The sequence below is a fragment of the Mustela nigripes genome, chromosome 2 (genome assembly GCF_022355385.1).
Source record: "Mustela nigripes isolate SB6536 chromosome 2, MUSNIG.SB6536, whole genome shotgun sequence".
In the NCBI taxonomy this organism is placed as follows: Eukaryota; Metazoa; Chordata; class Mammalia; order Carnivora; family Mustelidae; genus Mustela; species Mustela nigripes.
In genome coordinates, this window is record NC_081558.1 from 8,976,707 (window position 1) to 9,044,195 (window position 67,489).

Genomic DNA, 67,489 nt, shown 5'->3' on the forward strand with positions numbered 1-67,489 from the left:
TCAGCCTCCAAGGCAAGACACGTGTGTGTGGTCAGTGCATTTATCAAGATGGGAAAGTATGTCTCTGAGGCAGATAAACTATAGCAGAGACTTATGTCCGTCAGAAAATAAACGAACTAAAGCATTCCTGAGCATTCTTGTAAAAAGACATTGTACTGCAGGAAAAAGGTTCAGTAAAGAGTTTATGGCCTCCTAGCTTGCGATTACTGCTTTCCTGTGGGGAAGTGAGCCAGAAGGAGATTAATTCAGAGCTGGGGCACACATTTTACTTTTTTCCTTTTTTTTATGATTTTATTTTTAAGTAATCCCTACACCTGAAGTGGGGCTCAAACTCACAACCCCAAGACCAAGAGTCCCATGCTCTTCTGACTAAGCCAGCCAGACCCCCTAACCCCAGACACCGACAGTTCAACATTCAGACTTTTATAACACTTGGATGCATGTGAAAAAATAGTGGATGGCTCTTAAAAAGACAGCCATGCTTTGCATGATGATGAGGGAATGCATTGTGGATATGGGTTCCAGAAAGCCCAGTGTTTGACTTCCTTGAGACCTCAAGCACTGACTGCCCCCTGTTCAGCCTAAACCAGGGGCTCTGTCACTACAATCTTCATCTGGGGTTCTTAGACCCTCTTCCCTTCACCCCTGTGTCACACCCACACCAAAACCCCACCCTGGCTGTCCATGACCACGCGTTGTATCTTTTTTTAGACTTAGGAACTTGAATGACACTGGAGGAAATAATGATCCTGTGAACAAGGTCACTGCAGAGTCTGGCTGTCTAGTTTCTGGGGGGGTCCTCAAGGTCACTGGGCACCCTGTCTGTGCTCTTGTCACCTCCCTCTCTCATTCTTACCAGCCATTCCAGACCTTCACAGCTCTCCCGCCCCTGGCCGAACACTTGCTTCCCCTCACCCTGAGCAGATACACACACAGTGTATTCACAAACAGGCCAGTAACTTCCTCCACTGCCCACCCCCCATAAATGGATCCACAACCACCCTCTTCTCTCCAGATTCCCCACATGGCAGGCAGGAGAAGGGTTCCACGCCTCTGCAGGCCTCCCAATCCCCTTTCCCTCTGTACCTCACCCTCTTCTTGTACCTTTGACCTCTCCCTTGGGCTGGCCCATTCCGGGACATGTCATCCCCAGGTTCACATCTTAGAACAGCACACATATGCGCACCCCTCCCCTCCCACACCAGGTAGCCCTCAGCCAGCCACCTCCTCCTCCTTCCTTCCCTTCACAACCACGCAGCTCATCTAGAAAGAGCTGCCCGCACTGTCTGAGTGCGTTTTCTCACCTCTCTCTTCTCGGCCCACTGGTTCCTGCCCCAGTTCTCAAATGAAGCGTTTCCTGCCAAGGGCCCCTGTCGCACCTGGCAGATGCCTCAGGCCATAATTCCCTTGACCTACTGGCTGCAGCTCGTGCTACTGACCACCCTTCCCTGCCATTCCCGACACATCACGTCCCCAGACTCTGTTGCGGGCCTCGCTCTCTTCACACCATTGTTCTCACCATTGTTCACACCCTTGCTCTGAAGCCGGGACCCCCAACCTTCCTCCCTGCTGGTCTTTCCTGCTAATCCCCACCCACCACCTCACAATGTACAACCTGTCATTCCCCAAAGGCACCCTTGTAGCCAGTCCTTTTCCCTGCCTATATCCATCCTGCCTCTTCTAGAAAGTCTTCCCTGTGAGTTACATGCACACAGCAGCCACAGTGACAGGGCCTGCCCCTCAGCTTCCCCCGTCGTCTCTGGGAGGACCGGGCCATGTGTCACTCGTCTTCATGTCCATAATACCTACGTCTCATGATAGGAGTAATAAGGAGGCGTGGAATAAATGAATGAAATGGCTAGTGAGGGCTTTCATTACCATCCACCTTCTACAACCCCCAAGTTCATCCTCTGCTCACCCCTGTCTCCTGAGCTCCCAACAATGTATTTGACTACCTCCAGACCCTCTCCACTCGGCTGTCCCGGAGGCATCTCAGACTCCCAAATTTGCGCACCAACATCGCCATTCTCTTCCCCCTTCTATGAATGAAACCAAAAGCCACGTGGTTCCCATGCCAGAAACTTCAAAGTCAGCCTAGAGTCCAGCTACTCTCTGTCCTCCACATCCTGTCAGAAAATCCTCCCTTCCACAAACCTATCCTCTCCCCTCTACCTAATCATTTCGAACTCCACACCTATCATTTCTCACCTGGTCTTTAGGGACCTTCCAAACTGCAATCTGATGTCTTACTCCTGCTTGACAGCCTGAGAGCCCCCACGTGCTACAGGATCAAGTAAACTCCCTCGCACAGCACACAAGGCCTTCCAGGGCCCAGGCTGCCACCTTCCCTCGCCACCCTCCACTCTGAGCCATTTGGAACGTTCCACAACTTCACCAAACCCACCGGCCTTTGCCTGAAATGACTTTCCCTTCCTACAATTTCACCACTCAGAGTTTCTGCTAGTGCACCCCCTCAGCACCTCCGCTTACTAATCGCAACACTGCCACGGTTTACACACATTGGTTCCTTCCAGGACACTGTGCACACTCAGGGAGGGGACAGCATTCTATAGAACCCAAAGGCGGCACAAATAGTCACTGAATACGTGAAGGAATGAACTTCTTCCAGAGCCCCATGTAACATTCCCGCTCACAAACCTCTTTGCCCACAGTCGCCATGTCCCGACAGAGCAAGGATCTGAAATTAAAATCAATTATAAAAACAGGTGCTTCTTTTTTACACAACTGCTCACAACTGGCCTGCGCTGCTAGCAGTTCAAAGTCACTCCTTTATCAGGCTCCAGGGATGAGGATGGAATGGTTTTCGTGGCAGCTAGGCAAATGGTGAAAAATCACTTGAATTCGTCTCATTCAAATTTTGTTGTGGGACAAAGGCCTGCATCGCATGTCTGCAGAGAGCTTCTTGATTTTTTCCAACCTCTCCTTTGGGGATTTATTTCTTTCCATTTCATTTTTCTTAATACTCAGCAGCTGCATATTCATCAGGATGCTAATGAATCATAGGCTTCCCTGGGCCTGCATTCACCAATTAACTTTAATAAACAAAATGCACGATGTCCTCTTCACTGGTTTCCCCCATTCCCAGGCCTGCTTCTGTTGCCCAACCCTGGATGGAGGCCAGCGAATGGAAGTAGGCCCAACAAAGCAGGCTGGGGTCGGGCAGGGGGGACTTGGGGCGGGGGCTGTGAACACTTCACCACGCTCATCTATTATGGTCTGTCCTTCTAAGGAGTCCTTAATTCAGCTGCAAGGATTAGGACATAGTTTCCGAGCAGGGCCCACGCTGGCAGGGGGCCCGGGAACGGTGAGGAAATGGGTCTAAGTGAAGAGACCATCTGTTCGCTCCAGGTAAAGCTCTGATTGGCAGGCGTATGAGCCAGAGCCGCCCGCTGCTGGGGCCCTCCCTCCGTGGCCTCTAACAGATATACAAGTAAACAATCCGCCAGCCACTTATGACCACCGCAGGCGGCAGTCCCAGGAGGGGAGACAAGCTAATCAAACATTCAGGGAGGAACACAACAGAATCTCTGGTGCTTGGGCGAAATGAGGTTTTGCTGAAGTGCAGCCAGGAAGGGGGAAGGTTTGAATCAAAGCTACTGAGCCCATTCCTTACCCTCTGCTTTTCTTTCCCGAAATGTGTTCACATTTTAATCATGTCGCTGAGTGTCTGCTGCTGGATCTAATAATTGGCCCTTGCACTGGTTCTAGTCCATCTGTTTTTTCAGCCCAAAGCTCTAGTGGAACTCCCTGAAGTCTCTGATATGCAGTTGTCTGTGTCTCTTTGCCACTTCGATCCAGGTCGAAACACCGTATTTGCAGGAAGATGTTATCAAACAAATGACTGCAGTCGTGTCCTTCTTTTTTCTGGTCTCCAGTTGATAATACACACCTAGAAACCACTCCCCGTTGTAGCCTGCTTTACAGATGAGCAATCTGGAGGGAAGGGGAACCTGGCTTTATACCTAAAGTCCTCAGGGCCCTGTCCTGAGCCTGGCCTTGTCGCACTCCTTCCCCAGGTGAGCTCATTCACCCCACAGCTGCCACTGAAACAGTGGCTCCCACGGTGCCATCTCCAGCCCCTTGTCAACCCCGAGTTCCAGGTCAGCAAATCCGACTGTAAGCTGGACGTGTTCATGTGCGTGTCCCACGTCGCCTCCAGCTCAATAAGGGCAAAATGGAACTTATGTTCCTGCCTCTGCCACGGAAACCATTACCAGCTGGAAACCAGTCCAAAGTGGGGAGAAAGCTGTGTGCTAGTAAACATTTAGCAAGTGGCTCTTGGTGGGGGAGAAAAAAGGCCTGATTTGTACTCTTTGCCAATTTCCATGGTGCAGACTCCCAGTATAGCCAATTTCAAGCTACCAACATAAAAGGGCTAAATGCTATATTGGGAAGAGATGTGTAGAACTGGCTCTTGTGGACTGGGAGGAGCCTGCTCCAGCACAAGCCAGCAGGCTATCCCCGCTGCCAGTCACAATGCCTGACACACCGGCCTTTTCACCGTTTGCTAGCACACCAGCTGGGAGAGATCCTCGGCTCACCCCTTCCTCATGCCGCACTAAATGCTCCTTCCACCCCCGTAAGAGTTTCTCTCCATCTGTCCTGCTAGATGCTACCCCCACAGGAACCTCCCCCCTGATCTCACCACGTCCATTCCTGCCCACTCCCACCCATTCTCCACAAAGCAGCCAGTGTCTTTTAAGAACAGGAACCAGAACATGGCACTTCTCTGACACAGTGATTGTCCTCCTAGGTATCTACCCAAGAGAAATGGAAATGGATGCCCACACCAAAATTTGTGCCTGGATATTCATAGCAGCATTACTCACAAGAACCAAAAACCAGAAACAACTCAAACATCCATCAACCCATCAACCAATGAATGGATAAGTAAACTACGGTGAGTCCACAATGTAGAATACCATTCAGCCATATGGACAAATGGAGTTCTGATATGTGTTACAATGTGGATAAACCCTGAAGACTATGCTCAGTGAAGCCAGTCACAAAGGACCGCATAAGTGTATGAGTCTGCTTACATGAAACGTCCAGCAGAAGCAAATCCATTTCCAGAGTGGCAGAAAGTAGTGTTTACCACGGGGCTGGGGGAGATCCAGAAACCAGGGAATGATGGTTAGGGGTGCAAAGTTTCTTCTTGGGGCAAAGAAAATGTTATAAAGTTGACTGTGGTGATTCACAGCTCTGTGAATGTACTAAAAACAGTGGAGTTGTACATTTTAGGTTGGGGAATTGTAGTATGTGAATTATATCTCAAGCTATTACCAAAAAAGTTCTCTGAATAAAGTCCGTAGCTGACAAAACGTATTACCTGGCCTCTGCCAAGCCATCCAGTGCTCCTCTCGCACTCACAACCATACCCAGCCTCACTGGCCTGCCCTCACTTCCCTGAACACCACAGGGCCCTTGCACAAACTCTTCTCAGCTCCTCCTCCCACCCTCATGGCCACTCAACGTTCATTTTCCCTTACCTTTAGATTCAGTATTGCTTCTTCAAGGGTGCGGTCTCTGGTCCCCATTCGGGGCTGGCTGCCCCCAGGAGAAGTGTTTTCCCAGCACCCCATTCTCTCCCATGTCAGTGCTTGTTCAGTATCTGCCTCTCGGTCAGATGGAAGCACCAGGAGGGTAGGAGTGCCTCTGTCCGGTGGACTCAGGGTATCCCCCTGCTGCCAATCACAATGCTGATATGCTGATCTTGCGACTGCTTTGTGAGCACACCACGCTTATTCATACCTCAGAGACTTCTACTCTGCCTGGCACATCTGGGCCCTCCGAGGCCTCCTGGCTGCTCCTTGTCATGTAACCTCCTTAGAACTCTTTTCTAACTACTCTAAACTCCCTATCACTCTAGTTGCTCCTTACTCTTGTTTTGTTTCTTCATAGCACATGCCGCCAGTTGAAATCACATTATTTTATTATTATTCTCTCTCTCTCTCTCTCTCTCTCTCTTTTTTTCAGAAAATTAGCTTGGGTGATTTTCTGGGTGGCTCAGTGGGTTAAAGCCTCTGCCTTTGGCTCAGGTCATGGTCCCAGGGTTCTGAGATCGAGCTCCGCATCGGGCTCTCTGCTCAGCGGGGAGCCTGCTTCCTCCTCTCTCTCTCTGCCTGCTTGTGATCTCTGTCTGTCAAATAAATAAAATCTTAAAAAAAAAAAAAAAAGAAAATCAGCTTGGCAATAGACCCAGAATAACCAACCTAATATTGAAGTAGAAGAACAAAGTTGGAGGACTGATGCTCTTTGACCTCAAGAGTTACTATAAACCTACGGTGATCCAAATAGTGTGGTACTGGTATAGGAATAGATAATAAATCAATGGAACAGAATGGAGAGACTAGAAATAGACCTGCACATATATAGTCAACTGATTTTTGACAAAAGAGCAAAGAAAATTCAATGGAGAAAGGAGACTTTTCAACAAACAATGCTGGAATAACTGGACAGCCGTGGGCAAAAAAAAAGAGACACGGACTTCATATTTTCACACAAACTAACTCAAAATGTAGCACAGACCTAAATATCAAACACTGTCAAACTCCCGGAAGATATCATAAGAAAAATCTAGAGGACCGTCTTAAGATGTACTATCAAGAGAAAAAAAATTGGTAAGTTGGACTTCATTAAAATTAAAAAACTTCTGCTCTGCAAAAGACGCTGTTAACAGAATGAAAAGATAAGCCACAAACTGGGAGGAAATCTTTGTGAGACACATGCATGATAAAGGACAAGTATCAAAATATATAAAGAACTCTTAAAAGGGGCACCTGGGTGGTTCAGTGGGTTAAAGCCTCTGGCTTCAGGTCAGGTCATGATCCCAGGATCCTGGGATCAAGCCCCGCATCGGGCTCTCTGCTCAGTGGGACGCCTGCTTCCTCCTTTCTCTCTCTGCCTGCCTCTCTGCCTACTTGTGATCTCTGTCTGTCAAATAAATAAACAAAATCTTTTTTCAAAAAAAGCACAACAAAAAACAATAAGGAAACAACGTGATTAAAGAAAGGGCAAAAAATCCAGACACCTCCCCCAAGAAGACATATGGATGATAAATAAGCATATGAAAAGGTGTGTAACGTCATCTCTTCAGGAAACTGCAAATTAAAACAACAGTGAGATACTGCTAGACTTATCAAAATGGTGAAAATCCAGAACAGTGACAACATCAAGTGCTGAAGAGGATGTGGAGCAACAGGAACTCACTTTCATTGATGACAGGAATGGAAAATGGCACAGCCACTTTTGAAGCCAGTTTGGCAATTTCTTACAAAACTAAGTATATTCTTATCATATGATCAAGCCATGGTGCCCCTTGGTATTTACCCAAAGGAATTGAAAAATTTAAGTCCACATGAAGACCTGCACATGAATATTTATAGAAGCTCTATTCAGAACTGCCCAAACTTGGAAGCAACCAAGATGTTCTTCAGTAGGTGAATGGATAAACAAACTGTGGGACATCCAGACAATGGAATATTATTCGGCACTAAAAAGAAATGAGCTATCAAGCCATGAAAAGATACAGAGAAACCTTAGGTGAAGGTGGAAGAAAGGTGCTAAGTGAAAGAAAGCTCCAAGAGAGCAGAAATTGTGATTTGTTCACTGCTGCATACTCAGCATCAGTGTCTGGCCAAAACAGACTCTCAAGAAATATTCGGTGAATAGATAAATGTACAAGAAAAAAACTTTTTTGGTCATCCTTGATGCTGCTCTTTCAGCTCCAACAACTAATCCATTAGCAATTTCTGTCAATTCTACCTTCTTAAATATATCCAGAATCTGACTTCTCATCACCTCAATAGACCCACCATGGGCCAAATTGGAGTCACCTTGCCCCTAGAGGATTCCAATCGCCTCCTCACTGGTCTCCCAGCTTCTACTCCTGCCCTCAAAAACCTATTCTCTACATGGATGCCAGAGAGAGGTTTTTAATACCTTAGTCCAGAGGACTTCAAACTTCTAGAAAGGGCCAGATAGTGAATCTTTTCAGCTTTGTGGGTTCTGTAGTCTCAGTTGCAAAAATCTGTCTCTTCAGAAGCAGCCACGACAAGTGTGGCTACATTTCAATAAAAGTTTATTAACAATAGCCCTTGCCATGTCACTCTATTCCAGACCTTTTCATGGGTGATTAACACCCAAAGTCCCATTACCTGCCTGATTCTCTCTCTTACTATCATCCTCTTTGGCTCCTCCAGCACAGTCCTCCTCCCAGACATTGCAGGTGCTGTTCCTCTGCCTACCCTCCTGATTCACTTGTCACCTCCTCCAGGAAGTCTTCCCTAACCTTCTGATCTAAACTGGCACTCTCTCCTATCTCCTGACTATATATTCCCTAGTTTAGTTCGTCTCCTCCTCCAGAGTATCAGCTCACTGCTGTGCCCCGGCCCTTGGAACCATGCCACGCACATGGCAGATGTCTGACCAGTACACAGAGCAAATGCACCCACAGCAGACACTGGCAGGGTCTCGTGGAAGAACTGGGTGAATGAGAAGGACGCAGGGGTCTATGTGGACCCGTCGGGCAGGGTGCTTCCTCACCTAGCTGACCCCCGACCGGCTTCGTCTTCGCGGCTCTCCTCGCCCTGCTGCCGCTCCTTGCTCTCCCCCAGCGCGGGGAGATCCTGTGGATCCTGGTCCTTGCATTCTACGTGGGGCATGTCCACCTGTGAGCACAGCCAGCGCTTGAGAGGCCAGAGGGGGAAGGGCGAGAAGGGGTCAGGTCTCCTCCTACCGCCCTTTTGACCCCGGGCACCTCCGTGTGCCGCTGCGAAAGGCCGGGGACCCCCAGGAGGGGCGCGCGGGGCGGGGACGGGCACCACGAGGTCGGGGACGTGTGGTGGAGGGCCCTGCGGTTGGAGCGCCGGAGGACAGTGGCGGGGAGACCTGGAGGGGTTGGGGTGAGGGCAGGGGCGCCGGGAGGGGCGCCGGGCTCCTAACTGGTGTGTGCGTCGGCTCGAGTCCTCCGAGGAAGGAGAAGAGGTAGGAGAAAAAGAAGACAAGAAAGGGGTGCGGCGCGTGGATATCTGAGCCTTTCTCTACCCTGCTCCTGCCACGCGCCATGCGTGGGAGTCTGTCCTTCTGGCCCAGGCTGTCAGCGTGTCGGTCACACAGTCCCGTCTGTCAGTCAGGGCCTGGTCAGTCAGTCAGGAAATCGGACCCGGCCAGGAGAGGGGTAGCCCCGATGCCAGGAGACAAGCGGCCAGGTTCGGGTCCGCCAGGGGAGCCCGAGATCGCGGCCGTTCCCGCCCGTCCGCCCGCTAGCCCACCCTCCGCGCGAAGGAAAACAAGCGTCGCTTACTCCCTGTCGCTCCATCCTGTCTTTTCCCGCCTTCTCCTTCGTACCCTCTGCGCACGCGCTAGCTCCGCCCCCCGTCTCGCCAGGCCCCCGCGCACGTGCTGCATCACGTGCTCCTGGTTCCGCCTCTTTTTGAGAACTTGCGGGAGCAGCGGGGCGGAGCCGGCGGTTAACCGGCGGTTGGGCTGCGCTAGAGGCTTCGCGCGCAGCCGGCGCCGCCGGGAGGAGGAGGTGGTCTGTGTTCCCACGTTGAAGGATCCCGGGCCGTGCATGGGTTGAGGGAACCGAGCAGTCTCTATGTTAATTCTCAGATTTCAGTTCATCTGCACTGACCCCCCCAAGAAGTCTTTGCAATAAAAAATCCTGACCGTGGATGACCTGTTGTCTTCAGTGAAGTATTTATGCAGTATCCCCTTGAATCATTGACCTGTGCGCTCTGAAACTGTAAACTCCTTAAAAGCATGGCAGGTCTGGCCTTTAGAGTTGGGCCCATATCCCTTACTAATAATAGTAGTAATAACAACGCCTTAATAGTAACAATAATGATTGGCACCTGAGGAGCCACAGACTGGGAGAAAATATTGCTAAACATGGATTTGAGAACTTACAGCCAGCATTTACAAAGAGCTCTTACAACTCAATAGTAAGACAACTCACCTTAAAAATGGGCAGAATATTTGAATAGGTGTGTGCAAAAGTCCTGAAGTGGGAGCAGACTCAGTGTGCTTGAGGAACAGCTAGGCCTGGCAGGGAGGGAGAAGAGGAAATGGGGGAGGCTGTGAGTGAGGGATCAAAGTTGGGCAAGGGCTGGACTTGGGGCCAAAGCAAGGGGTTGGGGTTTTGCTCCAATTCACTGGTAAGGTGCAGCTGCGCTCTAGGACACCTGTCACTGTCCATGTGTGAGAGGCAGCAGGAATCCTGTGCAGGGCTCTGTCTCCGGTCACGCAATGCCTAGGGCACCCATGTTGACACCTACATTATGGACAATGTGGTTTGAATCTGGTCCCTTACCAGTGAGAGGGGCTGGGGAGTGGGGCATACAACTGCCACTCATTCTCAAAATCCATTTTTGCCTGTAACTAAGGCAATAAAATCTAAAACACTATTTTAAGGGTTGGAACTTCTGGAACACAGTTTAATGAACAGCGGCTAACATTAGTATCTTGTGGCAAAGCCACAACGTAAACAAAACGTACATTCCTGCAGCACCAGATTTGAAGATTTGCGGATTATCTAGGAGAAAAATCTCAAAAGATTCACTGGTAAACATGCTCATGTGCACGCACTCATTGAAAAGAAAAGCAACACACAATAAGCAGGACGAATTTTTTATGGTGCAGGGTCTGTGTAACTTCTGAAAATAAGCAAAATCAAACCTGTCTTGTTTAAGTAACATATATAGTAGCAAAAGTTTTAAAAACACATGAGAAGGAGAAACGCCAAATTCAGGAGGGAGCAATCTCAGTGAGGTGCTGGCAAAAGGACCTAGGACAAGCCCACAGGGTCTTCGAACCATTAGTCACAGATCTAAGATGCGGAAGACCCAAAACAAATATAGTCCATGGTCAGATTTGATCCAACTGGGAGGCGGACTCCTAAGTGCTTGCTGTATTAGGCTTTATGGTTTATGTTCTGTACACTTCACCTTGCCCACCCACCTTCACTTTTCTGTGGTTTTACCCCTCCCTCCAGTTCCGTATTTATCTGTTTATATCTCATGTTCCCTTTCCCCCAGCTCAGCTCCCCAGGGCAGGGACCAGTCAGCTCTCCCGTTTGCTGAGTCCTCAGCTCAAGACACAGCTGGCAGTCAGAAGGTGCACACTTGTTGCAGGAATGAGTATTTTCCTGTATGACTGACTTATTTAATTTGAAATAAAGAAAAAAAAAATCGACCGAGTAGCCCCTGGGAGATTGGTATGTACACACACCCAAGAACCAGAGAAGCCCACAGCCTCAGCTGCCAACTGTGCCGGCTGTAATGGCGGCCCCAAGATTCCAGAAGTACCGTTCCCATTTCCAAAAGCATACCGATCCTGAGGACGTGGGGGTGAGGAACCTGGAGACTTTGAGATTTGTTTTAAAATACTTCCACAGAAACAGAGAACCCATTCACGGCTCAGTGTAGATTCAGGAAGCCCTATCCTACTCATCTTCCTAAGGAGCTCCTATGAAATTCTTAGGAGACCGTGTTTTTAAAAAAGAGTAGCTTTTTAGGGGGAGGACAGAGGGATAAACGGGCGGAACACAAAGGACTTTCAGGGCACTGAAAATGCTGTGTTACCCTAACAATGGACATGCAGCATCACATCTGTCCACGCCCAGAGAATGTACAACACAGAGCGTGAAGTACGCGAACCATTAAGTGGGGGGCGGTCTCAGGAAGTCTCTGGAGTTCATTCATTGTTATGAAAGGCACAGCTCTGGTGGGGATGTTGATGGTGGGGAGGCTGTGCACGTGTGAGGGCAGAGAGTAGATGAGAAATTTCTATACTTTCCACTCAATTTTGCTGTGAACCAGAAACTGCTCTTTTTTAAAAAAGGGGGGCGGGGAGAGGAGGCAACCTTAAAGAAATGCTTTCGGGGATAAAAAAGAATGTTTTTTTTAAAGCTGCCTCCACCCCGTCACCTCACCATGCCTGGCTGCCAGGGGGAATTGTGGCACCTGCCTTGGCCTTCCCCTCTTATATGCCCCTTCCCCAGGGGTGGAAGGACTTCTGTTCTTCTAGGGTAGAGCCTGGCACCACCAGGTGATTGGTAAATGCTTGACGGAGCTAGTCTTTCCCAACGGCATCTAGCCCAGGCAAGCCAGGAGCTCCTGAGGATCCAGGGCCCCCAACCCACCGCTCCTCACACCCAGGCGTCCAGCACTCCTCCATCCCTAAGGAAAGGCATCATATGAGGACAACTGCCCAGTTTATTAGCCAGCGGATGGCCTGCAGGGCTCCCTAGGGCCCACCTTTCTAGGTCGAACCTGCTACCTGCTCCCTTGCGGCAGGTGCCGAAGAGGAGATACCAGGGGTGGGAGTGGGGGGTGGATGGCCTCACAGAGGCCTTATAAATACAAGGAGGTCTCTGGCAGGGATGCTATGGGGCTGGACAGCTGGGGCTCAGGGAAAGGCAGGCTATCCAGGGTGGCCCATGTCACGCGGCGCCCTGTGTCCGTGGGGGCCCCGGTTCAGCATCCAGGCGGCACAGGGGACTGTCATACACCATCTGCAGGTTCACCTTGTGGCCCACCAGCTCCCGGATATTGTTGATGCCGTATTTGATCATTGTTGGGCTTGGGGTGGGGAGGAAGGTAAGAAAACAGTTTTAACGCAATATCAGGTCATGATCTCCTCTGATCAGGCTCTCTCTGATGGTTCCCACCTCCTTAAAAGCCCATGCTGTTCCCAAGACTCTCAAGGCCCTGAGTCATCTATCCGGTCTCTTCCTCACCCTCCTCTACCTCCTCCCTCCCTCTGGCTACACTGGCCTCCTCAATGATCTCCAAATATAACACATACATTCCTGCCTCTGGGTCTTTGCACTGGCTGTTCCAACTGCCTGGAACACTCTTCCCCAGATGTACCCCCAGCTTACCCTTTCACCTGCCTCTGGTCTTTGTTCGGATACTGCCTCCTCTTTGGAGCCTTCTCTGACAACCCTGTCTGCTTAGCCTTCCCTACTGTGTTCTCTCGACAGCACATGCTGGCTTCAGACACACTCTGAGCTTTATTTGTTCAATTTACTTATTTATCTTGCTAACTGCCGCCTTTCTCACTGCACTACAAGCCCAGCTTTGCAGAGGCAGGGATGTGTGCTGTCCTACTCCTAGTATAGGACCAAGCACACAGCAGCCACTCACTAAAGGCTTGTCGAATGAGTAACAAACGGATGGGGCCGAAGTCTGCAGGTCCCCAGGCCCCGCAAGGCACCTGTGTGGCAGCCAGACACCCTGAGTGGTTTAGGCACTCACCGCTCCAGGGAGAGGCCCCAAGCAATGACTGACACGTTTTCGGGGAGCCCCATGGGCAGCAGCATCTCAGGGCGGAAGAGCCCAGAATTCCCGACTTCCACCCACTTCTTCAGGCCTATAGGGGTGGGAGAAAGAACGGCAGGTTGTATGGATGACGCTGGCTCTGGCAGTGATCTTGGCAGTGGGCTTGGCAGTGACAGGGACCCAGGCTGAGCTGTGGGCAACCTGAGAAATCCCTCCCCACCTCAGTATCAGGATCCCTCCTGACCTTGATGGTAGCTGAACACCTCCATGCTGGGCTCCGTGTAAGGGTTGTAGGCCGGCTTGAAGCGCAGTTGGGTGATACCTGGGCGGGGGAGACGGGGGAGCAGAGGGCTGGGGGGTAAGCTTGGCAGCATGGGATCTTCCCATGGCTCCCCTGCCACCGCCTACCACAGCCTGCCTGCCTACCCAGCTTGGTGAAGAACTCCCGCAGGACGCCCATGAGGTGGCCTAGGGTGAGGCCATGGTCAGCCACCACGCCCTCGATCTGGTGGAACTCGGCTAGGTGTGTGGCGTCTAGGGTTTCATTTCGGAACACACGATCGATGGAGAAGTACTTGGCCGGCGCAAAGGGCTTCTGCGGGTGACAGGCAGGCCGGGCCCGGGAGGAGGTCAGAAGGTTGATAGGACAGCCCCCTGCCTCCCCCACTGCCCAGGATGAGCTGCACCTTCTGGGCCAAGCGGTAGAGGGCACGGGCGCTGGCCGAAGTGGTGTGCGTGCGCAGCAGGTTTTTCCGGGCCTCCTCCAGTTTCCACGTGTATTTGTACCTTCAGGAGGACAAATGGGAAGTCTGCATTGTGGCACTCAGACCCCCCAAACCTTGTCCCCGACACCGACACCCTGAAGTCTTGGTCCTGTCTCACCCCTGTGAGCCGTAGCCACCCTGAGAGTGGGTCCGCTTGACCCGATGGACGTAGTCCATTGGGAGCTGCAGGGCTTCAGCTGGATCTGGGCAGGACAGAGCATCATCTGGTCAGTCAAGGAGCATTTCTCAAACAGCCACTGCACAGAGGACAGACAGCAACATGTGCAGCTTCCATCCTTGCCACTCACAGCAGCCAGAGGGTGCCAGGAACACCCAAGTCAGTCTCATCCCCACCTCTGCCCAGAACCTTCCCATTTCCTGGGGTGTGGGGGTGGGAGGTGGGACAAAGCTCTCTCTTTGGCTATCCTGTCCTGTCACTGCCACTTTCTAGTTGTTCATTCCCTCCAGTCACAGGGCCTCCCAGCTGATCTGTGAGCATACCAGCCACATTTCAGCCTCAGGACCTTTGCATAGGCCTTTCCCTCTTGAACTTTCCTTCCCATATATGGTTCTCTCCCTTATCTCCTTTGGCTTTTACTTAAACAAAGACTTCATTTTAAGCTGACAGCCCTGACCCCTTCACGCCAGTTTCCACTGTGTTTACTGCCATCTTGTATTACTGCACTTGTGTACCACTCAGGATTTAGTAAGTATATCCCACCAGGACACAGGTCTCACCAGGGCAAGAACTTCATGTTTCATTCATAGCTATAACCCAGATGTTTAACACAGACCTTGGCACACAGGAGGGGCTTGGCAAACATTTGTTGCGTGAATGTGTGAATTCTTAAGAACCCTTTCCAGAAACATTGATTTTGGAGCACCCAAAAAGCTTGAGATCAAATCCCAGCTCCACCACGTTTGACCTGTATGACTGTGGGTAAGTGATGTTCCTTCCCTAAGCCCAGATTCCTCCTTCGTAAAAGAGAGCCAACACTGCTACCTCCTACAGTTGGCAGGAGAATCAGAACAGAGACTGGTGTACGGTGAGAACTTAGTAGACTAGAAATGAGAGACTTTTAGAATTCAGGGGGACAGGGCATGTCAAGCTGGCACCTCTATGATGTGACCCGTCAGCAGAGAACTGCCCAGCAGAGCAGGCAGGAGCCATGAACTGGGCAGGAGGGGACGTGGGAGGAAGTCACTGGGACCAGCTCACACCGCCCCAGCTGGCCACGCCAAGGATAGAGTTTATTCTGTAAAATGAGTACGCCACTCTGGAAAGCTCTTCCCCGGGCCTGGCGCCTCTGATGGCGTGGCCACTTCCACCCACCTCGGAGGAAGAAGGTGTCATGTTGGTCACGCGCTGGGTGCTGCTGGGGCTGGAAAAGGGCATCAAAGTTCCAGAAAGAGCTCTCAATGAAGTTGTCAGTCGGCATCTCTGTGAACCTGGAGGGAGATGTGACCTGACTGCCCTGCCTGTGCCCAGTGGCCGGGCCGCCCCTGGCCCCACCCCTGGCCCCGTGCTCACCCCATCTCCAGGAAGATCTGTCGGAACTGCGTGCGGACCTTGAGCAGAGGATGCAAGTGGCCACCGTCGGGGAGGACGCCATGGGCCAAGAAGTTGTATGGCTTGAAGGATCGGTCCCGCCAGGAGCCACTGTTGAGGCATGCAAGGTACGTGGGTCTGGTGAGTGCTGTCCTCCCTCTCCGACCTGCCTCAGTTCCTGGGGTCACCTACCTGGAGATCATCTCTGGGCTCAGCTCTGTCTCCTGCTTGGAGATGCTGGTGCTGAAGGCATTGCCTTTGCTCACCCAATAGGTCTTCAGGGTCCTGCGGCCAGAGAGGAGGAGGGGACGCCACTGTCACCTCCTTTGGGAGGCTTCCTTAGATCTCCCAGCTGGTGCTGACCCCAACACCAACCACCACCTCACTGTTTTATTTTTCTCTTGACATTCATCATCACCCGAGATCCTCTTACTCAGCCCACACCTACATCGGTCTGTCGCTCACTTACTCACTCAACAAATACTTAATGAAAATCTACTATGTGCGAGGGTCTACTCAAAGTACTGAGCATACAGCTGAGCAAGAGTAACAGGTACAACTCTTGAGCGTTTATTCTGTGCTGGCATGTTCGACTCCACTGAAGTCATCCCACTACCTTGTGAAAAAGAGGCCATTTTACAGAAGAGGAAACGGAGGGCCAGAAAGATCAGGTGACTTGACCAAGGTCACACAACTAATAAGTGCCAGAGCCAGGACCAGGATCAGGCAGCTCTCCTCCAGCCTGTGTCCCCACAAATGCTATGCCACTCGATATCTCAAAGGGTACATCAGCCCTGGGAGAGCAGAGCCCTAGGCCTGTCTAGGATGGCAGTCAATAAATTCCGGACCCTGGAATCAGAGCTGTAACGGAAGGAAACATGGCACTGGTATGGAAAGTAGAAGTGAGGAACTTTTATGGAACTCAAAGGGAGACAGGGGTGTCAGGATGGCAGAGGTTTGATGCCCAAGCCTGGCTTAAGGGAAGACCATTCTCGGCAGAAGTCATGGCATAAGCAAAGGCCCTGAGGTGGCATGAGCCTGGCACAAATTCTTGACAACCACGTGGTAAAGCAGAGCTGGGAGGACACTGAGAGCACTGTGGCCCAGTCTGGGCATGGTGACTCCGTCCCCCACCAATCCCCAGGACCAAGTAGGTGACACGGGATGGAAGGGAGGGGGCACCCACTCACACTTCAGTCAGCAGCTTCCTCTTCTTGAGCTCACTCCTCTCCTTCTCACCCAGCTTCTCAGCCTGCCCGCCCTGGACCAGCTGGAGCCGCCGCTGCACCTCGTCGTCCACACTGTCCACCTGCCGTGATGATGGGTGTGAGAGACTGAGAAGGCCAGGGGCCCACCTGCCCGTCTGCCCCCCTGCACGCAGGGACTCACCACTCGGAACACCCGGGGCCCGTCAGCTGCACTCTTGTCCACGCGGATCCACTTGTTGGACATGGCCTTGCTGAAGCCCACCTTGCCGCTGGGCAGCCGCTGGGGGAGCAAAGCCACAGTGAATGGGGCACGAGGGCCACCTCACCCCATCACTTCCCTAGGCCTCGCTCTTAGGACCTTACCATGAGCTCACTCTGGGCCAGGCCCTCCTGGGGGATGCTGTGAAACACCCGGGCCTCATGGCTGCCCTCCCGGGCGATCTCCTCGCCCTCGGCAGTAAGCTCCCAGCGCTTGGTGGAGCGCAGCTCAGCCTCAATGACCTGCAGGGACATGGCAGAGTGAAGACCCACAGAGACAGGGTTCAGAGCCAGGCACGCCCTCACCACAGCACCTGGGTTGCACAGTGCCTGAAGACAGCTTCACAACTGAGTGGCACCACATTCCAGCAGAGTGAGCACCCCTTGCTGAACCTCCGTTTTCCTTCTGTGACACGAAGATAATGACAGAGACGGCACACGCCTCTCAGGAAAAAGTAAAATATTAAGAATGGTATCTACTAGAAAATCAGTTCTATTACTTTTGAATCTCAGAAAGATTTTTAAGGCCCCAGTTCACCCCCAGGTGAACTGATTCATCTCCACATTTAACATGTTGGCCATTTCAGTGCCCAGAGTGTCAGAAAAAGGCCCCCAGGTCCACATTACACACAGAAATGCAAGGCTCCATGATGAGGATGGGTTCAGATCCAGCGCAGAGGAGCAAGGCTAGGTGGAGCCCACACGACCCAACTCCCTCTCCACTCTAATTCCCAGCTCTGCTCCTCACTCCCTGTGTGACCTTGGTAAAGTTGCTTAACTTCCCTGAGCTAATTTTCTTACCAGCAAGAGAAAGGTATGATGGGTTCTACCCCATCTACTGAATTAACCTATGGGAAGGACCTAGAATGTTTTGTTACCATCACTGTGTTAGACTGAGACATGATAAACAGCCACTATTTAACCTTCTGGGACCAACACAAGTCAATTTCACATTAATCAAGGTACTGAGGCTCCACACACCTGCCCTCTGCACTGATGACCTCAGGCTCTAGACCCTGAACGCTTAATTTTTTTTCTTTTTTTTTTTTTTTTAAAGATTTTATTTATTTGTTTAACAGAGAGAGAGACACAACGAGAGATGGAACACAAGCAGAGGGAATGGGAGAGGGAGAAGCAGGCCTCCAGCAGAGCAGGGAACCCGATGTGGGACTCAACCCCAGGACCCTGGGATCATGATCCGAGGCGAAGGCAGACGCTTAACGACTGAGCCACCCAGGCGCCCCTGAACGGTTAATTTCAAATCCAGGTTTGCCTGTTCCTTCCAGTGACACTGATCAAGTTACTGACCAGTGCTCAGGTGTCCAGTCTGTAAAATGGAGAGATCAGTACTACTATCCTTGGGTAATGACAAGAACTAGATGATAAATAACGCCAAGACCAACGTGGGGCACAGAACATGAGCTTGATGAATATGCAGCTCAGTTATGTTTTCTGATTTGTAGCCCCAAGGATCCAGCCTCCTAGGTGGCCCACGGGCCTCTCCAAATCTTCCTCCTATGACTTTATCCCTTTTTTTACTTGTCCGAGTCAAAAAGGCTGGGCTTCATCCATGCTCTTCCTGCCTTGCCATGGATCTCCTTTCGCTCCCTCTCCTGAATCCTCTCTCCATTCCACCTGCCTCCCTAAAACCAGACACCATGCCCTCTAGCTTGGAGAGGTGCCAGCCTCTGCCTTCCTCCCCTCACCACCAGTCCTGCCCCTGCCAATCCTTCCTCAGAGAGATGCAGATAGGACACACATCTGACTGGCTCCAGCTCCTGCCATGGTTCTCCAGTACCCTCAGGAGATAAAGACCTACAAGGCTTTGCAAATCTTGGCTCTACTAAGGCCTTTCTACATCTATTTCCCATCCCTGCCATTGATCCCTGGAGCTTTCCTCCTCAGTGCAGAGGCCTGACTCAGCCATCACCTCCACGGGGATATTCTCCTGGACTCCCAAGCCAGGGCCAGTTGTCACCTCTGGGTTCCCTGTACTTCCTCCATCGCTCTGAGAGTCACCTGAGCGTCTCCCTCATTAGACGGCAACCTCCGTGAGGGGCAGCGACCGCGGCTCCTTTTCCACCATCGTGCCCTCCCTAACGCCTACCACGTCTCAATGGGCATTTACTAGTGCACAACGTCAGTGCTTCTGGGCTCTCACTTGTTGCCTGCGGCGCGCAGGCAGAACTCCCGAAGGATTCTTCTGCAGACAGGGCCTTCAGGCGCAAAAGCGAGGAGGCCCGGCATCACCCGCACGACTCACCTCGCCCAGCGCTTGCAAGCTCTTCACGGCGCCCACTACGACCTGGTGGTCCACGCCCAGCTTAGCTGCCAGCTCCGCGCTGTCCAGGCCGCCATCGGCCGCCTCTAGCTGCCGGAGAAGCACCTCCGCCACTGGGCCGTCCGCCATGGCTGCTGCCAGCGTGCTCGGCGAGTCCCGGACGGGGCCTGAACAACCGGAACCGGAACCGGCGCCGGGAGTGTATCGCCATCTTGAGTGTGGCGGACTGTGGCCAGGCTCAGGACGCCGCCATCTTCAGTGCGGCAACTGAACCCTAGAGGGTGGGAGAGACTTAGTGCCCGCCTCCGCCCTAGCTAGACTGGTAGTGTCTGGTTGATCAGGGAGGCCAAATTGAAGACCTCAAGGACAGAACAGCAGCGTTGTTTTCAGTTTCACCCAGCCACACTTCCAGCACGCGGCGTGACCTTGGACTTCCCTCTCTCTGACTTTAGGAGCCCTCTGCCCTTGTAGGATTCTCTCTTGGTCTGCAGGAAGATTGTAGGTGGTGGCTCCAGAGACAGTCATTCCTCTGATATCACTGACTTTTAAGTTTTTTAAAGGAGGGTAGGTAGACAGAGACCATCCCTATTTCTAAAGGAGAGAGGGTCTCACCTAATAATAGTTATAGTCAAGATAGCAGCTAACCTGTAGAGACATCTCATGTCCTCTGCCCAGTGCTTTGGGTGTGTTATTTCATTTTCCCCAAAACTTTGACATAGATATTAATATAACCCCCCTTTCACAGTTGTGAAAATGGTGGCTCAGAGGGTGATACGACTTCCCCACGATTCCACAAGCAGTTGGTAGAGATGGTGTCGGAAACTATAAACACTTCAGATGGCATTCCAGTCAGTGTATGCTCATTTGAGAAGATCAATGTCAGGGCAATAATGGATACCCTAATCAGTACTGGCCTCTAGAAATATAATGCAAGATGCAAATCTAATTTTAAATTTTCTAGTGGCAGTGTTAAAAACAAAGTGGATGAAATTAATCTGAAAAATCTACCAAACTTGTCCAAATTATCATTTCAATACTATAAAATTACTAATGGAATATTTTATGTTCTTTTTTCATAGTAAGTCTCTAAAATCCGGTGTGTGTTTTATACCTAAGGCACATCTCAGTTGGGAACCACCTACATTTCAAATGGTTTGATAGTTACAGGTGGCCAGTGGAGATTAGTGCGAGTAGATTCTAATTCCATTTATACCACTCAGCCAAGTTGCTTAGTCTTTCTGTGCCCATTTCCTTTCCTGGATAGAGATGAGGTTATGGGCTTATATCACAGATTTAAGTGAAATACTGCTCACACATGTACTCATACTGCTGATACTAAATTGAGTGTGGACCATGTGACAAGCACTATCATAAGAAGAACACCTTTACTTTACTGTGATGGTTTTACCATCACTATTACTATGTGAGCCTGATCACCCAATCCTGACCCCACAGTGAAGTCCTGATAAAAATTCAGTATGTGGATCTCCAAGTCCCTCCTCAGCTTCAAAGCACTTCCCTTGTTTTTGTACATTTAATTCTTCCAAGAGTCTTTCCTTCTTTCCGTCACACAGCAAGTAGGTTTAAAGTCTCTTTTGTGCCAGGTGTTGCAAGAGACACTGAGGGATGGTGAAGTGAATAAGACAGTCACAGGGTCTACTCTCAAGCAGGAAGCACCAAACTCATGTGTGCATGACATACGGTGGAAGGGAGGGAAGGTGGGAGGGTCACTGGCAGGCCAGGAATGATCACCCCAAATGGGGATCCTCATGAGGGGGTGCAGGTTGGGTGATACTGGACATGCCTGCAGAAACCCAACTTCTCCAAGATTCCCAATTCCTCCTCTTTCTGAGTCTCCACCACTATCACGGAAGGACTCCTTCCCCAGTCTTTTGTTAGGATTCCCCCCTTCCGCAGTCCACTTCTATGTTCCAAGGTCCAGGACTGTTGCTCAGAGTTTGGGAAACCCCCAGACCTCCTTCCTGCTTCCTGCAGCTTGGGGGCAGGGAGACAGTGTCAGTCACTGTCAGTCACGTGCCTCTGGCTTCAGAACACTCTAGACTCAGGGGTCCTGCCCATCTCCTTTGGACTTTATCTTCCCCACCATCTGTCTCATTTTTTTTTCTTCCCCAACGGAACCCCCCTGCTCTCCTCTTTAGCCGTTTAGTTGCAAAAGCCAGGCCGTTTGTGGGAGACCACAGGCAGCGACCCCTTTACCGGCTGAGGGAGGGTTTAAAGGAGAGGCTGCGATTAGAGGAACAACCCTATCAAACTCTGGGAGCCACGGCCAATAGTTACATCTTCTAACCTTCCTTCTCTGTCCCAAGACAACCCTAACAGCTTTGAAAGCGATTCTGTAGGGCGGCACCTGGCTGAGGTTGCTCCTCCTATCCTCTTAGAGGCTCCTGTGACTTCAGAGGCTAGGTGACTCGTCCCAGTCACAGAGCAGCAGTCTGACAGGCTGTCAGGGCACTAGAGAAGACGAGGGAGCAGAGAGGAGAGAGCTGGCACTTTACTTGCTAGCCTGCAGACTGTGGCACTGGGGTGAAGTTAGGGACCCAGGTCCCCAGCCTCTAAGCTCCGGTGCCCTTTGCCCCATCTTAGCCAGGGGCGGGGGAGAGCTAGAGCGAGCGCGTCCGAGTGGGGGCTTCCCAGCTTCAGAGTAGAAAGTGGTTAGGAAAAACGTGCCCACAGCTCCCCGCAGAGGGATGAAAGAGAGCGAGCTCGGGCAGGATCCAGGTCCCGCGCGGTGACACGGGCACTAGCGCGCGTTCTTTAAACGCCCAGACCCGGAGCTAAGCGCGCGGGCTAGGGCGGGGTTGGGTCGAGGTCTGGTCACAGGACCTGGGCAGAAGGGGCTCGAGGCCCCCACCACACCGGTGGGCGGCCCCCACAACGCGTGGTCGACCTTCATTGGCCAGTTGTGTGGCCAATAGAAATCGGCCATCTGGGAACCCTGCGTTCCGAGGCACACCCTAACTTGCTCAGACGACAAGAGTCCAATGGAAAGCCAGGGCCGTATCCGAAGACCAATAATAAGGCGCGGAGGGCGGGACAAGAGGCCGGGCCAGGTTGGTTTGAGGGGCGGTAGGGTATAAAAGCTCGCGGCCGGCGGCAGCGTCTGTCCCTACTGCAGAGCCGCCGCCGGAGGAGAGATTTAAAGGGCCCGCGCGCCGCCGCCCCCTCGGCCCGCCATGCTGCTACCCGTACCGCTGCTGCTCGGCCTCCTTGGCCTGGCCGCTGCCGAACCCGCCATCTACTTTAAGGAGCAGTTTCTGGACGGAGGTAAGGCCTGGTCCCGACTCGAGGCCGGCCGGACGTCGAGGGCGGCCGGTCAGCCTAGATTTGCGTTGTTTCCGTGTAATTACTGCTTAGAGGACCAATACGGTGGGCTCCGGGTACGAGAGCCGCCGGCGAGCCTCCCTTCCATGTCCCTGGGGAGCGTCGAGGGTGCTGCAGACTCCCGCGGCGGGAGTTAGGATTTGCTGGAGAAGCCTTTAAGCCATTGAAGTGTCAAACCAGAGGTTGGGGTGGGGTCAGTCAAGGGGTGTCTGTTTCCCAGTGTTTGAGGCTACTGGGAGATATTTAGCGGGAGGAGATCAGTAGGGCCCCACTGACCTGCCCCTTTGATCCCCTAGACGGGTGGACCAACCGCTGGATCGAATCCAAACACAAGTCAGATTTTGGTAAATTTGTCCTCAGTTCCGGCAAGTTCTACGGTGACCAGGAGAAGGATAAAGGTAAGATCCTTGGGCTGGTGGGGGTTCGGATTCAGGAGGACTTCCTGGAGGAAGCCCTGCACTTCACAGCCTGGTTAATCCCCCATGAGCAGGGCAGGGGGAGGAAGGGGCAGCCCTCTGTGTCTCCAATGCTTAGGGTCCGGGGAGGTTGGGACTGAGCCATGACCTCACTATGGTCTCCTGCTAGGGCTGCAGACGAGCCAGGATGCCCGCTTTTACGCTTTGTCGGCCAGATTTGAGCCCTTCAGCAACAAGGGCCAGACCCTGGTGGTGCAGTTCACCGTGAAACACGAGCAGAACATCGACTGTGGGGGCGGTTACGTGAAGCTTTTTCCAGATGGTCTGGACCAGACTGACATGCACGGAGACTCTGAATACAACATCATGTTCGGTAAGGGGCCCCACCCTGGTCCTGACCTTTGATTCGTTAGAGGGAGACTGAAATCTCATGGGTTCTTTAAAGCCCCCGACAGGTAGTTTTGAGAACATGAGAAGTACTTACGTAGTTAAGGCTTGTTTTTGGAAAGGAGGCTGAGAATGTTGCATTGTTGTTGTTGGTCTGAAACTGGTAGTGTATGGGATTTTCTGTAGCTGTTTCCTGATGTTACAAGTAAGGGCATTAAATTCATTAAGAGCCGGTTTTTGATTTTTTTGTTGTTTTGTTTTGGTTTTTTCTTTTCTTTTCCTTTTTAAAAGGCCACACATTTACTCCTTAGTACCAGTGAGGGTCTGATTCCTGTCCTGTGACCCTTCACAGACCTGAACTTAAGAAGCAAGTCTTCCTTTGTAAAGGGGAGCTTTGCAATGGCAGGCATCTTCTTGCTCTGACTGCACCCACTTTCCACCTAGGCCCCGATATCTGTGGCCCCGGCACCAAGAAAGTTCACGTCATCTTCAACTACAAGGGCAAGAACGTCCTGATCAACAAGGACATCCGTTGCAAGGTGTGACTGGGGGTGGTGACAAATGGCGATAGGGGAGTTTCAGGCCAGCATGGTGGGCGGGGCCACTCATCTCCCCCCCTCTTCAGGATGATGAATTCACACACCTGTATACCCTGATTGTACGGCCGGATAATACCTATGAGGTGAAGATTGACAACAGCCAGGTGGAATCAGGCTCCTTGGAGGATGATTGGGACTTCCTCCCTCCCAAGAAGATAAAGGATCCCGATGCTTCAAAGCCTGAAGACTGGGATGAGCGGGCCAAGATTGATGACCCCACAGACTCCAAGCCTGAGGTTGGTGCTTGGGCAGAGGCTCCCCATGTGGAGGGTGCAGAGGACAGCTGGGTTGACTGACTTTTTTATGTATCCTCAGGACTGGGATAAGCCTGAGCACATCCCTGACCCTGATGCTAAAAAGCCAGAGGACTGGGATGAAGAAATGGATGGAGAGTGGGAACCACCTGTGATTCAGAACCCCGAGTACAAGGTGACCTGGGGCTCTGAGCAGGGTGGGGGTGCACAGTGGGTAGCACACCGACCATCACTCAACCACTGGTTCCCTTTTCCCCTTCCGCAGGGCGAGTGGAAGCCCCGGCAGATTGACAACCCAGATTACAAGGGCACTTGGATCCACCCAGAGATTGACAACCCTGAGTACTCTCCTGATAGCAACATCTATGCCTATGAAAACTTTGCTGTTCTGGGCTTAGATCTCTGGCAGGTGAGACACATAAGGGATTCCTGAAGTATTTAAATGTTCAGGGTCATCCAGGAGGAAAGGGATGGTAACATTCAACCTCGGGCAGATCTGAGCCCAAAGTGGTGCTTTTCCTGAAGAATTTCCTGGTCTGTTGTTACGGAGTTCTCACAGCAGCCACTTTGAGGCTCTGCTTATTATGTGCCAGATACCCTTCTAAGATCCTTTATGCAAACAAATTTAACTGTCCTTAACAACTAGAAATTGGTTAATCTCGTTAGGAAATTAGTTTCAGAGGTGCTTGTCTGACTCGGTAGAGCATGCAACTTTTGATCTCAGGCATGAGTTCAAGTCCAACATGGGGAACAGAGCCTACTGGGAGAAAAAAAGAATGTGACTATGAGAAAAAAATTTTTGAGAAAATTCCATTTTGAAGGGATCAAATTTTTGTCAGTTTTCTTAAGTAATAAACATTTTATGCTTAGAATGGTGCCTGGCATGTAGTAGGTACTAGAAAAATATTTGAAGAGACTGAGAAATGCCATTTTATGGATGAAAAAAATCAGAAGGGCATTGTGTAGTTGTCATGGGAATATGGAGGGTGCTGGGGTGGGACTTGTCCAAGGCCAGGGACATCCGATGTCCCCTCTGACCACTTCTCCATCCATCCTCCTGTCCCCCAGGTCAAGTCTGGCACCATCTTCGACAATTTTCTCATCACCAACGATGAAGCATATGCAGAGGAGTTTGGAAACGAGACCTGGGGTGTCACGAAGGTGGGCCCAGGGTCTGGTCCTGGACTTGGGGGGGTAGGCAGGCCTGGTGGGTGAGGGCGAGGCCCTGAGGTATGTGGTCTGTGTATAGGCGGCAGAAAAGCAGATGAAGGACAAGCAGGATGAGGAGCAGAGGCTAAAGGAGGAGGAGGAGGACAAGAAACGCAAGGAAGAGGAGGAGGCAGACAAGGAAGATGAGGAAGACAAAGATGAGGATGAGGAGGATGAAGATGACAAGGAGGAAGAGGAAGAGGAAGATGCTGCCGCTGGCCAGGCCAAGGATGAGCTGTAGGGGCCATGCCGCTGCCTCCAGGGCTGGACTGAGGCCTGAGCGCTCCCGCCGCAGAGCCGGCTGCGCCAAATAATGTCTCTATGAGACTGGAGAACTTTCATTTTTTTTCCAGGCGGGTTCTGATTTGGGGTGGATTTTGGTTTTGTTTCCTCCCCTCTTTTTTTTTTTTTTTTTTTTAAACTGGTGTTTTGTCTTTGATTCTCCTTTAGTCCTTATTCCTGATCCTCCTCTTTCTTGATTGACATCTTTGCCTTCCTCTGTCCCCTTCTCTCCCCAGTTCCCTTAGTTCCCCTCCAACCTGAAAGGGGCAGGGGAGTGTGGAAGAGAAGCCCCAGGCCCAAGATTTCCATCTGCTTTCCTTCGTGATCCCAGAGGGGGGCAGGAGAAGAGGGTGGCATCCCCAGCCCCCAGCACTGAGGAAGAACAGGGCTCCTAGGGCCTGAGCTCTGACCCCCACTGACCACTTCCCTTTTTCCCCTGCTCCCAGGACTGGGCCACTTATAGGTGGGGCAGTGGGTTCCAGCTTGGCTCACACTGAGAATGTAAGAACTACAAACAAAATTTCTATTAAATTAAGTTTTGTGTCTTCCTCCTGTGTCTCCTTCTGGGGGAGGTGACTCTTGAGTAAGGCTCATTTTGCAGCAGCTCAAGTTTTGGTTGAATGTCCCCATAAGGTTCAAGGGGCTGTTTCCCCCTCACAACCTCAAAACAGTGAGAAAATAGTGATAGAAGTGCCATTACAAATACTCTACATACTAACTCCTTGAGTTTTTGCACCAGACTGGTGATGGTGGTTTCTAGTACCAATTCAGTTGGATGAGGAGGTTGAGCTCCAGAATTTGAGTAGGGCAGGGCTATGAACCCACACTGTGGCACCATTTCATGCCATCCATTCCCAGTGAACCATGTATACCTCTTAACAAGCAAGACTACATAGAACGATTGGACCATTTTAAACATTTTCTTAATACTACTCATTAGCTATAATACAGGTACAGAGATGGTAAATAAATAGCACCACCAGTGGTCTTTGAATTCTCAGAGGAAAGAGATGGCCCCAAGGAGGGTGCAGAGATGACAGACCAACAAGGTCTAGGACCCCTGAGGCTTAGCTCATCACTTTGGGTCCAGGAGGCTGCCCGTGAAGTTCAGTAGGTGGTCTGGGGCTTATGTCCCTTGTTGAGGGAGAGAGGCAAGAAGCGCTAAACAGCCTGGCCCACTGTGGTGGAAATGTCTAGACTCTGTAAGCCATGAAGGGAAGAAGCAACGTGACCTGGCTACAGTTGGGCCATGGGTGAGGTGTCCCGTAACTGCTTTGTTTTGGACTTGAGTGCTTGAATGGAAACAAACCAAACGCAGGTTTGGAGGCAGGTAATGGTCAGTTGAGGGTGGGAAGACCTCCACCCAGTAACTGGGAGATGATCTTAGCCTTTGGCCAACTAATCCTTCAATACCTTGTTCATGGATGCGCCTCCATGCTTCCCACCTGGGTCCAATGGCCCTAGCTCCACCCCTCTGGGTATCCTCCAGAATTGATGCATCCGGGGAAAGTCTCCGGATAGGATTCTGTCTTTTTAGTGTAAGGAATCCTGGAAAGGTGACAGTTTCCTTAAATACTTGCGGGGTCAGACTGGGGATAATGGGGTGAACAAAGTGGTTGGGGGAGGAGCAGCAGAGAGGTGGGACACCCAGGAGCTAGTACTACAGGTTCATTCCAAAAATCCAGTTCTCCCTCAGGAATGAATGAGGCCCCAAATTGGCCCCCTGTCCCTGCTTCAACGGACAAGTGTTTTTAGAATTTTCATTTTTTTAGTTGGTGACCTTTCGAGTATCTTTCCAGTCCTGAGTGTGGGTTCCTGTGAGGGCGGCCAAACCAGAACAAAACTCATTTGGGAAACAAAAAAATGAAATAGAAATAAAAATATTTACAAGTACACGAAAAATTTTGTTCAATGTAATCAACAAACTCCTAAGGACATGAAAAGGGAGCTTGTCGGAGCCATTTTGTGGCCCTATGACGTCACCGCTAACGGGCATGGCGTCACTCAGGAAGCCACGTGATGCGTATGCGTGCTGAATGAGAAGCTGCTCCGGGAGCCGAGTTTAGTCTGCGCATGCCTGGCCAAAGGCCTCTTTTTTGCGCATGCTCAGCAAGGCTAAGGGGGGGGGGGCGCAGGTCACGTGTTTTGGTGGTCGGCGCGCGCACCGCCTGCCCCGGAAGCGGTCGGCTCGCGGTGCGGCTGGGCGCTAAGATGGCGGCGGCGTGAGTTGCATGTTGTGTGAGGATCCCGGGGCCGCCGCGTCGCTCCGGCCCCGCCATGGCCGTCACCATCACGCTCAAAACGCTGCAGCAGCAGACCTTCAAAATCCGCATGGAGCCTGACGAGACGGTGGGAGCTGGACCGAAGCCCGGGAGTGGGAACGACGGGTGCCGGGGGTGGGGGTGGGGGAGTGGGGGCGGGGAGGAAGGGATCCCGACAGGAGGGGCGGGGAGGACGGCGCGGGCGGGATTCTGCCCACCCCTCCCAGCCTGCCTGACTTTGCCGAACCTCCGTTTGGTTCTCGGCCCAGCCCCCGGCGACTCGTGCTGATGGCACTTATGGGCCGGTCTCCGGACGAGGCCCCACCTCCGGGGCACCCATCAGGCCCCAGCTTCAATGTCAGCGCCCTCGCGGATCGCGGGAGCCGCAGGCTCAGATTCCCGGCCGGGCCACGCTCTCTGGGACGGGGGCTCCGAGTTCCCAGCTTTGCAGCATCTCCTCGGGACGTTGGTGGCTGAATTTGGGAGTAGTGATCAGGAGATCCCGAGTGGTGACGGCAGTGTCGATAATGATAATAAACGGCCTGAGTGTCAGTCGTCTGTGTTTGTTGACGATTTGTTCTTTACCACCTGCTGAGCGATTTAGTATTATTTTACTAAAAATGCAAAACAAACTTATTTGAGCCATTTTGACAATTTCACTCCATTTTACAGATGTGGGAGTTTAAGAATTAGGGAACTTTGCTACAGTCACATAAAGCAAGTGATGGCAGAACGGGGGTTCATATTTGGTTTTTAGCTGAAAAGAGGTGTAGGAGCTAACAGACCTACTGAACGTCTAACTATGTGTTTGGCACTTTTGGAACAACTACCTCACGAAGGAGACCCTGAAGTCTACGTGTTGTAGAAATGGAAGCACTCCCGTTTTCCGATTAGTCCCAACTATTTGACTTTGGGCAAGCTATTTAATCTTTCTGTGTCTCTGTTTCTCAAACATAAAATGGGATCAATAGCTAGTTCATGCAGTGGTGAGGCTTTAAAAGTGATACTGTACACTTAGTATTATCCCCATAAGATGCTTTTGGCACTGAGCACTGTCAGCAGTGTGGAATGAAGAATCTTACCTCTCTTTTATTCTCTCTCTTTTTTTTTTTTAAGATTTTATTTATTTGACAGATCACAAGTGGGCAGAGAGTGGGGGTGTGGGTAGCCAGCTCCCTGCTGAGCAGAGAGCCCTGGATGCAGGGCTCCATCCCAGGACCCTGAGACCATGACTCAAGCTGAAGGCAGAGGCTTAACTCACTGAGCCACTCAGGAGCCCCTCTCTATTTTTCATCATACTTTACGTTATGTGAAGTCATTTGTTTTCTCTTTTCCTCGCATTAGTGTTACTTTTGGGGAAGTGGGGACTTGTGCTGAGTTTTGTTCCGTGTTATATTATGTACTCAATACTTAGAGTAGCACCTGGTGTGTAGTGTTTGGTGAACACTCCATTGATTGGTGGAATAGGCGAACAAATTGGAATCTGGCATGGTTGACTACGAAGCTTACTTTCTCTGCCATTGAGGCTTGTGGTCTCTTCCCCTCCTCCCCCTTCCCCACTCAAGAAAGAATCTTGAGGTTTGCAATGAGTGTTCCTCTCCTTCCAGGTGAAGGTGCTAAAGGAAAAGATAGAAGCTGAGAAGGGTCGTGATGCCTTCCCTGTGGCTGGACAGAAACTCATTTATGCTGGCAAGATCCTGAGTGATGACGTTCCCATCAGGGACTATCGCATTGATGAGAAGAACTTTGTGGTTGTTATGGTGACCAAGGTAGGTGAAGTGTGCTGCTTGGGAGGGTGGGTGAATTAGCTGGGGAGCTGACAAAGAGCCAGTGTGCCCGGGAGAGATTAGCTATGAATAGGGCGGGGCTGAGACGGGATGGGATGTTGGGGCTAGATAGGGAAATTGATGCCTGCTCCTTTTTCTGGGTGTCACAGGCCAAAACTAGCCCAGGCACCTCAGTACCCCCAGAGGCCTCACCCACTGCTGCCCCGGAGTCCTCCACATCCTTCCCTCCGGCCCCTGCCTCAGGCATGTCCCATCCCCCACCTACTGCCAGAGAGGACAAGAGCCCATCGGAGGAATCAGTCCCCACGACATCCCCGGAGTCCGTGTCAGGGTAAGGCCAGGGAGCAGAAGCCCCACCTTGGGCCCTGTCCTCCCAGCACATTCCAGTACATACGTGTTCCTGCTTAACCTGGGGGAGGGCAAGCCGCCAGAAGCCAGGGTCCGATTTCTCTCTCTTGAATTTGCAGCTCTGTTCCCTCTTCAGGTAGCAGCGGGCGAGAGGAAGACGCAGCATCCACGCTAGGTGGGTGGGTGGTCCCCAGGGCAGAAGCAGTTGGGTGCCCCAGCCAGCAGCTGGGCCTTGTGTGGGTGTGGGAGGGTCTGGGAGCTACCCTTCTCCCTCCTTAGTGACCCAGGCCTTGCTGCTCCCTCCACAGTGACTGGTTCTGAGTATGAGACGATGCTGACAGAGATCATGTCCATGGGCTATGAGCGGGAGCGGGTCGTGGCCGCCCTGAGAGCCAGCTACAACAACCCCCACCGAGCCGTGGAGTATCTACTCACGGTGAGGTGGGGCTGCTCCCTCCTGGGGAGGCCTCAAGGGAGTACATGGGCTTACGTGCCCTGACGGGTGGTCAGAGAGGCAAAACCTGCCCTCTGAAGGCTTTGGGTTGTGGTTCCAGCCAGGAAAGGCTTCGTGCAGGAGCCTGGACATGAGTGATGGGGTGGGTCTATGGAGGGCAAGGCCGAGGTCTCACCTGTCTTCGGCCAGGGCTGAGTATGCAGAAGGGAGGCAGTTCTGATGTGCATTAGAACTAAATAGGACCCCTGACAGGGAATTCCTGGGAGCCCCGAGCCAGAACATGGTTCTGTCCAGGAGAGCCAGGTGTCGGAGCAGCCAGCCACAGAAGGAGGTAAGTGGACTGGGAGATGTGTATGTTGGGTGTCTGCTGTCAAGGTGTCAGACTCCGCCCTCCCCACACTGGCCCCCAAGCTTTTGGGAGTCCAGCATGCTGTCTGATTATACATCTTTCTTCTGCTAGCAGGAGAGAACCCCCTGGAGTTCCTGCGGGACCAGCCCCAGTTCCAGAACATGCGGCAGGTGATTCAGCAGAACCCAGCTCTGCTGCCTGCCCTGCTTCAGCAGCTGGGCCAAGAGAATCCTCAGCTTTTGCAGGTGCGGCCCTGGGGGTGGAGAGAGCCAGGGTAGGCACCACCTCCACTCCCCTGTGGGTACCACAGCCCCAGAAAGCTAGCTTCGCCTAGTGTGGTATGTAGGAGCCCTCTCTGTGTTTGGAAATCAGGACTAGTGACAGCCCCCTGCTGCTCTTGATCTAATGATCCTCCTGGTTTCATGTAATTTTCTCAAACACCTTACGAGGTGTGGGTGCTGTTCTTATCATCTCACGGAGGAAGATACCAGGAGTCTGGAGCAGTGTGGCAGCTAGTGTGGTGTGTGTTTGCCTCTGGGTCCTTTGCTCTACCTTCTGTGTCTTTCTGTTCTGGCTTGGCCTCACATACAGTTAGTGCATCCTAAGTGCCTACAAGGTTGTATGGCACCATCGAGAACTGGTGTGTCCCAGTTAGCTCTGGGACCACGGTACTCAGCAAGGTTCCATCCTGCCCTTGAAGGCTCCTAAGCAGAGGGGCAGTGGACCCTGGAGGTGACAGGGTTTTCTGGATTATCTGTAAAGGCCTGGTTTAGGGCCTGTCATCTACTGCTGCTCCTTCACTCAGTCCCTTTTGCTGCCTCCTCCTGCTTACCTTCTCCAGGTGTTACAGGGCACGGGCTGCAACGCCTTTATCCTCATTTCTGTTTAGTGTTCCCTATATTACCATCTTGAGCAGTGATACGCCTCCAAATCGATGTAACCAACCGGAACCTCCAAATGCCACACTTAACCGATGGCTGACTTGACGCAAACATGAAAGGGCCTTGTAGACGTCTAAGACTTGAGAGCAGATCCTCCTCCCAGCCCTCCCCATCCCCAGAAGGCTTGAGCCTCAGCCCTGTGCCTGCTGGGGTCCGCCATCCCCTGTCTTCTCAGAACATCTCACTCTGTCCGGCCCTGCACTTAGCCCGTACAGCGGCCATCTCGGCTCCCCGCCCAGTTCCCCGCTGCTCCCTGAGGGGCACCGCCCGCACAGTGCATTCTCCACCAGGAGCCAGACTCTTGAAAAAACCCTTTCGAGGTGAAGTTAAAGTCAGACATATATCAAAACAGAACTGTAGAGAGTTGCGGAACCTGCAGGTATGCAACACCCAGATGAATTAGGTCTTTTTGACATGTACACAGATCACGTCTTTCTCTTTTCACTGGGGTGTCCTTTCATTCTAGAAGACACTAGAAGCAAGTAGGTCGGGTCTTTGTTTTCATCTCTTTGTTTTGTCCCTTTTTTGCTGTTTGTTTCCTTCGTTCCTGCCACATAATCTTCTGTTTCTGGGATTTGTTAAGTGCATTTCAATCTCCAAGCCTTTGCACTTACTGTTCTATCTGGAGGAAACTTCCCATCTTGCAGATCACAGGCCTTTCTTTCCTGCCCTGTGGATTTTTTTCTGTAGAGTCCAGTGTTGGCCCTACTGTATGCCAGGCCCCCTATTTCCATTGTAAATAATGACCCATTTATTTGCTTACAGCCTCTCTCCCTCCTCCGGAGCATCAGCTCCACCGGGACAGGCCTGTATCCACTATCGTGTTGCTCTTTGGCCAGAATAGGCCGCCTCTGAATCTGTGCTGAGGGGATGAAAAAGCAGGGCGGTGATCAGGACCCTGGTGGGCATCAGGTGCGGGGGCTCACAGTCCCTTTCCCTCTGTCTCCCACAGCAAATTAGCCGGCACCAGGAGCAGTTCATCCAGATGCTGAATGAGCCCCCCGGGGAGCTGGCAGACATCTCCGATGTGGAGGGTGAGGGGGGCGCCATAGGTGAGGAGGCCCCGCAGATGAACTACATCCAGGTGACACCACAGGAGAAAGAAGCTATAGAGAGGGTAAGAGGCCTGGCTTGGGGGGTGACCTTCCTGGTGGGCAGGGCCCCCAGCCCCTGCTCATACCCACCCGTCTTCCTGCAGTTGAAAGCCCTGGGCTTCCCGGAGAGCCTGGTGATCCAGGCCTACTTTGCTTGCGAAAAAAACGAGAACTTGGCTGCCAACTTCCTCCTGAGTCAGAACTTTGATGACGAGTGATGCAGGGAGGCCAGGCCGCCCCCCCAACCTCCCCACCCCCCAACTCCACAAAAGTTTTATAAAAGAAAAAATATATATATATTCATGTTTATTTAAGAAGTGGAAAAAAATCAAAAACCTTAAAAAAAAAAAAAACCTATTTCCCATCCTCCTCCAGTGGCCCCCGTTCCCATCTTGGCCTGAGAAGACCTAGGCCAGACAGCTGTCTCCCATCCCCCGCCCCAGCCCTGCCTGCTCTAAGAAACTGGCAGGACTGGAGGCGACAGATGGGCCCCTCTTGGCCTCTGTCCCAGCTCCCTGCAGCCAGATGGAGAGGCGGCTGCTTGCTTCCCCCTCCCCTGAAGAGCCCCTGAGACCTCCCTCCCTTCTTCCAGGGTGAGGGGAAGCTGGAGCCCTAAACTTTGATCCTCCATTGGAGTGCCCCAACCTTTCCATCTGGGGTAAACTCAAGAGGCCCAAGGACCCCCTCCCCAGTTTGGCCTTGGTCTCTGGCCTGTATCCCTTTGCTGGAGAGGTTGAGGCCTGGTTTGTCCTGCCTGGGGAGGCAGTAACATCAGAGCTGTTCTGGAGGTTAAGGCCACCCCCTTGACCCCAGGACAGAACCGTGTCTCTGATAAAGGTTTTGAAGTGAATAAAGTTTTAAAAGCCAGACCTGTGGTGTGTGCCTACTGGGGCTTCCTACTCCAGCTTGTCTGGGTCTGGGGGCTAGTTGGGCACAGGTGATAATGCCTATGCTGAGAAGGGGCAGAGTGGTCTGTCAGCCTCTGCAGATTGGGGCTCCCAGTGTCTCCCACCCCCTTGAGGCTATCTCATTCCCAGGCAGTGGGCCCCAGCCCCAACTTAGCCTCGGAAGGGCTGTTTCTCCCTACCCCCCGCCATCACCACTACAGTCTGTTTTGGCTACACTTCCCCCACTAGTAATTGGCTAATTACTGGAGATTAATGTTGGTAAACAGAAGCCTCCTTCTTCTCTGCCATCTGCTCCTCCATTATTTCCCCATTGCATCCCCCTTTCTCCCCCTGAAGCCCCAGTTAGTCGGCATGGCCTAGAGTCCCTGAGTGAGCAGAGCCAGGAAGGGTGGGGGAGTCCCTGGCCCCAGGTGTTTGCGGGGGCCAGGAAGGGGCATGGTGAGAGAAGACACAGCTCTCCAGGGCTGGGGCTGTCGGGCAGCAGATTTTATTGGGAGAGGCTAGCTCAGGAACTGGGTGCCACCGAGGCTTCGGAGTCTTGGGCCGCAGCAGCAGCCAGTGCAGCAGCTCGTGCCTCCTTCTTCTGTCTTTGTTTCTCCTCCTTGAGGCGTTTGCGCTGCTGCTTCTCCAGGTCCTGCAGCAGCTCCTGGAAGCGGGCACTCCTCGGGTCCACATGGTAGCCCAGGCGTTCCTGGGCCTCAGCCTGCAGTCGGGCCCGCCGCTCCTTGTCGGCCTGCTCCTTTTCCCTGCGCTCCTGCTGCTGCCGCCGCCAGTTCTCAATCATCTGTGGCATCTTGGCCATTCTCTCTGCAATGAGCTGCTCCCTGCAGGGGAGGGTAGAATGACGAAGATGGCAACACCCAGGAGCATCCATCCACCCACAGCACCCCCACCCCGATGAAAAACTGGGAAGACTTATGGTGGTCATTAAAACAGGAAAAGTCCCAGACAAGTGGAGTAACAGGCAGGAGGGATGAATTAATTTGTGTGTGACCCTGAGCACAGGAGAGTCAACACCCTGAGGAGACCCCGTCAGCTCGGCATTTTACTGAGCTGCCTTAGCCAGAGAGCTGAACACCATATCGCCACTCCCACAGCACAGACTCTGATCCTGCAGACATCACTGAGCGCCTACTGTATGCCAGGCCCTGTTGTAAAGGCAAGAAATGGATTGGACCTTTCTCTCCAATCCTACGACTTTGTAGGTCCCAGTCACAGTCCCATTTTTAAGGATTAGAAAGGTGAAGCTGAAAGATCTAAAGCCCCCATGGCAGAGTTATCTAGCTGGGATGGGGTGGAGACTGGGGTTCACATTCTAGCTTCACCTTTTACTGCCTGGGTGATTCCACAAACTCCCAGGCTTTGGTTTTTCATCTCTACAATGAGGGTGATGCCCTCTTCCTCTTAGAGTTACTGTGAGGACGAGAACAATAAAAAGCAGGAACACGCTTGGCCTTCACCAATTTGCCTGCCCTCCAAGAAGCAACACCATCCTGATGTTCCTGGTCTTGTATTCTTCAAGTCTAATCCTTCAGACCTGTCTCCTGAAGTCTGACCTCTGCCCTTGACTCCAGGCCCCACCACCCTTCCCCAGCCACAATGACCTCCTGGCAGCTCCTTAAAGCATATTCCTACCTCGGGGTCTTTGCACCTTTTACCAGGAACACTCCCTAGGATCTCCCCGTTGCTATGTCTAGTCATTCAGGTCTCTAAGGATCAACTTGGAGAGGTTCGAGGTCTCAAACCAAAGTCGTTCTCTGGCACACACATTTTTCAGTTTTATCTTCCTAATGGTTCCCTGTCGCCATTTAAAATTATCTTGTTCTCTGCTATGTGCTCAGCACCTGGGACAAGGCCTTGCACACAGGAGGTCCTCGGCCCACCACCCCCGCCTGCCCGACCGCACACACCTGGCCTGGCGCTTCTGCTCCTCCGCCAGCTGCTGCACCCGCAGCGACTCCTGCATGGTCGCCAGGCTCGGGAACCATTCGCGCTCCTCAGCCTCCAGTTCGCGCAGCTGCTCCCGCGACGGCCACAGCGAACCGGCGGCCACCCCGGAGGCGGCGCCGTGCCGCGCAAACTGCTTGGCCGCGTAGCGCGGCCCCAGCTGCCAGCGCGGGGTCAGCGGGTCGTCCGGGTCCGGCCACCAGGGCCCTGGCGAGCGGCGCGGGGGCGGAGGCGCCCGGTAGTCACGGGAGCCCCGGCCCAGAATCGCCGGCAGCTCTAGCAGGGTCCGCGTTCGCCACACGGGCGCCGCCATCTTGGCTGTGCGGGGTCCTCGCGGGCCGGCCGGGGTGGCCACAGCACTGCCTGCGCGCGAGGTCCGAAGGCAGCCTGGGCGGGGCGAGGGGCGTCCCCGCGGCCTAAGTTCCGGGCAGGGGAGAGGAGGGAGTAACAAATGTCCTATACATCTTTAAGTATAATTAAAATTTTTATTTTAGCAGTTATTTATTAAAATCTCACTAAGTTTTAACTTTATACATTTAAGGTAGCATTTGATTTTTTATTTCAAAAATTTAAGTGTCTGAATTTTAACTATTTTTTTAAAATTTTAAATATTATCTCAGTTTGAAGTTTAATCTACGTATTACTTTATATTAAATTTTATTTTTAAGTTACTTTATATTTTAAATATTTAGAATCTTTTTAAGATGTTCGTTTAAATATTTAAATTTCATTTTAAATACCTGAATATTTTTATAACATTAAGTATTCATTTTTTATGCTTTATTTTATGCTTTTAAATTTTATTTTTAATATCTCAAGATTTTTATTTTAAAGAATTGTTTAAAACCGTACCTAGACAATTTTAAATATTTAAATTTCTACTTAAAATATAAAAGTACGATTAAGGTATATATGTAGAAATTTTATTTTAAGTTTTATTGTGAACATGTTATTACTTTTTGCCTTTCAATTTTTTATATTTAACAATATTTAAAATGTTTGATCAAAATGCAGCAATTAAACAGTATCTTTTCAGAACGGGATTTTAGCCTTAAAAAGGAAGGAAATTCTGTCTCATGCTGCAACATGGATGAACCTGGAAGACATTATGCTGAGTGAAATAAACCAGTCACAAAAGAACATACATCATGTGATTCCACTTATATGAGGACTTTGGAGTAGCCAAATTCATAGACACAGAAAGTACAATGAATGGTGGTTGGCAGGGACAGAGGAGACAAAGAATGGGAGTTCGCGTTTAATGGAGACAGAGTTCCTGTTTGAGAAGATGAAAAGGTTCTGGAAATGCATGACGTGCTTAATAGCACTGAACAGTACATTGAAAATTATGAAAATGGTACGTTTTATGTTATATATATTTTATCTCTCTCTCTCTCTCTTTCTCTCTCTCACACACACACACACACACACACACACGAATTGCGGTTCCCCGGGTGAACTAGCAAGCCTGGAGAAGAATGTCCAGAATTTATAACCTCAGCATATATATCATTTATGTCAATCCCAAGCTGGAAACAGCGGGCACCCGAGTCGGTTCACAGCAGAATGGAGACCTAAGTTTTGATGTTTCAACCAACAGAATACTGCGCAGGAATACAAGAGTAGAAATGACATCTGGGTGTAATCTCAAAGTGGGTAATCCTCAGGGACAGCATTTGCAACAAAGGATGCAGGGCCCAAGGGATTCCTTTTCATGAGGGAATGTTTTTCACTGTGTAAAGTTTACACAAATTGTCCTTTTTATGTAAAGTGGAAAAATCCTGGTATAGTTATGGATGCAAACCCTTAGGGGTAAAGGCAAGGCAGCAATCACTCTGGAAATCAAAATGGGTGTGAGGGGCTATCGGAGAAGTGGTCATGTTGGTGGGGGGAGAGGGTCACTGGGTAACCGGTCCTTGAGCTGGACATTCCTGTTCTGTTTGCTTTTGGACTGTACTAAATGTTTGTTTGTTTGGTTTTTAAGATTTTATCAGAGAGGGCAAGCCAGCACCAGCAGGGGGAGGGGTAGGGAGAGAAGCAGTCTCTGCCCTGAGCAAATAGCCCAATGTGGGGCTTGATTTCAGGATCCTGGGATCATGACCTGAGCCGAAGGCCGATGCTTAACCGACTGAGCCACCCAGGGGTCCCTCATGTTATTTCTTGATCTGGGCTACAGGATGGCCTGAGTTATAATTATTCTGTAAGCTGTGTATGTGTGGGCTGCATACTTTCCTGTAGATTTATTATACTTTGTAAGTGAAAAAAAAAATACAACCAACAAAAAGGATTACAGTGAGAAATCATATGCCCACCTGTCTTCTATACCCCCCGACCCCCGCCTGAGCTCCTCTCCTGACTTGTGTTAGTTTCTTGTGTATCCTAGAGCAGTGTTTTAGACATTGTCATTTACAGTGTTAACGAATTACTTCGCAAGGACAGATGAGTACAGTCACATATGTCATCACCCAGAGCTAGCAGATATTAACACTTTGACTAGATCGCTTCAGATCTTTTTTTAAATGGAAGTGTAGTTGACATACAATATTATGTTAGTTTCAGGTGTTCAATGTAGTGCTTTGACAATTGCACACATTACAAAATGCTCACCACGGTAAGTGTAGTCACCATCTGTCACCATACAATGTTACTACAATATTATTGACTATGTTCCCTATGCTGTACTTGTCATCCCTGTGACTTTATTTTGTTACTAGAAATTTGTACCTCTCAACCCCCTTCACTTATTTTGCCCATCCCTCTACCCCTCCACCCCGCTCTACCCCCATCTACCCCCCTCCCCTCAGGTACCCACCTTCAGATCCTTTTTTAAAAAACTCTTTTTAATAAAACCTGCCCCCTACTGTGGAAGTCTCCAATGACAGGCAGTAAGGCCTCCACCGACAAATACCACCCCTTTCCTAACCCCACCCTTCTCAGGAGTAACAATTATTTTGAAATTAGCTTATTCTTCCAGGACCAGACCAAACTTTATGCATTTGCTACTTATCTGGAATCTTGAAAACACTATGCAATATGTATTTTTATTTTTTTACAAGATTTTATTTATTTGAGAGAAAGAGAGCAAGAGAGAGGGAGAGAGAGAGAGTGCACGCACGCAAGCGGGTTTGGGGGTAGAGGGGAAGAGAGAAGCAGACTCCCTGCTGAGCAGAGAGCCTGATTCAGGGCTGGATCCCAAGACCCTGGGATCATAACCTGAGCCAAAGGCACATGCATAATGACTGATTCACCCAGGCACGACTCCCTGGAGATTTCTTGTACATGCTGTGTAGCTGTTTTTCACCCTGTGGGTCAGGGGGCCCATTATTGACTCAGGAAATCAATGAGCTGGGTTACAACTTAGCATTTATTTATTTACTTCCAGGTTTATAATTAAGGGGAGAATGGTTCATAGAAAACTCTTTTTTTTTTTTCTCCCATAGAAAACTCTTTATTTTAAAAAATGATTTATTTAGGGACGCCTGGGTGGCTCAGTGGGTTAAAGCCTCTGCCTTCAGCTCCGGTCATGATCCCAGAGTCCTGGGATCGAATCCCGCATCTGGCTCTCTGCTCAGCAGGGAGCCAGCATTTTAAAGTGTGCTAGTCAGTGGCAATCAGCACACCCACACTGTTGTGCAATCATTACCACCATTGAGCTCTAAAACTTTGTCATCTTGCAAAACAGAAACTGTCCCTGTTAAACACTAAGTCCACATTCCTCCCTCCCCCAGTGCCTGGCACCCACCATTCTATTTCTGTTCGTATGAATCTGACGACTCTAGGGACTTCCTATAAGGAGAAGGATACTGTATTTGCCTAATTGTGACTGGCTTATTTCCCTTAGCATAACGTCCTCAATAATGTCCCCATTGCAGCCTGTGTTAAAAGTTTCCTTCCTTTCGGGGCACCTGGGTGGCACCTGGGTTGAGCTTCTGCCTTCAGCTCAGGTCATTGTCTCAGGGTCCTGGGATCGAGCCCTGTGTCAAACCCTGCATTGGGCTCTCTGCTTGGCCCCCTCTGCTTCTCTGCCTACTTGTGATCTCTGTGTCAAATAAATAAATAAAAATCTTAAAAAAAATAATTTCCTTCCTTTCTAAGACTGAATGACATTCCATCATATGTATTTACCACATTTTGTTAATTCATTCATCCGCTGATGGATACGTGAGCTGCTTGCGCCTTTTAACTGTTGTGAATAATGTTCCCATGACCTTGGGTGTATAGTGGTTATTTATATAGAAAAAATAGAATAAAATAAAAATATCAGATTGTATCACATGTAGTAAGGGTAAGTATCCTTCGGTAAAACTTGTATTCTATCACATATACTGTGTATATATATATACATATGTATATATATGCTAGTGTTCCAGTTGCAAATGGCGCTAACAAACTTTGCCCCAAACAACCATTTTGATTTTGCTCATAGAGCGTGTAGGTCAAGAATTTGGATATCAGGGATGCCTGGGTGGCTCAGTGGGTTCAGCCTCTGCCTTCGGCTCAGGTCATGATCCCAGAGTCCTGGGATCAAGCCCCGCATCGGGCTGCCCCGCATCGGGCTCTCGGCTCAGCAGGGAGCCTGCTTCCTCCTCTCTCTCTGCCTGCTTCTCTGCCTACTTGTGATCTCTGTCTGTCAAATAAATAAATAAAATCTTAAAAAAGAAAAAAAATTTTGGACATCAACAAAAGCCAAACTATGGAAAGAGCCCAAGCGCGGTGCCCATCTGATGATGGCTGGATAAAGAAGATGTGGTGTGTGTCTCTGCAATGGACTATGACTCAGCCATCAAAAAGAATGAAATCTTGCCTTTTGCAGTGAGGTGGATGGAGCTAGATAGAGGGTCTTAAGCTAAGCAAAATAAGTCTGTCAGGGAAGGACAAATACCGTATGATTTCACTCCTATGTGGAATTGGAGAAACAAAACAGATGAACACATGGGAAGGGAGGGAAAAAGAGAGAAGAAAACAAACCATAAGAAACTCATAACTAGGGGCGCCTGGGTGGCTCAGTGGGTTAAAACCTCTGCCTTTGGCTCAGGCCACAATCCTAGGGTTCTCGGATCAAGTCCCGCATCAGGCCATGTGCTTGGCAGGGAGCCTGCTTCTTCCTCTCTCTCTGCCTGTCTATCTGCCTCCTTGTGATCTCTGTCTGTCAAATAAATAAATAAAATCTTTAAAAAAACCCTGAAACTCATAACTATAGAGAACGAATTGTGGGTGGATGGAGAGAGGTAGGGGGGGATGGGCTATATGGGTGATGGGAATTAAGGAGGGCGCTTGTTGTGATGAGCGCTGGGTGTTGTATGTAAGCAATGAACCACTGAATTCTACTCCTGAAATCAATATTGTACTGTATGTTAACTAACAAGGATTTAAATACAGTTTTGCAAAAAAAAAAAAAAAAAGGAGGGGGGATTTGGGAAGTGTGCAGTGGGGATGGATGGCTCGTTTCTACTCTATGCTTTCTGCATCTTCAGCTAGGAAGAATTTGAAGTTGAATGAATTGATGCCTGGCTACCAGAATCATCAGAAGGCATCTCCCTTCATTCATGTCTTGTTGTTGATGCTGGCTGAAGTCTCAGATAGGCTGTTGGCTGAATATCCTCAAGAAAGTGAGCCAACTTGAACTTCCTTACAACATGGCAGCTGGGTCCCAAGGGCTCTAGGCTGAAGGGCATGGCATTTTGATGACTGAATCGCAGGGGTCACATGACATCATTTCTGCTTTATGCTGTTGGCGGAGTCAGTCATCAGGTTTGTCCAGATTCAGGAGGCGGGGTCAAAGATTGTCATGCAATCAAAGGGTTTTCTCCCTTTTTAAAGTTCTCTCTCTCTCTCTTTTTTTTTTTTTTGGATTTTATTTATTTATTTGACAGAGAGAGTGAGAGACCACAAGCAGAGGGAGCAGCAGAAGGGGGGTGGGGCACTGAGCAGGGAGCCCTGATGAGGGACTCCATCCCAGGACCTGAGATTATGACCCGAGTTGAAGACAGACGCTTAACCAACTGAGCAATCCAGGTGCCCCCAGTCAGAGGATTTTCAAAGTCACATACAAAGAATTGTGTGTGGGGGTGGGGCATACTGTTGAGGTCTCTTTGGAAAGTACATTCTGCCACCTCTGGTTCATAGCATAAAGTGTATTTCTCACTGCAGTTATTTATAAAAAATAATAGTTAAAAAAAAGTTTCAGGGGCACCTGGGTGGCTCAGTGAGTTAAAGCCTCTGCCTTCAGATCAGGTCATGATCTCAGGGTCCTGGGATCAAGCCCTTCATCGGGCTCTCTGCTTAGCAGGGGGCCTGCTTCCCTTAAATTGAAATTTTATTTAAATTAAAATTAGAATTTATGTAGCATAAAATTAATTGTTTTAAAGATTTTTATTTATTTATTTATTTATTTATTTATTTGAGAGAGAGAGAGACAGAGCGCAGGGAAGGGCAGGGGGAGAGGGAGAGAGAAAGTTTAGCAGACTTCTTGCTGAACTCCCGGCTGACACAGAGCTCTATCCCACAACCCCTAAAGTTAATCATTTTAAAGTGAACAATCCAGGGGGGGCTGGGTGGCTCAATCAGTTGAGCATGGGACTCTGGGTGTTGGCTGAGGTCCTAATCCCAGTGTCCTGAGATCGAGCCCCATGTTGGCTCCTTGCTCAGGGTAGAGTCTGCTTCAAAATCTCTCTCCCTCATAAATATATATATATATAGTATATAAATATATAAATAACGTTAGCAGTCCTGGGTGCCTGGGTGGCACAGTCAGTTAGGTGTCCGATTCTTGGTTTCATGATCTTGGGGTCATGAGATCAAGCCCTGCACCGGGCTCTACGTTCAGCGGGAAGTTTGCTTGGGATTTTCATTCCCTCTTCCTTCCCCTCCCACACGTGTTCTTTCTCTCTCAAATAAATAAATAAATAAAAACTATTTAAAAATAAAATGGGGGCATCTGGGTGGCTCAGTTGTTAAGCCTCTACCTTCGGCTCAGGTCATGATCCTGGGGTCCTGGGATGGAGACCCACATCGGGCTCCCTGCTCAGCGGGAAGCCTGATTCTCCCTCTCCCACTTTCCCTGCTTGTTTTCCCTCTCTCGCTGGGTTCTGTCAAATAAATAAATAAAATCTTTTAAAAATAAATAAAATAAAATGAACTATGCAGTGGCTTTAGCACATACATAGTGCTGTGAAACTACCGCCTCTGTAGTTCTGGAGCATTTCCATCGCCCCAAAAGGAAATTCCATCCCTGTTAAAGTCACTCCGGCTTACCCCCTCCCCTTAGATCCTGGTAACCAGTAGTCTACTTTGTCTCTACCAATTTGCCTAATACTGCATATTTCCTATAAACGGAGTCATTTGTGACCATTTGTGTCTGGATTCTTTTTTTTTTTTTTTTAAGATTTTATTTATTTATTTGACAGAGAGAGATCACAAGTAGGCATAGAGGCAGACAGAGAGAGAGAGAGAGAGGAGGAAGCAGGCTCCCTGCTGAGCAGAGAGCTGAATGCGGGGCTCGATCCCAGGACCCTGAGATCATGACCTGAGCCGAAAGCAGAGGCTTTAGCCCACTGAGCCACCCAGGCACCCCTGGATTCTTTTACTCACCACGTTTTCGAGGTTCATCCGTACTGTAACACGTATCAGTACTGTCAGACTGAGTTGCATCCCCCCTCAACAATTCATATGTTAAAGTGCTGGTTCCCAGTACCTCAGAATGTGACCACATGTAGAAATAAGATCCCTGGGGCACCTGGGTGGCTCAGTGGGTTAAAGCCTTTGCCTTCCGCTCAGGACATGATCTTAGGGTCAGGGGATAGAGCCCCGCATTGGGCTCTCTGCTTGGTGGGGAGCCTGCTTCCTCCTCTCTCTGCCTGCCTCTCTGCCTACTTGTGATCTTTGTCAAATAAATAAATAAAATCTTTAAAAAAAAAAAAAAAGAAAGAAAGAAAAGGAAAGGAAATCCTGGGGCACCTGGGTGGCTCAGTGGTGAAGCCTCTGCCTTCCGCTCAGGTCATGATCTCAGAATCCTTGGATCAAGCCCCATGTCGGGCTCTCTTCTCGGAAGGGAGCCTGCTTCTCCCCCTTCTGTGCCTGTCTCTCTGCCTCCTTGTGATCTCTGTCAAATAAATAAATAAAATCATTAAAAAAAAAAAAAAGGAAAGAAAAGGAAATCTGGACACAGACTCACACGGAAGGAGAACCACATGAAGACACAGGGAGATGATGGTCATCCACAAGCTAAGGAGAGAGGCTTTATATGTTCAGAATAAAAATGAGCTAGGGTGACCCCTCGATCTCAGATTCCTAGGCTCCAGAACTGTGAGAAAATAAATTTCTGTTGAGGAAGCTCCCTAGTCTGTGGTCCTCTGGGATGGCAGCCCGAGCAAATTAATATGTACCTCATTCTTTTCTATGGCTGAATGATATTCCATAGTAGGGAGCTTTTCTTTCTGGAGTAACAAGATGGAAAAAAACATAAATGTCCAAGACTAGAGAGCTGGTTAACGAAACTACTAAATATCCAAAGGATGGAATACTATGCAGATGTTAAAAAGAATAAAGGTCCTCTTGGGGTGCCTGGGTGCCTCAGTTGGTTAAATGTCTGCCTTTGGCTCAGGTTGTGATCTCAGGGTCCTGGGATTAAGCCCCGCATTGGGCTCCTTGTTCAGCGGGGAGTCTGCTTCTCCCTCTGCTTCTGCTCCTTCCCCCTCTGCTTGTGCTCTCTCTCTAAAAGAAAGAAAGGAAGTAGAAAGAATAAAGGTGCTCTATAGATCAAGGTTCTCAGAGTTTGGTCCCCAGGCCAGCAGCAACCCCCCACTGACCTGGAAACCTGTAAGAAATGCAGGTTCTTAACCTCCATCCCAGAATCAGATACTCTCCCATGAGCCTTCCAGGAGACATGGAAGCATTGCTGAGGTACCAGATTCCCTCCTGTATATGACCGTACACACTAGGGGTTCATAGCAGCCCCAACATGGTTTTTAAAAACACCAGTGCCTGGATCCCATCCCCAGAGATTCCACTGTAATTGGGAATCACCCAATTAGAACTGACTTTAATGGGCAGAGTCATATTCCAGATTGTTCCTTGCAGGATTCATTGTGATGGGCAATGGAGAAATAAATTTGGGAGATAGGTGTGCAGCAGAATACTCTTCAGAGTAGAAATGAAGCAATATGAAGTGGGTAGATGAAAGTTAAAAGGATGTGTGTGTGTGTGTGTGTGTGTGTGTGTGTGTATAATACTATGTATATTAAATTTAAAACAACAAAACAATTTTATGTATCCGAATGGATACATATGTAGTAGAACTATGAATACAGGCATGGGAATTACAATTGATCAATTCAGGAATTAGGAACAAGTATAGCACCAGTTTCTCTCATATCTATAATTTTTAATTTTTTTTAAAGATTTTATTTATTTATTTGACAGAAATCACAAGTAGATGGAGAGGCAGGCAGAGAGAGAGAGAGAGGGAAGCAGGCTCCCTGCCGAGCAGAGAGCCCGATGCGGGACTCGATCCCAGGACCCTGAGATCATGACCTGAGCCGAAGGCAGTGGCTTAACCCACTGAGCCACCCAGGCGCCCATAATTTTTAATTTTTAATTGGGGTAATGAGTACAGGGGTGTTTGTTATATATATATACGTATTTTTTAAAATATTATTTATTTATTCGACACAGAGAGAGAGATCACAAGTGGGCAGAGAGGCAGGCAGAGAGAGAGAGGGAGAAGCAGGCTTCCTGCTGAAGAGAGCCAGATGCAGGGCTCGATCCCAGGACCCTGAGATCAAGACCTGAGCTGAAGGCAGAGGCTTAACCCACTGAGCCACTCAGGAGCCCTATATTTTTATCTATACTTATTTGAATGCCTGAAATAGTTCACTTATAAAGCAAGGGAGCAGACCAATCGTACAGATTGCTTTCATTTGTACTTTTTTTCTTCTGTTTCCTTTTGTATACTTAAAAATTTTTAAAAAGATTTTATTTATTCATTTGAGACAGATACAGAGAGAGAGAGAGCATGAGCAGGGGCAGGGGAGGGAGGCAGAGGGAGAAGGAGAAGCAGGCTCCCCCCTGAGCCAGGAGCCAGTTGTGGGGCTCTATCCCAGGACCCTGGGGAGATCATGACCTGAGCCAAATGCAGAAGCTTAACTGACTGAGCCATCCAGGGGTCCCAAAACAACTTTTTTTTTTTTTTTTTTTTAAGTAGTCACACCCAGTGTGTAGCCCATGGTGGACTTGAACTCAAGACCCTGAGGTCAAGACCTGAGCCAAGATCAAGAGTGGGAAGTCGAACCAACTGAGCCACACAGACATCCCCAAAGCAATGTTTAAACTCTAAAGTGAAGCCCTTCCCCAAAACAAAAATTGCTGCTCTTTTCAACATGGAAATTCAAATGCAAACACAAGTAACGCATAGCTGTAAATTCTTGTCCCTCTCCCTCAAAAGGTCAGCATACAATAGATACCTAGTTTTTGTTTGTTTTTAAAGATCTGTTCATTTGACAGATAGAGAGCACAAGTAGGCAGAGCACCACGTAGAGGCAGAAGCAGGCTCTCCACTGAGCAGGGAACCCCGACTTGGAGCTCAATCCCAGGATCCTAGGATCATGACCTGAGCAGAAGGCAGACACTTAAGGACTGAGCCATCCAGGCACAACTAGACATCCAGTTCTGATTTTTTTTTAACTGAATTTTTCTTGGTTATATTTTCAGGCACAAAGGAGCTTCCTTAGCCCTGTACCACTGGGTAGTATTATGGGATTATGCCTGGTGAGTCTGGGGAACATCGAGGAGGCCCCCTGTGGCTGGAGGGAGAAAGGGGGTGAGGATTGGAAAGCTGAGGTTGAGATAGTGGTGATAGGAAGGGACAGAAAGACATCGCTGGACTGCCCTGAGGACTTGGGCTGTTCCCCTGGGTGAAGTGGGAGCCCTGGAAGGTTCTGAGCAGAGGAGAGAAATGCCTGGACACAAGTATTCACCGGCGCCTTCTGGTTGCTGTGGAGGCAACAGACTTGGGGGAGAGGCGTGGGGGCGCGTGTAGCTGGAGCACCACTGTGGAGGGACAGTATTGGTTCAAGTGGGACATAATGGCTGTGTCCGGGTGGGGGAACGAGAGAGGAGTGAGAAGTAGATGGATTCTAGGTAGACTCTGAAGGCGGACGGGACTTGCCATCATATCAGATGGAGGGGAGGGGGGCGTCAGAGAAAGAGGGGTCAGCAGGGCTCCAAAGTTTGGGTCCTTGGCACCTGGCAGGAGCTGCCATCAGCTGGGTCTGGAGGACAGCGAGAGGGCGGCTGGGGGGACGCTGAGGAGCTCGCATGTAGCGGGGTGAGCGGGAAGCCCCCTCGCACCTGTGGCCAGGTGGGGGCATCCAGAAGGTAGACAGCCTGGGCGCGGCCACCGCGCAGTCCCTGGAGCTGCCGCCAGAGGGCGAGCGCGCCCCATCGCCCTCCGCAGCTCCGCGGGGCGCGGGAAGGACCGGGTTTGCCGCTTCTCACGGCCCTGCCGCGGGCAGCTCCTCGCCTGGGTGCGAAATGCGGGCCACGGAGGTGCCAGGGCCTGTCTCGGAGTCCCCGACCCCACCCCCAGGCATCCCCCGGGCTCCAAAGCCTGGGACGCGGCTCCCAGCCTCTTTCTGCGTTTCCAGCCCTCCAGCCTCCACCCCCCACCAGGCTGTTCCCACCACTTCCAACAGCAGCTCAAGGCTCTGCAAAAATGTCACCTCCTGGGGAGGCCTTCTCTGACCACCCTGGGGGCAGAAGGCCCCGCCCTGACACCTGTAAGGCACATCCTATTTAAATAACTTCTTTACACCGGAGCCTCTGGAATCTTTGTCTGTTTTCTGAACTTGTTTTCTGCACTGAAATGTCAAATGCACAGTGAGGACCCATTTCTGTCTTGCCCCCCACCCCCTCACCCCCGGATCTCCAGGGCTCAGAATTATGCCTGGCCTCTAATAGGTGCTAAAGAAAAAGCAGCTCTAGAGATGTTCATCATAGTTTACTCGTAGTTCTACAGTGTATCAGCCTCTGCTCTAAGCTGTTTACCTGAAGGATCCCACGTGCCCAGGTAGGAAGTGTTAAGAACACAGGATCTCTGTAACAGTAGAGGAAGCTGGGTCCCAGCATGGCTGAGGGGGTTGCACAGCCAGAAAGTCGCAGTGCTGAGGCTGCCACCGGGAGGCCTGGCTGGGATGACTGGTTTTGCCCTCTGGAGGGAGGGTGCCCTGGACCGGAGAAGAAGCTCCCTTCCCCCCGCCCAACCTCCAGGCATTGTGCCCCAGAGCCCCTGTGTTTCGGGTGGTGCCTTTCCCTGACCCCACAGCCCACCCACCCACAGACCCAGCCCCCACCCAGAACCCTGGCAGGCTGAGGGGGAGGGGTGGGAAACCAGCAGGCCTTGGTTTATTTTCCTCCCCACTGTGGTGTCTCCTGCCAGAGCTGCCCAGTTTGGGGGCAGGCCATTAAAAGCAGGTCTGAAAGGCCGAGACTCCACTCACCAGACAGCAGGGTTGACTGACCAGGACCCTGAGCCCAGTCCCAGACTGACTGACAGACGGACGGATGTTCCTCGGCCAGCTGACCACTCTCCTGAGCCTGCTCAGTGGGACCCGGTTACACACGGGCTCCGGGAGGCCTGGACTCCTGGGGCCCCCACCTCAGCTCTGGGATGCCACCAATCAGACCCGGGCCCTGGGCCAAGGGACCCTAGGTTCCCAGGAACAGTTCTCTGCCCTCAGCAGCTGGAAGGCCTTCTTGGGCCTGCAGAAAACTGGGCCGCTGGGGAGAGGTAGCCAGCACCATGGGCAGGAGGTGGCCCCGACCGTGTCTCTGCCACTGGACCCGCAGGAAGTGGCCCAGGAGATGTGCAAGGCTGTGCCCTACACTCAGGTGAGGGTGGGTGGGGGGAGGGGAGGGTGGAGTTTCAGCATGGGCAGAGGGCATAGGCTGGGGTCCTGCACAGATCTGGGGTCAAGCCCGGCATCCATCTGCATTTCTCCTATCCTCAGTTTCCTCCTACCCAACTAGGAGATTTACCTGGTCTCCCACCCAAGTCTATTTTTCCACTTAACAGCCAGAGGGCACCTGCGCATACCTGAGTCACATTCCCTCCTTCCCCAACTCAGAACCCTCCATGGCTCCCACTTCATCCAGAGCAAAAGCCATGTCCTTCCCAAGGTCCACAGGGCCCTGCACACTCTGCCTCTCACTTCCTCACCCTTGCCTCCTCTCTCTCCCCCTCACCCACTTCACTCCTGTCATACCAGCCACCTGGCTTTTTATCTGGACACATTCAATGTCACAGCTACCTCAGGGCCTTTGCACTGGCTGTTCCCTTTTGCATCTACCGTTCCCTCCCAACTCCCCGAGCATTCTGTGGCTCCTTCTCTCACCTCCTTCAGGTTTTTACTCAGGCATCATTTAAAAATGCAGCACCTGCCACCCTGTTGCCTGTTTCCTGCTTTTTTTCTCACTGCGGAACACATCACCTAACATCTAAAACTGATTTTGCAATTGCATTTATTGTGTCTCCCTCACTAGGATGTCTGCTCCAATAGCGCAGGGATTATGTTATGCCTTGTTTGCTTCCGTAGCCCCATCTCCAGGCCTGGGAGCAGAGCCAGGCACACGATAACCCCTCAGTGTTTGTTGAATGAATAAATGAATGAATGAATGATAGTATCTGCCCTTTAAGGGCTACTGGGCAGTTGAACGAGACAGGTATGGGTATGGGCACCCAGTCACTGCTCTGTAAGTGTTGTGAGAACTCAGACCATGTGTTTAGAACACGAGCTTTGGTGCCCGGTGTACCTGGCTTCAAGTTATGCCTTAACTAATGATTTCTGTGTGACCCGGGGGAAGTGGCTTCCCTTCTCTGAGCCTCATTTCCTATCTTTGCAACAACAGACTTAACAATAGACATGAATTTACGCAAGGTGTTTGGAGCCATGCCCTGCAAGGCATCCGTTCCCAGCACCCCCTGGCTTGTTATTCATTCAGCAAATTTTCGCTGAATCCAGGGGACATGCGGGTGACTGCGTGGCCTTGGACCAGCTACCTTGCCCTGAATCCTGCCCCAATTGCCCCAGGCAGCCAGGCAGGCACACTGCACCCCGCAGAGGGAACCCCTGGCTTGGGATCCAGCTGTGTACCCTCTCCCAGAGCTATAACTGCCCCAGGATGACACAAAATTTCTAAGGGTTCGCAATCCCTTCATTAAGGGAGGGACTGCTCAGAGCCTCTGGTCTCCTCATATATAAATGAGGATTCCAAGGTTCCGGCCTGGAGCATTGTGGGAGGAGTGAGTTCACCGAAGGTGAGCAGTGCGGGCCCTGGCCTGGTGTTAGGGCTCAGCAATGTCAGCTTTCCGCACGATGGGCCAGCTGAGCCGCCCGCCTAAATAAAGCAGAGAACGTCCCTGTGTCCAGGTATCTTATGTTCTAGGAGAGGAACATCCAAAGAGACAGAACTATAAATTACTAGCAGCCCGTGAAGAAAGAGACTGGCCACAGGGATAGAGACCAGGGGGAGACACTTCCTGTGGGGGTGCTTTTGAGGAAGGAGCAGTCGGGATGATCTCAATCGGGATGAGCTCAGGTGCAGGGCTCTGCAGGGGCAACGGGCCAGCGGTGGGCTTGTGTTTGGGGTACCAGAGGAGCAGTGAGGAGGCTGGGGCCGCTGAGGCAGAGTGAAGGGAGGGGGGTTGATTGGGGGGGGTCGCAGGGTGGCAGGAATGCAGGGTTTAAACAGAGAAGGACCATGATCTGGGGACGAGTTGATAAAGCCACGAAGTTGGAGGGGACCCCAGAAGGTTTATTGAAGGCCAACTGTGTGCCCAGCAAGGGGCTAAAGGCTTTCTGTTAAATCCCCCCAGGCTCCTATAATACCACCCCTTCCTGCCATCCCTCCTCCCCGGAGGCGCAGCAGACTCCTCCCGATGCCAATCCCCAAGTGACCTCATCATCTCCTTCTCGGAAGAATCAGCCCTTCCCTGTAGTACTCCTGTTGAAAGGGCAAGACTGATTTCTTTCTTGCCTGGCTGAACTTCCACCGTTTCACAGGTGAGGAAACAGGACCAGAGAGGTTAAGTAGCTTGCTCCGAGTCACACAGCCAGGAGGTAGCATTCAGGACCAGAGCCCGGGCCTGTAGAGGTGGGGGTAGATGATGATTCTCCCCATTCGGGCCCCAGACTCCGCTGCCCTTGACCCATTTCCCGGCCCCAGGTGCTCTCCCGGCCCGGCTGCTCGTCAGTTCACCTCCGCAATCACCTCTGCTTTGGCCGCTGCTCCTCCCTCTACATCCCCAGCTCGCAGCCCACCCCGCTCGTCCTCTGCAACAGCTGTGTGCCCGCTCGCAAGCGCCGGACCCCTGTCCTCCTGTGGTGTCGGGCGAGTCGCCCAGACTCCCGTCGACGGATGAAGACATCTACTGTGCTGGTTGAAGGCTGTCAGTGCAGCCCGAAGGCGTGATCTGCGCTTGATGGACAGACACACAGACGCAAACTCCTTGGGGAGATGCAGGAGTGGGGGGGACGTGCCCAGAAGACGCTGACCTGGATCATGAGCACTGGGTCAAGAGACCGGGGACACAGGGACAGCCAGACAGGGCTCCAGGGACACCAGATGTATCCTCACTGGGGAGGTGGGGGTGTGGACCACTCACAGTCATAGCACACATTTTTGGAGCACTCTGTTTGCCCCGTCCCGCGCTGAGTGTTTGACACCCACTACTTCACGTCCTCCTCGGAGCAGCCCAAGGAGATACGGGTTGGTATCATCCCATTTCCCAGAGAAGGAAACTGAGACTCTAGGAGGCAAAGTCACTTGCTCAGGTCACACAGCAATAAGTGACAGATCCTGCATTCGAATCCTAGGCCGCGTGGCAACGAATTTTAACCACCAGGCCGGACCCCATCTCATCGAATGGAAGACACGCTCCCAGCTACCAGGAGGACGGATGCTCCTGCGCAGAGCAGGCGACACAGGGATGACCCATTCTTGGGACCTCAAGAAACCAAGGCGGGGAGACCCACAGAGCCGCGGGGGGAAACGTGTGCTCCCCAAGTCAGGGGCAGGACCATGTGATCCCAGCTGCCCCTTCAGCCCCAGCCCCTTAAGTCTCCATACAGCCCCATGCACAGTGTGGAATTAAACAGGAACCGTGATGGTTGGCCAAGCCCAGTTGTGCGTGTGTGTGTGTCTGTGTCCGTGCGTGTGTGTGTGTGTTCCTCCAACCAGGGTTCCCTGGGAGCGGTGGCCCTGGGCTGGGGTGTAGGCAGCAGGGGTGCTCCCTCCGTAGCCTGGTACAGGGTCTGCGGCGCAGGAGGGCAGCCTGGCTCTGGGCGGCTGGAACCAGGGCCCTAGCAGATGGGCCCGTCTGGCACAGACGCAGGGACATGTGGCGCTGTCAAGGTTGCCTCCAAATGCCCCCCGGAGCGTGGGGTGGGTTGGGGGGGGGAGGTGGCCAGGCCCCTCTCAGCCCTCTTCCTGCCTCAGGAAGGAAGGCCCCAGGTGAGGGGAGCAGAAGGAGGGGACCCGAGGAAACAGATGGGCCAGCAGGGCGTGGGAGCCTGTGACCTCTGACCCTACAGGTCTGCACAGCGGGGTGGGAACAGGCCAGGCCGCCAGCTCCCAAAGCCTGGCTTCAAGGGCCCTGGGTGGGGGAGGGTCGCAAGGGCCCACAGGGGGCGCACTATCCCTCCTCCCTCCAGGGTTCTGGGCCAAAGCCCGGGCAGGGTCCGAGTGGGCAGCTCAGCCCTGGCACTGTAGGTACCCCTCTCTCTGGCAGGCACGAGGCGCCTGCTACCCCCCTTCAGCTGTGCCCACCTCCTGCCAGCCGGGGAGCCAGCTGGGAACCTTAGTGCCAGGGGGCCCCCCGGTGTCCCTGCCCCCTCCTGGGCAGTGCCAGCCGGCCCCCACCCCCGCCCCCCAGGCCCAGTAATGGGTGGGTAATGAGTGCTGGGGGAGCGGGGGAGGGGCAAGGGATGCAGGTGCCACAGGCGCTGGCACGGGGGCCGCTAATCAGGTTTGCCAACGCCATCTGTCACCGCGCGAGCATCTGGGGCTCAAGGTGACCCTGTCACCCTCAGTTACAATTATGAGTTTGGCATCTGTATTAAAGCCCGCCAGCCGGCCAGGCAGGGGAGGGCTGGGGTGGGCACGGGGGTGCACGGCAAGCCCTGTCCCAGGGGTCCTGTTCCCAGGGGCTGCATAGCTGCCAAGGCGCGGGGCTTCTCCATGCTTGGGGGAGTTTGTGTGTGTGTGTGTGTGTGTGTGCGCGTGTGTATGTGTGTATGCCTGTGCCAGCCTTCACAATCCTGTGAGTGTGTTTGGATGCAGGGCACAGAACCTGGGGTGTCCTGGGTTTTGTGTCTCTGGGTATGGTGGCTGTGTGCCTGAGCTTGGTGGGATGGGTTGGGGGTGCGGCGGGGGAGCTCTGAGACTGCATGGGTGCACAGAAGAACATGGGTCCATGTGCTGGGAGAGGAGCATATGGCAGTTCTGGGTTTCTTTAGGTGATGCTGTGTTGCTAGGCTGTAAATGTGTGTGTGTGTGTGTGTGTGTGTGTGTGTGTGATTGTCCATGTGTATCTGTAGTGTATGACGTTGTACGTGTGATGGTCACAGGCTGTAGGTTTTGGGGTGTGGGTCTATAAGATCCTGTTGAAGTGTGTGTGTGTAAATACACAGGGACAGCAGCTGGGACCAACCCCTGCTGCCTAGGGTCTAACGTGGGAGGCTTGGAGAATATTGGGACCTGGTTCCGAGGAGGGTTTTGGGCTCTGGGTCCTTGGTTTTAGGTTCTGGGAGACAGGATGTAAATGTCTGGATTCTAGATCCTAGACATTTGGACCTGGATTTTAAATTCTGGGACCTGAGTTCTAGGATCTAGATTCTAGATCTTGGCATCCGGGCATCTAGATTCAGATTCTGGATTCTGAACTCTGATTCTGAATTCTGGGATCTGCATTTCAAGCTCTGAATTCTGGGTCTGGGTTCTCGCTTCTGGATCCAGGCTTTAAGTCTCTCCAGGTCTCTGTACTAAGCCTGGGCCTGTCCTCTCTGCCCTTCTATTCAGGCTGGGTCACTGGGCTGCCACCATCTCCCCACGTGATGGGTGCAGGGACCATACATGGCCACCAGGGGACACCCTTGGTCCAGGTTTGGGCCAAGTTGACCCAGACAGCCAGAAGTTAGGGGAACACCCTGGCCTGGCTTGACCCAGCTCTTTGAAGCAGAGTGAGGTGGGGTTTCACTTCCTTCCGTTCCCTTCCCAATCTCCACCAACGACAGTGTCTGTATGTGAGACATGGGGACTGACCCTGCAGACCCACAGAACCCCCAATCTGGACTAGGGGACAGGAAGCCAGTCAATGGGTCAGACCAGGGGGACAGCGCATGTGTGTCATAGAAGGTGTCACTGAATGTAGGGAGAGGTGTGCAGATGACAGCATTCTGTATCTGGGCGGGGGACGTATGACAGTGTTCCCTAGAGGGTGAGCCTGTGTGGTGATGTGTGACCGTGTGTGACCAGGACCACATGTCTGGCAGGGTCCTCATGTAATGGTGCATCTGTGGGGCTCTGGTGTGGGGTAGGAGTCCCTGTCGTGGGTGTGCCTGCCTGTAGCCATGACTGTAAGTGTCTCTGGGTGTCTGTGGATGGATCAGTAGGAGTCACTGTGTCTGTGTCGTGTCCCCAAGGACCAGATTTCTGTGTCGACGGTCTCTTATAGCGGGTGTGTGGAGATGTGTAGGACTGAGGTTTGTCTTCTGAGAGTGTCAACCGGGGGAGGCGAGTCGTGGAAAGGGGAGTGGACAGAAACATGAGGGGAGTGGAGAAGGGACTGAGGTGGGTGGGACCAGAGACCCACGGAGCTTTCCCTTCATTTCCTTCCTGGGTCTCCCTGACCCTCCATCTGGCTGGGCTCCCCCCACCTCCTAGCATCTCTGACTTTGTCTCCGGGTCCTGGTCTTCTGCCTCCTCCCGTTGCCAGGCGCAGCGCCGGGCACAGTGGGCCTCTGTTTCCCCTCAGCCCTCATCTTCCGTCTTGATCCCTTGCTCTGCCTCTCCTTAGCCCTCCTCCTCTGTCAGGCTTTCCTCGTTTGGGCATTTTCCCCCATCTCACAGGCCTCCCCCATCTCTCTGTCTTTCCCCCGCTCGCTCTTCCCCTTGTCTTCTAAGTATCTTCCTTTTCGCATCTACGGCTCTTTCGGTCTCTCCCTTCCTCCGGTCTCTCCCTGTCTTCCCGTCTCTCCCCAGCCCCATCTCCCGGTCTCTGCCGGCCCGGGTGGGTCCGGGTGGGTCCTGGACAGCCTGGCCCGGGCGCCGCGACGAACAATGCCCCATTCACGCGGCCCGTCGGCGCCATGGCAACGCGCCCGCCCCGCCCTCCCCGCGCGGGCCGCGCGTGCCAAGAGGATGCCATGGTTACGTCAGGCGCGTGCCCGCCCCGCGCGCCGCCGCCCCGCGCGCTCTAGAAGGGGCCGGGCCAGCAGGGGGCGCCCGGCCGCAGCCTCTGCCTGGAGTTGGGAGAGACTGTCCCTTCACCCGGCCTTCAGGGACTCCGTGCCTCAGTTTCCCATCCTGTAAAACATCAGGGGTGGGCCGAATTAGATTGTGGTGGGTGCGTGCTTGTGTGCGAGAGAGAGAGAGAGCAAGAGAAAGTGAGAGAGACACAGAGATGGTCCATGAGGTCACTTTTTGGGGATTGTTGTGTGTCTGTGAGTTTGAGAGTCAGTGGAACTGTATGTATGAACATGATGGTGCATGTTTGCACACTTATGTGGGTGTTTCATGAGAATTAACTTGTAGTTTGGAGGTGATCGTATGCCTCTGTGTGTGTGTGTGTGTGTGTGTGTGTGTACGTTTTCATGCCTGTGTGTGATACTGTCTATGTAGTTTCGGTGCGATGGTGTATCTGCGTGTTTGTGGTCGTGTGACTGAGTGTTTGTTTACCTCTGCTTTTTCATGTCGTGTGTGTGTGTGCACACGTGTGTTTTGTGTCTGTGGTTTTGGTATGATTATGTGTGGTTGTGAGTTCATGTGATTGTGTGTGCACCTTTATTTGCAAGTCTGAGGTGTGTGTGTGTGTGTACACGCAGTGGATGGCTATGTTGTTGGGTGTGGTTTTGACTTTGTAGGACTGTTGTTTGTGTGTCTGGAGGTCCGTGTTCACAGATTCGTGTGTATTTATGTGTGGAACTAGGGGTGGGCTCTGAGGACTGCTCGGGCTTGGCTGAGCCCCCCCTCACCTGAGGGCCTCCTGGCACAGAAGGGGGTGCCCAGCTGCCTGGGACCTCCGACTCCCCACAGGTTCAAGAGCGCCCCAGCTGATGAATATTCATGAGTTGGGGGGGCTGGCACCCACTGCCTACAGCTGCGAGTCCATTAGCCCCCTGGCTCTCCGCACACTGACTGCAGCGGGCGGGCCACGGGGGGGGGGTGGTGTCAGAACGGTTCTGTCCCTGTCTCCATGACTTGGGAGGCTGGGGGGTATCCTAGTGACTATTGTGGGGGCCATGTCAGAATGCTTGGCTGCTTGTGGGGACAGCTAAGGGGCTGTCTCAATGTTGTGACAGGCGCTGGGGAGAGCGACTGTTGTGTGACAGGATGTTCTTGTAACAGCGGTGGCGGCTGTCATCCACTGTTTCTTTGTAGCTCTGTCCAGGGACTCTGGGTGTTGTGCGGCAGTGTGAGATGTGTGCCTGTCACCTGCAATAGCGTATATGTCCGTAAGTGTGTGTCTTTAGAGTGTCTTTGCGCACTTCTGCAGTGGCCTGTACCTGCTGGCTGCCTGCTCTGTGACACCATGACAGAGAGGGTATGTCGTTGTGTTGCTGGAGTGACTGGTCTGGTTCAAATGTTGACTGAGGGACAGCTGTATGCCACAGCCTGGGGATGAAGTGATCAGATCTGCTTCCCCTCCTTGTGACCAGGGGTGGGGGGGTGAGCAGTGACTCTGTGTGGCCACGTGGCAACCACAGCTGCAGGGGCACCCGGACCGGGCGTGTCAGTGTGCCTCTGCTGGTCAGTGTGACGCTGAAGCAGTGCGAGGGTCAGCGTGTCAGGCTAGCTGTGAGGACACCAGAGACCATGTGGCCGAAGGCGTGTGTGACCAGAATTGTTGAGGGTGTGATGGTATTTCTGTGTGTAACAGCGTGGCTGAGGGTGTGACAGACAGTGTCGCTGGTTGAAGGTGTGACAGTGTGGCTCTGTGTGTGGTTGAAGGTGTGACAGCGTAACTATGTGTGACAGCATGTGTGACAGTGTGGTTGTGTGTGACAGTGTGACTGAGGATGAGATAGTGTGGCTATGTGCGTGGCTGTGTGATAGAAGGTGTGACAGTGACACTATGTGTGTGACAGTGTGTGTGATGACATGAGCCAAGGGGCTATGCCTGCCCCACCCCCATCCCCAGGCTGCACAGGGAGCCCTGCTACACTGTCACACACAACTACACTGTCACCTCCTCAGCCATGCTGCCACATACAGCCTTGCTGTCATACGTTCATGCTGGAGCAAGGGGCCTCACGGCACGAGACTGCCAGCTGCCCAACCTGGGGACACACGTGGGCCTGAGGCAGGGACACCTGGAGAGCCAATCCCTAGTTGATCTGTCTTCTGCCTGTGGGCTGGGTTTTGGGAGTGGCCTCCAGATGCCGTGGGGATGGGTGTGGGGAGGGCTCCCGTGGTCTGGGGGACTCTGGCCTGGGCCCTGGTATGTGGCTGGGTGGCCCCTGAGGCTTGGCTGGGGACATGACACAGCCAGCCTCACCCCCCTGATACCTACTCCCTGGGTCAGCTGGGTGGTGGCAGCATACAGAGGCCCCATTCAGGAGCTCAGGCTAGGTTTCCAGGGCGGGGGTGGGGGCGGGGGGGCGGGTCTCCTGCTGCCTGCAAATGAAACATTTTCCCAATTCCTTCCCTTTGCCTCCAGATGAGTGCTGGCTGCGGCAGGCCTTGCTGCCGGCCTACCCTCGGCCCTAGCCAGGCTGTGCCACACGCAGCACGTGGGAATGTGTGCCTGTGGGCCTTCTCTGCGGCTGGGGGCTGGCCTCACAGTCCCCTTTGTAATTTGGGGATGTTTATGTGTGTCTTTGGGTGTTGGTGTGACCAACTCTTTCTATGTTTGAACATTTGTGATCGTAGGTAACCTTGTGTGTGTGTGTGTGTGTGTGTGTGTGTGTGTGTGTGATCTGTAAATCTTTGTGTGACTTTGTGTGTGCCACATGTCTAGATGATTTGGGAAGCATCTGTGTGTGGGACCACACGGACTTGTCCCATATGAGATTTTGCGTGTGTACCTGTGTGACTTTGAGTGGCCTTGTGTGTATCTGTATAACTAGGCAACTAGGCTCAGGGTGATTCCAGGAACCTGTGTAACTATGTCTTGGAAGGTCTGAGTGTGTCTTTGTCTGTCAGTGTATGTTTGAGTCTCTTTGGGGGTCTATGTGTCGGTGAGGGTCTTTGTATGTCCCTGGGGTGTTATTGGTGTTACTCTGTGGATGGATCTGGGAAGGTCTGTGTGGGATTGTGTGTGTGTGTGTGCGTGCGTGCGCGCGTGCCCGCGCTATTCTGGAAGGGTGTGAGCCTGTGACGGGATGTGGTGATGGCTCTTCATATGACGACCCCCAGAGGAGGTCATGTGTCCAAGTGTGCCTGTGTGTCCTCGGGATTCTCTTGTGTGTGAAACGTGGTCCCAGGTGCCTGACCTGGTGTGCCCCGGGAGGCAGGGCCCGAAATACCTCGGGCTCAGACCCCCTTAGGGACTCCCAGCTTGGGGTGAGGGCAGCAAGCACCAAGCTAGGACCCCAAGTTTGGGGCACAGACCATCCCTGCCGGGGGGGCAGGGGAGGCATTAGGCCCTCATGGAGAGTGAGGACTCCCAGACTTGTCAGGAAGGCCTAGAGCACCCCTCTCCCTGATCCTGCCGCAATCCACAGGCTGGCTCTTGGCCTACCCTGCCAGATGTTTACCCACAGCCCCAAGAGGCCTCCCTGGCTGCCCCAGAACCCAGTGACGCCTGGCCCCATCCTCAGTAGCCTTGGGCTGCCAGAGCCCAGATGTTTCAGTGCCCTCTCCTCTACCAACCCCCAGCATCCTGGCCAGGTAATGCCATGGGCCTGGTTCCCGATCCTCCCTCCTCCTCATTCCCCCGCGCACCTGCATGGTAAGAACACACCTGCTGCCAGCTGCAGCCAGGTGGGCAGTCCCGGCAGGGAGGAATGTGGGGGATTCCAGCTGTGGCATCCCAGCTGTGCCCAGCCTCCTGGCAGCGCCCTCCTCCCCCTCGGTTTCTCGAAGGCCAGGTGTGCCCTAAGACCTGAGTTCTGTGTGGGGAGGGGTGGAGGCATGGGTGTCCTCTAGGACAGCCCCCCTTTTTTTAGAGCACCCCTTTGCCTCATAAAAATCCTCCCAGCTGGCAGCTGTAGTGAGGGGAGCCGAGTGGATGCGTGTGTGTGTGTGTGTGTGCGCGCGCACATGCATACGTGCATACAGGGTGGGTAGGGGGAGGTGGTTCAGCATCCAGAGAATTCTGAGTGCAGATATGTGCATGAACTTGGGGTCAAGTGTTTTGTTTGCGTGAACATGAATGGATGTAGTTTGCGACTATATAAGGAAGGGAGTGTGTATATGCACACAGTGGTGTGAGAGTGTGTAAGTGGAAGAATGGATATTGTGTGTTTATGAATGGAAGGAGGGGTGTCGTGTGTGTATCTGGATGTAGTGTGACTCTGTGTGTGTGTGTAAATGGAAGAATGGATGTCCTGTGGATGCGTGTATGGATGTTGTATCGTGTGTCTGTGTAAATGGAAGGATGCGTGTCCTTTTTTGTGTGAATGTGTCTGAACGGACGGATGGGTATCCTGTTTCTGTGTGTGTGTCTGAATGGGTGTTGCCTCTGTGTGTTGTCAATGGAAGCATGTTCTGTGTGTGTATATAGATGTTGTATGTGTGTGTGTCTGTCTGAATGGAAGGATAGGTGTTGCCTGTGTGTGTGTGCGTGCACATGTGTGTGTGAGTATGAGCAGAGGGAGGAATGTTGCGGTGTGAGTGTGTATGTGAACAAAGGATGGATGGTGTGCGTGCATGTGCAAATGGAATGGTGGTGTGAGTGCGGGTGTGAGTGGGTACAGGAAGCTGGTTCCAGCAGAGCCTAGGTTTGGGGACAGATGCAGGACCAGGAGGGAGATCAGCAAGTGGGGACACCCCAGCCCCAGGGTCTGGCGTGACTGGCTGACGGGGCTGGGAGCGCAGGCTGTCTAGTTGGGGGAGGACCGGACCCAAGTTGGCGAGGGGCTTCCGAGGGGCGCTGCCCTTCATGCCCATTTGCAGAGGAGGTCTGGCGGCGGGGGGTCGGCCTGGCTCTCGAGATCTCTCCCAATCCTTCCAGCTATACTAAAGGTGCCAGATACTCAGCCCTCTCCATTTCTTCCTGAGCTATCCAGCCCCCAGTCCTCCTTGATCTCTAAATCCCTTTCCTGTTCCTTCTTTCAGCCCCTCAGGGTGCCCCCCCACCCTGGTCCCCCACGCAGCATGCAGCCTGGCCCCCTCTCCCCCAACCCATTCCCCCCAATTGCCCCCCCCCCCCAATCTTCCTCCTGCAGCGATGCTGGGGAGGAGCAGCAGCAAAGGCCCTGAAACTTTAAACGGTGTTAAAAGTTTCTGTTTACGAGAAGCCCTTGAATTTTTAAGGACGTATCGATTCCCTCTGCCTCGGCCTTGGATCGGGAGCGGCTGTGGCATAGTGGGGGAGGCCGTGTGGGACCCACAACATTCTAGGGACAGAACCTATGAAGCGCTGAATGACAACACAGGGACCCAAACATACCCTCAGGCACACAGAGACCCCCTCCCTGGCACACGCACACACACAGAGATCCTCATCACTGCTCCCGACCCACAAAGACCACCCCACAGGAACACACTCCTAGTAACACCCATGGACACTTTCTGCCACCCAGACCCCTATCACAGACAGACTCAACGGGACTCTTGCCCACTTGCCCCCTTGGTCACTCGCCCTCTGGGACACACAGACCCATATCCCTGCCACACATACACAAGGTTGTCACACGCCCACGACACTTTTGGACAGAAAGACCCTCGGAGCCGCCGTGCACGCTGTGGTCAGCTTGAAGCACACACGTTCATTCCCCCCATGCACCCCCGTCTCCAGGACTTCCTGCCAAGCCCAGGCCCCATCCACACGTGACTCCCACTAGAATGTCAGCTCTTGGAGGGCAGAATCTTTTGTCTTGTTTCTTCCTGTGAGCCCAGTGCTTGACATGGGGCCTGGCAGGTGCTTACCATCTCTGATTCACAGACACTCCCAAGCCCATAGAGAGACCCACCACGACACAATGCTGGTCCCCACAAAGAGACTCCTGGGTGTACACTGACCTGTGTTTCAGTGTACACCCAGACCCACACAGACACCCGAGGACACAACTCCAGTCATCCTGCCTCAGTGATGTAATATGACCACACACACACACACACACACACACACACACACACACACCCCTGTGTCTGCTTGCAGGGACCCAAGGAGTATAGCCTTGGCAGCCCTGCACAGCCAGCCCAGCACGAGCGCGCGTGCACATGCACACACCTGGGCACCCGCACCCCTCCCACAGACAATGCAGGGCTTAGCATTGCCACAGCTTCTTGGCCCCGGGAGGGTGAGAAGGTGTTGGCTGTACCTGGCAGCAGGAGAGAGCTTTGTCTCGGCAGGAGCTGCCCAGGGGCTGCAGGCAACGCCTCCCCGCCCACCTCAGGGGGTCACCTAAGGGCTCCTCCTGCCCCACACCAGGGTCCTCAGTACCCACTTCTGCCCCCGTTCCTTTCTGAGGGCTCAGGAGCTTGCATGAGAGACTGGAGTCTCACAGGGGTGGAGGTGGGGCAAGAGTGTACGTGAACCTGAGGCCTCCATGCCCATTCTGTCCCTGCAGGACTCTGTGGTGCCTGCTAGATCTGTGTATGTCCACGATCGGGGCCAAGTACAAGTGCGTATGTGTGTGTATGTGTGTGTGTGTGTGTGTGTGTATTTGCATGAGGGCCATAAGGCTGGGGTGTGGGAAGGGCCTGGGTGTATGTGTGTCATACCTGTGTGCATGGCTGGGTGATCCCCTGGACTACTGGTCAATGTACCCAAGGCCCAGGGCACCAGGTGTGTCCTGTGTATGTCCTTGTGTTGTTGTGACTGCCAATGTCAGTTTGTATCAGTGACACTTTGTATCTCTTTGTATCAGGGTCAGTGTGCTCCTTCCCTGTGTCATTGGGCATGTGCATGCCATGCCGGTATCTGATGGCTTATGTTTGTTTGACAGTGTGTTAGCACATCTTCATTTTATTAGTGTCATTCTGTGTGCCCGGCTGGCTACTGCCAGGATGTTTCGGTGTGGCTTTGTGTGTGCCTGTGGGTGTCTATATATAGGAGTTGTATGTCTGGAGTGCGTCACAGTGTGGTTGTGTGATCATGCCTGTCAGTGTGTCAGCGTGAACCGTACGTGTCAGCACACAAGGGTGTATGTGTCTCTTGGTGTGTATCAGTGTGTGTCCGTGGAAGGCCCATGTTCGCCTAAGCATGGTTCATTGCTGGAATGTATGTGTATAGGTTATCATCGTGTGATGGTGGGCCTGTGTGCCTGTCAGCGTGTGGGTCGCGGACTGGTGCACCAGGGCGTGTGTCTATGCTGTGTATGTGTAGGTGTCTGTGTGTGCTTCGTTGTTGGAACGTGGAACGTGTGGCAATGCGTTCTGTACGTGACATGTGTGGCGGGGTCCGAACCCTGCTGTGTGTCAGCGTGTGTCTGCGATGGAACGCGGGCCAGCACGTGTCGGGGTGGCTGTGTCGGTGTGCGCCCCCGCGCGCGTGTGTGCATGTGTGTGTGCATGTGTGTGTGTGTGTGCGCGCCGGCCGCCGCTCCCCCGCCCTGCCCGCCCCTCCCCGCGCCCCTCCTCCCGCCCGCGCCGCCCGCCCGCTCCCTCTCCCCGGAGTGCGCCGCTTCCAAACTTTGTCTAAACTTTCACTTTCACAGCGCGGCGGCGGCGGCGGCGTTGGCGGCGGCGGCGGGCGAGGGTGACCGGCCGAGCGGCGGCGGCATGGAGTAGACGCGCAGCGGCGGCGGCAGCAGCGGACGCGAGAGGCAGCGGCGAGCGCGGCGGCGGCGGCGGCGGCGGCGGCGGCCCCGGAGCCGGCGGGGCCGAGCCTGCGAGCGGCGAGCGCGGGGCCGCGGGCCGGGCGGGCGCAGCGCGGCGGAGGCCGGAGGAGCCGAGCCGGAGCCGGAGCCCGAGCGCGGCCGCCGCCTGCCGGGCCTCCCCTCGCCGCGGCCGGCCGCCGCGCTCCCGCCTGGGCGCCCAGCTATGTACTCCCCGTACTGCCTCACCCAGGTACCGGCCGCCGCCCCTGGGCGACCGGGGAGGGGAGCGGGCGCAGGAGGCCGGCGGGCGGGAGGACGGACGGAGGGGGCGCGCGGCGGCCCGGTGGGGGGGGGAGTGAGACTGCGGGCGGCCGAGGGGTGCAAGCCGTGCTGTGGGCAGTCCCTGCACGCAGGCGGGCGTCAGGGTGCGCGTGCGACCCTGGCCACCCGGAGGACTCCTGGTGGGGGCTCTGGGGGTGGCCGGCTGCGTGCGTGGCGCTGCCCCCGGAGCGAGGAGCGGGAGTGCGTGTGTGTATGTGTGTGTGTGTGTGTGTGGTGCGTGCGTGTGCGCGCGCGCTCGACTGGGGTGCGGTGGACTCCCGCCGACCGGTGGGCGACTGTGGCGTGCACCCGGGCAGCGTGGCCACTGGCAGTGGTTGCAGGGGTGACAGAGTGGCAGGGGGTGGTCCCGAGGGCTCGGAGCTGGGACTGGGTCCCGCGGCGCTCTGTGGGGCGGGCGCAGCTTTTCCGAGGGTGGCAGCGGCCGGTATGCGTGGCGGCGGCCCCTGCGTGCAGCCGGGGTGCCCGGGGCCGGCCGAGCGGCCCGGGCGTCGCCCCAAAGTCTTTGTTCAGGCCTCACATGGGAGCGGGGCTAAGAAAATGGCGGGGCTCCCAAATTTCGGAGGGTTAGGGGAGGGGAGGGAGGGACGGGCGCGCTGCCAGCCGGGGCCGCGCCTCTCGGCCGACCCTGGACGTCGCAGCCGCGGCCCCCCCACCGCCCCAAACTTTCCTCGGCGCAAACTTTCCGGCCCCAGCTACCCTGGCTGCGGCGCGGTGGACCGGGCGGGCCGGGGGAATCCCGTCCCGCCGCCCGGAGGCGGGAGGGGCGGGAGACAGCCGTGGATGCCGCCGACCGTGCTGCGGCCACGCCGTCGGGTCAGCCACGGGCACAACAGAGCCGACCTTGGCGCGCTGCGCGAGCAGAGCGCGTCCCGCCTCCAGCGAACTTCCCGGAGCGGCGCTCAGCGGCGGCAAAAGCGCGGGGGATGCCTGCCCTGGCACTCCACCTTCCCTGGGCCATGATACCCAGGCTCTGAGAGGGCACAAGAACTGTCCAGAGCCCCACAGTGGCCCTGGCAGTGCTGCCTGCGGGGGGCCAGGCTACTGCTGGGCATTGCGGACTCAGAAGAGGGGACACCTGGGGACTGCCTAGCCCTGCTTGCCAGTAGGGCCTGCGTGTGTAAGGAGAATCTTTAGGCCAGGCCTGGGGTCCTAATTGTCTCCTCTGCCCAGCCTGAGTCCTGCCAGCCTTCTGCCAAGTGTGCCCACAGATGGGAGTGGGAGTCCAAGTGAATACGGCTGCTACCAGGTGGCAGAGGGTGGCGAGGGGCGAGCGAGTTGGTCGGGGTTGTGTGTCAGCCGTGGCCGCACCACACTCCTAGATCCACAGATGCAAGTGCGTATGTGTGTGTCAATCTTGGGGTCTGCATGTGGCTTCTATGAGTTGGCGGGGGGAGGGGGGGGCAGGCCTGCATGGTACCGACATGTGTGTGGCCCAGGGAGCAGGTTTTCCTGTGCAAAACTGGGTGTGAGTGTTGGTGAGGATACAAAGGTACATGTATGTATCACAGTATGCATGGAGGTGTAAGCAGGCACTCTGGCCACTGTGGCAGCCTGGGGACCCCCCCCCCCCCCCGCCCTATGCCTCTGATGGACCAATCACTCTATCTTGGGTCCCATGACAACCCTGCCCACCCAGCGGGGTCTGAGCTGTGGCTGCCTTTGGGGCTATGCTTGGCTGGACTACGTGCTGGTGTTTCGGGGGGCCTAGTGGGGTCAAGACCCCATGCTTGAGTCGCCCCTTCCCCACCAGCTACCCGCCCAGCAGCCTGGCCTGCCCCCTGAGCCCTGGGTAAGACTTGGTACCCTGGGAAAGAAAATGCCAGCCAGTCCACTGGTGATAAGACCAGGAAGGGTCTGGGGTAGCAACCGGACTCAGGGGCATGACCAAGGCTTGAGTCTGTGACACCCCAGAGCAAGGGCTCAGCTCTGTGTCACAGGCCTGAGTGTGTCAAGGTGGATGGGGAGGAAGGAGCGCATGGTCTCTCTGGGTGGCACCTTTCAGCTCCTAGCAGGCGGCGGCTGTCAGCTGGTCAGCAGGGTCTGTCTGCCCCTCCCGACAGTCACATCTCTTGGATCCAGAGTCTCTGTTTTTACAAATCTTTCTGCTTCCGTAATTTGCCCAGCCAGTCTCTGTCTTTTTCTCTGTCTCTGTCTCTATATCTGTTTGCTCTGCCCCTTTTCTGTCTCTCTCTCTTTCTCTGTCTCTCTTTCTTAGCCTCTGTCCTTCCATATCTCTGACTGTCCCTGTCTCTCCCTGTCTCTGTCTCTGACTTTGGTTCTGTCCCCGTCTCTGCTTCCCCCCACCCCCCGCCATGAGTCTCGGACTCTCTCTGTCTCTCTGGCCTCTCTCTCTCTCTCTCGCTCTCTCGCTCTCTCTCCCCCTTTTTTTTCAAACCAGAATTGGCTTCGATTTTAAAGTCAATAAATGATTGAGCAGGAACGAGCTTGGAGCAGCGGGGCCCTGGCGGGGAAAGGCACTGTGGGCGAGGGGGAAGGGCGGGGGGTTGGGGGGGGGAATCTCCTTCTGGAAAAAGCATCGAAATCCAGGGCGGCTGGGCGGGGCGCTTGCTGGCGCTGCTTGAGCCCACTGCGGCCCTAGGCCTGAGTCCTCGGCAGACAGGAGGGGGTGGATGGATGGGACCCCTTCCCCAGCAAACAGACACACACTAGAATGAGGACATACATTACATCACCGCCACCCCCAAAATGGGGACATGAATGACCCGCTCAGGCTGATCATCCAGACACACGGCCATGGAGGAGCCTGCAGACACAGGAAACGGTGGACCTGTGTTCGCTCCCACCCCCAACACACACACACAAACACACAGGCGCGCCCCCCTTGAGATGGGATATATGTGTATCGACATAGGCTTACGAAGACACAGCCGTATCTCCCGGATACACTCGGATACACGCCGACTCAAGTGTGTGTTCACCCCTGCGCTTGCTCACACAGACTCAAGGACAGATAGATGGACAGACACATGCTTTTATATAAGACGTAACCCTCTTGGCTCACCTGGGTGTGCACGGACCCGTGCACAGAGGAGACATTTCGGGCCACACAGCCACGTGAGCAGCAGAATGTTCACACACCCCTGTTTTTGTGAAGCCGCACACACAATCCTTCCAGGGCAGGGGCTGTGGGCTGGGGCCTCCCCGATGCCCCCAACTCAGCTCTCTCCTTGGGGCACCGTGGCCACGTTTCTGTCCCCACAATGCTATTGCTCCCTGTCCTGGCACAGTGTAGCGCCCCCTTTTAATGGTGCCTTTTCCCCCTGGCTCTGGCCCTACCTGCTTCATGCCCGCTTCTGGGATAGGAGGTGTGTGTAGGCATGAGCGGGGATGGGGCAGGCCGTGCTGGGGGCTAGCTTGGACTCCGATGTTTTGAGGCTGGACCAGGCAGGCCATGCTTGGGGCCAAGGGCTCTGCTGGGTTAATGGTAGGGGGCGGGCAGGATGCTCTCTTCTTGCTGGGTGCTGGAGTCAAGGGTTTTTGCTGAGCCAGGAATGTCTTGTGAGGCTTCAAGGGTCCCCGATGGAGGCTGTGGGTGCAGAAGTCAAGAATTGGGCTTTGTTGTTAGATGGCACAGGGTTTGAACTCTGGGTCTACATCTTCTAATCCTGTGACTTGAACTGCAGATTTTCCTGGTCCGTAGAATGGGTAATAAGAGCCCCTAACTCTTGGACTGTGATTAGGCTTTAGCGCAGAGCCTGGCCTATAGCACATGTTCAGGAAATGGAATGACTTGTCATCTTGGTTATCATCATTAGGTTTCCCCTAGGCCTTCCCAACTGAGGGAAGAGTACTTCTAGGCGGGTGGAAGGCAGGGAGGAGCACCTCCCAACCATAGAAGTTCTAGAAGACTGCCTGGAGGAGGAAGCCAGAAACGAGTTTGGGAGGAGGGAAGCCGGTTCATGGCCCAGCTCTTTCCCTTGGGTGGAGTCCTATCAGCCAGGCAGAGGGCAGCAGGGGTTCAAGCAGGGAGAGGGGATGTTAGGGGTGGGCAGGGGACAGGAAGGGAGGGACGAGCCCTGTAATGCCCCGCAGGGACCAGATACC

General features: G+C 52.9%; 7 protein-coding genes across 9 annotated transcripts in view; 4 read left to right on the forward strand and 3 right to left on the reverse strand.

Moving 5' to 3' along the window:
- SYCE2 (synaptonemal complex central element protein 2) overlaps window positions 1-9,370 on the reverse strand; it is a 13,449-nt gene extending 4,079 nt beyond the window's left edge. Inside the window, exons 1-2 of one of the 2 annotated variants that reach the window (XM_059389138.1) lie at window positions 9,326-9,370; window positions 8,566-8,708 (exon numbers count right to left, since the gene is read on the reverse strand). In XM_059389138.1, the coding sequence (XP_059245121.1) occupies window positions 8,566-8,708; window positions 9,326-9,340 (158 nt within the window). In that variant the 5' untranslated portion in view covers window positions 9,341-9,370. The remainder of the gene's footprint in view (window positions 1-8,565; window positions 8,709-9,325) is intronic. The other variant, XM_059389139.1, reaches the window with a different exon arrangement.
- Window positions 9,371-12,218: 2,848 nt separating this feature from the next.
- On the reverse strand, window positions 12,219-19,536 carry FARSA (phenylalanyl-tRNA synthetase subunit alpha). Its single transcript, XM_059389140.1, has 13 exons — window positions 19,347-19,536; window positions 17,189-17,326; window positions 17,007-17,105; window positions 16,808-16,926; window positions 15,810-15,902; window positions 15,600-15,728; window positions 15,402-15,517; window positions 14,187-14,271; window positions 13,991-14,090; window positions 13,731-13,899; window positions 13,549-13,626; window positions 13,281-13,395; window positions 12,219-12,602 (listed from the first exon to the last, which is right to left on the reverse strand). Exons 1-13 carry the CDS (start codon window positions 19,491-19,493, stop codon window positions 12,464-12,466), a joined length of 1,527 nt encoding a protein of 508 aa, XP_059245123.1. The 5' UTR covers window positions 19,494-19,536; the 3' UTR covers window positions 12,219-12,463.
- A 2,939-nt stretch (window positions 19,537-22,475) lies between these two features.
- On the forward strand, window positions 22,476-26,401 carry CALR (calreticulin). The gene is made up of 9 exons (XM_059389141.1): window positions 22,476-22,649; window positions 23,003-23,104; window positions 23,292-23,495; window positions 23,954-24,048; window positions 24,135-24,344; window positions 24,424-24,537; window positions 24,628-24,771; window positions 25,431-25,523; window positions 25,612-26,401. Exons 1-9 carry the CDS (start codon window positions 22,559-22,561, stop codon window positions 25,810-25,812), a joined length of 1,254 nt encoding a protein of 417 aa, XP_059245124.1. The 5' UTR covers window positions 22,476-22,558; the 3' UTR covers window positions 25,813-26,401.
- A 1,598-nt stretch (window positions 26,402-27,999) lies between these two features.
- RAD23A (RAD23 homolog A, nucleotide excision repair protein) lies at window positions 28,000-33,956 on the forward strand. Of its 2 annotated transcripts, none has more exons than XM_059389143.1 (9): window positions 28,000-28,202; window positions 29,722-29,883; window positions 30,051-30,232; window positions 30,369-30,424; window positions 30,558-30,685; window positions 30,956-31,034; window positions 31,164-31,297; window positions 32,946-33,110; window positions 33,192-33,956. In XM_059389143.1, the coding sequence occupies exons 1-9, from the start codon at window positions 28,131-28,133 to the stop codon at window positions 33,303-33,305; spliced, it is 1,092 nt and encodes a 363-aa protein (XP_059245126.1). In that variant the 5' UTR covers window positions 28,000-28,130; the 3' UTR covers window positions 33,306-33,956. The 2 variants fall into 2 exon arrangements, with proteins under 2 accessions (XP_059245126.1, XP_059245127.1); XM_059389144.1 differs by having other exon boundaries at window positions 31,167-31,297.
- Window positions 33,957-34,460: 504 nt separating this feature from the next.
- Window positions 34,461-36,299, reverse strand: GADD45GIP1 (GADD45G interacting protein 1). Its single transcript, XM_059389145.1, has 2 exons — window positions 35,906-36,299; window positions 34,461-34,819 (listed from the first exon to the last, which is right to left on the reverse strand). Exons 1-2 carry the CDS (start codon window positions 36,253-36,255, stop codon window positions 34,501-34,503), a joined length of 669 nt encoding a protein of 222 aa, XP_059245128.1. The 5' UTR covers window positions 36,256-36,299; the 3' UTR covers window positions 34,461-34,500.
- Window positions 36,300-48,500: 12,201 nt separating this feature from the next.
- On the forward strand, window positions 48,501-51,407 carry DAND5 (DAN domain BMP antagonist family member 5). The gene is made up of 2 exons (XM_059387726.1): window positions 48,501-48,827; window positions 51,162-51,407. The coding sequence occupies exons 1-2, from the start codon at window positions 48,501-48,503 to the stop codon at window positions 51,405-51,407; spliced, it is 573 nt and encodes a 190-aa protein (XP_059243709.1).
- Window positions 51,408-63,225: 11,818 nt separating this feature from the next.
- The window catches only part of NFIX (nuclear factor I X), a 94,763-nt gene continuing 90,499 nt past the window's right edge, over window positions 63,226-67,489 (forward strand). Inside the window, exon 1 of the mRNA XM_059389151.1 lies at window positions 63,226-63,332. Within this exon, the coding sequence (XP_059245134.1) occupies window positions 63,306-63,332 (27 nt within the window). The 5' untranslated portion in view covers window positions 63,226-63,305. The remainder of the gene's footprint in view (window positions 63,333-67,489) is intronic.

Coding starts and splice junctions, on each gene's coding strand:
- DAND5 (XM_059387726.1), top strand. CDS start 48,501: ATGTTCCTCGGCCAGCTGACCACTCTCCTGAGCCTGCTCAGTGGGACC. Junction 48,828..51,161: donor AGGCTGTGCCCTACACTCAG/GTGAGGGTGGGT, acceptor TCCCGGCCCCAG/GTGCTCTCCCGGCCCGGCTG.
- CALR (XM_059389141.1), top strand. CDS start 22,559: ATGCTGCTACCCGTACCGCTGCTGCTCGGCCTCCTTGGCCTGGCCGCT. Junction 22,650..23,002: donor GGAGCAGTTTCTGGACGGAG/GTAAGGCCTGGT, acceptor TTGATCCCCTAG/ACGGGTGGACCAACCGCTGG. Junction 23,105..23,291: donor TGACCAGGAGAAGGATAAAG/GTAAGATCCTTG, acceptor GTCTCCTGCTAG/GGCTGCAGACGAGCCAGGAT.
- FARSA (XM_059389140.1), bottom strand. CDS start 19,493: ATGGCGGACGGCCCAGTGGCGGAGGTGCTTCTCCGGCAGCTAGAGGCG. Junction 15,518..15,599: donor CAGATCTTCCTGGAGATGGG/GTGAGCACGGGG, acceptor ATCTCCCTCCAG/GTTCACAGAGATGCCGACTG. Junction 13,900..13,990: donor TCTACCGCTTGGCCCAGAAG/GTGCAGCTCATC, acceptor TGTCACCCGCAG/AAGCCCTTTGCGCCGGCCAA.
- GADD45GIP1 (XM_059389145.1), bottom strand. CDS start 36,255: ATGGCGGCGCCCGTGTGGCGAACGCGGACCCTGCTAGAGCTGCCGGCG. Junction 34,820..35,905: donor GAGCAGAAGCGCCAGGCCAG/GTGTGTGCGGTC, acceptor CCTCCCCTGCAG/GGAGCAGCTCATTGCAGAGA.
- RAD23A (XM_059389143.1), top strand. CDS start 28,131: ATGGCCGTCACCATCACGCTCAAAACGCTGCAGCAGCAGACCTTCAAA. Junction 29,884..30,050: donor TGGTTGTTATGGTGACCAAG/GTAGGTGAAGTG, acceptor TGGGTGTCACAG/GCCAAAACTAGCCCAGGCAC. Junction 30,233..30,368: donor TCCCCGGAGTCCGTGTCAGG/GTAAGGCCAGGG, acceptor TTGAATTTGCAG/CTCTGTTCCCTCTTCAGGTA.